Below are 50,954 nucleotides of genomic sequence, written 5' to 3' on the forward strand. Positions count from 1 at the left end.
CAAAAACTAACCGAAGCAGTCCATTGTCATTTGCCACCACTTGATTTTTGGCCATTGTAGTGTAAATAATAAATAGTCAATTTTGGTTACTTTATTTTAAATTAGAAGATAAAATAAAAATTAATCTGGTAAGTTTAGTTGATAGAAATATCATATTATATATGTAATAGTTGGGGTTTAAACTTCGGACACCCCGACAATCAGCTTATTCACCTTTGTTTTTTTTACTAAAGTCTATTCACCTTAAAAATATGAAATTTTAGCGATTAGATTACTTGACAAAAAAACTAGAGATTAATTTTTATATGCTATATTGATATTTTAAAAATTTAAAAAAATTTATTTAAAATTATTATAATAGTACAAATAAGTGATCGATGATATAATTTATAATGTGTTTAAATTTTCGCCACCCTAGATGAATTTTTCTAGTTCCGTCCCTGCTCACAATTCAAAATAATTAAAACAAAAATAAAATAGTCACATCAATTAATATTACTTTAATCATTTTATCTTTAATTTTTTTTTTCTCCAATTAATAGTGTGCTTAAGAAAAATTTGTTTAGGCTTGTGCCTATACGTATTTCTCTTGATTCATCTATGCGTAAAAAAAAAAAAAAAAACATTGATTCATCTATAAATATTGAATCCATCTGCTTTATGTCGACACACTCAAATTTCTCACCAAACAAAAGCTCAACTCTGTGGTTTCCAGGCTCTCTATCTCTGAGGTACGTAACTTAAGTCTTAAGTCATTCCATCTATAAGCTGTTCATGCCTAATGCTTGTGTTCTTTGAAATTTTCTCCGGTTTTACAATTCATGTTTGTTTCGGACGACCCAAAATTAAAATCTTAATTTTGTGCAATCATGTTCTATACTTTTTACATTTTTCGCTGAGATTAGTTTTGCTGTCGCTAAAGCATTACATTTTTCTCAGCAACCACATATATATTGTTGCCCAAATTTACATTATTTGCAACCACGAGTTATGTCATTGTTAAAGTGCTTTATTATTCCCAACTACTTTAATTATTATTATGATAAGTCACTTTTTTCAGCAATAAAAAAAAATTGAGATTTTTTTTTTCATATGACAATAACGACTAAAAAATATCGTTGTTACAAGCCTATTTTTGTCAACAAATTATTATTGCTGCGAAAAAATCATTGTGAATTGTCTTAATTTTGGAAGTGTCGATTCTTGACCATATATACTTGCATCTATCTAATGCTAATTATATAATGTTAAATGAGTTTTGATGGGATACATATGTAAAAAAAAAGTCTTATGTTTAGATTTTAGATTATAGATTATATTTTAGATACATGTGTAACATAAATCTATATATATAATTCCTAGATAGTTCTCCTAATATCCATCTTAACCCTAATCCACATCACTCACTTACATCCAATTAAATCACACAATAATGCCACATCACTTCCTTATATTATATCATTCTCATCTCTATTTTTTTTTATATTATATCAATCTCATAATAAATAATAAAGAATTATGCTTCTCCAATTATCCAAAAGTTGATGTCACAAGATCTCATCTCTATTTTTTTCATAGAAACAACAAAAAGTTTATAATTTAGTCACACAAAAAAATACGAAGAGTGTATACATTATTGACTTAATTACATTATAATTGTAGAGAAGAGTGAAGGTTATGCAAAAAGTTAGGTTATGAGATTGAAATATGTAACCATTATCATTATCATATTTCATTCATTTTTGAAGGTCCCTACTCATTCTCTATACATATAGGTATATATAATAAGTATAACAGTTCCTTCTTTATCCATGCATACATTTCTATTGAGTTTAGTTTTTAATTAAAAAAAATCACTCTTTCATGTGTTGAAAGTTTGAATTGTTCATGTGTTGAAAGTTTGAATTGTTCATGTGTTGAATGTAACAGACAAATACAAACCAAACTGAGGTTACGTCTATGAATATATTGTTTGTTGATGAAAAAGTGATGTACTATCTTGATATACTTATCACATTTTCACAAAATCTCTATTGATGTTTTTTTTATTATTGACTTTTTCCCTTTTTTTACTTTGATCATCCAGTGTGATAAGATTCTTGCTACTTTGGGAAAGAGTTTGGTTTCAAAGATTAAAAAATTGGTTGAAGAAGAATCAACATATAAGATTGAAAATATATTGGTTGGAGGAAGTAATAAGTACATCACTTTTATTATTATTATTATTATTATTATTATAATTTTCATTTTCACAACACTTATTGTTACAATTTATACGAATAATTTTTCAACATCATAATATAAAATATCACATAACACCTGTGCATCGCACGGGTGTGGGACTAGTATATACCTAAATCAAAACACAAAACACAAAAAATGGTGTGTAGACAAAACACAAAAAAAAAAAAAAAAGTTTCTTGATGAATTTGTTTACCTCACATCTATGATTTGAATTCATTCCTTTAGTATCATTTGATAGTTTCAAACTATTGGTACGTCAATTATATATATCTTCATCGGCACTACAAAATCATCTCAGCCAACCCATTTTACTCTGTATATTTTGTGCATAATCATGACAATATAACAAACCTCCAAAATATATCCCCTAAAGTTTTGCAATACAAAATAAAAAACCCATAAAAAAGTTTACACTTGATGGTGTCTATAAATTCATTGTTTGAACTTTGAACTATGTTTTTTTATGCAGTTTATTTCATAAGTGGATCCGAGACTGTATGCTTTCTTTGTTTAATAGTTAACATTTGTTGATTACTAGTAATATTTTTTTTTGACAGATAAACATGTGGTCTCTGTATGGAGATTTTGCATTTCCATTGACAATATTTCTGCTACTATTAAGCACACAATGCTCAAGCTATTCTGCTCAAATTAAACCTAAAATAAAATCAGCTGTTTTTTTGTCCCCTAAATTTGAGCTAGGACCTGGATCAGTTATCGATAGATTTTATCCGGATATTGATTTTCCAAGAGGTCATATAGCGCTCAAGAGTTTCAATGCCGAAGTAGTTGATGATGTTGGAAATCCTATACCTCTCCATGAAACTTATCTCCATCATTGGGCTATTTTTAGATATTATCAAAGTAAAAATGTGACACAAACAAAACATGAAAGCAAGGTACTTGAAGACTTTGATAAAGTTATTGTGTGGAACAGTGGCATATGCCAAGAAAAGATTCTTGGACAGTACTTTGGCCTTGGTTCTGAAACACGAGGAACGTCGACAGATATTCCAGATCCTTTTGGTATAGAGATAGGTAATCCTATAGAGATTCCAGAAGGGTTTGAGGAGAAATGGCTGGTTAATATCCATGCAATTGATACTCGTGGAGCCGAGGATAAGTTAGGGTGCACTGAATGTAAATGTGACCTTTATAATGTTACAATAGATCAATATGGAGAAGTTATAAGACCAGATTATAAAGGAGGACAGCGATGTTGTCATGATTATACACAATGCAAGTTAAAAGATGGTTTTAAGGGACCAAAGAAAAACCTATACTTAAGATACACAGTGAAATGGGTTGATTGGGATGATTTTGTAGTGCCGGTAAAAATATATATAATTGATGTGACCGATAAAGGAATGAACTCAGATCATAGATGCAAGGTAAACGAATTCATCAAGAAACATGTATTATGAAGAAATGAATTTCATGTTGTTGGGATACCCTATGTTCAGTTGTTCACACAACCAATTCATCGGTGACCGTTGAATCAAGACCGGTCAATTCAAAAAATATACAAATTTTGAATGTTTTGAAATCCAAATTTTGAATTTTTTTGTTTAGAATAATATCCTCACTTTTCATATATATATATATATATATATATATATATATATATATATATATTCAAGATAAATTACACATAAATGGAAGGTAGACAAAAATATAGAGTCTCTCAATTGTGAATCTATATTGTAGTTTGTAGTTTGATTGTCTCAATCTCAATTTCAATCTAAAGCATAACACTAGTCCATTACTTTCTTGGGTACTATAGTAAGCAACACAAATTTCTTTGTTTCAGATTGAGTATAACATTGAAGCTTGCAATACAGACCATAAGGAGGGAAATAGTTGTGTCGATGTGAAGAGGACAAGTCTCCCACTACCTGGTGGCTATGTGATTTATGGTGTTGCTCATCAACATTCAAGTGGAATTGGATCGACTCTATATGGACAGGTGATTTACAAAAGTTACAAATTATAATCATTCTTAAATGTTTGATGTTAGCTCTATGTTAAGATTTTGACTTTTGAATTTCAATTCCTCTTGTAGATGATTGTAAAATTTAAATATCACTTTCTTGAGGCATTAATTTATTAAAAATATACGTATTTTAAAAGGGTATAATCAATTATCAAGGCATTTTTTATAGGCACAACGACAAATTAATTTTATTTGGACACACATACACAAATTTAAAAATTAAAAAAAAATACTTATATCAATCAATATCATTTTAATTCTTTATCTTTAATTTTTTTTCTTCTTATGTAAATGTGTCTAACAATATTTATTTAAATTTGTGCCTATGCAAGTATTTCTCTCAATTTAAATTTGTGCCTCTTTCTTCCTTTTGTCTTTCCGTGTGATAGTTTTCAATTGATTTACTAAATATTATAATTAACAAGAAAATGGTGTGATTTTTTGACAATTGAGGACTATCAATGTTTCTTTTTATTGTGTTTAATGGCACAAGTATGGTATAGGGATGATATTGTAAACTGAACTGTAGTATTTAAATATAAGTTTTATTCAATATGTTAAATTGAACCGTAGCTACAAATAATTAGTCGAACTCCATGATATAATCTCGTGGTGTCCTCTTTTTGTGTTTTTCGTATATGTTTACTTTTGTGTCCGAGTTGTTGTTGTAATATTTTTTTATCAAGAACTTAAAACACAATATTTTACTACTAGCTTTTTCTGAAATTAATTTATGGATTATATTTTTTAGGATGGGAGGGTTATATGTTCTTCTATACCAAGTTATGGAAATGGAAATGAAGCAGGAAATGAAGTCGGATACCTTGTTGGCATGTCAACTTGTTATCCTAAACCAGGTTCTGTCAAAATAATTGATGGTGAAATTTTAACTCTAGAATCTCTTTACAACAACACCAAAGAACACACTGGATTGATGGGGTTTTTCTACTTATTGGTGGCAGAACAACTCCCTTCCCAACGCTTCATTCATTCTACTCGTTCTTCATTTTTTATGGATGTCGATACTATATTTTTAGATAATTAGTTTTTACATATATATATATATATATATATATATATATATATATATGCAGTGTGTAGTGCCATGGATAATATCAAAGTACTATATTGTGAAGTGTGAATGAACAATACAGTTCTCTTTGTATAGTGTCCTAGCTATAGGAGAAAAACAAGTATGTCTCGGATTTGGGCATATTTTGTAGTTTATATTTTTTTGCTTAATTCACTCCTTCTTGTATCATATGGTCTGTAAGATAAGTTTGTTTGTAGCATTTGGTTGGTTCATTGTAATTACTTTGTAATATAAAAGGGACTTCCATTTAGTATGAAATATATCTGTTACTTACGTATGCTACAAACCATTTTAATTTATTACTTTGATGTTACACAATTGGCGTCTCGCGTGTTCCGTGTCTTAGTGAGTTTATTCTCTTTGCGATGTCAACATAGTTGAGATGTCTTGGAACATGCATAGATATTGCATGTTTCTTTTGCCAACATGTGCACTGTTGTCATAGTGGTTTGAATAATTGGGTTCATTTGTTGTTGTATTGGACGACTACGTTTTCAAGTAAGACAACCGTGTCCTTCAATTTGTTGTATTTGATCATTAATTCCTTATAATTTTGAAAATATATCTTCACAACATACAACCCTCCCTTCTAATTTTCAAGGGGGGTGTTTGTATTTTTCTAGAGTGGATTTGTTAAAGGTTCATGCTAATTAGTACCGCTGAAATTCTAGACAAACACTAGTTAAGAAAACAAAAAAGTTATTTTTTTCTTATTGAAAATAACATTCTTTATAGGATGAATAGGGAATATTTCTTTTTTTGTATTTTCTGATTGGTGTAATGACCCGTTAGCTAGTGTGCATTTAAAGCATGTAACAGTTTATTTTTTCTTGAATTATAAGGTTTGAGTACACCTAGTACTTCTTATAATTTAATTTTTTCTTATAAAAAAAAATTCTTTATATTTTAAAAAATTAACTACATAAATTCTAAAATAATTTTATCATATATTGTTCCTTATTAGTGTCACATAGAGATTATTTAACATTTTCCTTTGTTAAATTGTTGTTTGTTTTCATAAAAGATTATTTTAATTGTATTTTAAAAAGAAGTACTACTATCACGTCGTGTGTGTTTGTGTAGTTGGTACTTGGTGGAGTGGATTATAACTTTAGACTCACGTAGCAACTTTTTATTAAATGATAAATGGATGTGAGGAAATGGTAAAAGTGGCAACACATATATACCATAAAAAAAAATCCTCAAAACTTTGTGTAGGTTGGTGCCCCTATAGTATTGAACGTGCCTCCGTTCCTGACGGATCGATGTAAATTTAAACAAAACAAATATTGTACTAAGACGAGAAACCAAAATAAACATCATATCAAGACGGGAAATCAAAACAAACAAATTCGTACTAAGACGAGATTAAAACAACACAAAACAAAGAAATCACAAAAAGAAAGCTCAAATGAAACCTATAACTATGTGAAAATCATTTATTTAAATTTAAAATAAAAAAAAAATCAAAAAAGGTGATTTTGGATCAAAATTAACCCTACATCACCCTTCTAATCGATGAACAAGAAAAAAAACCAAAGAAAAAATTAGAGTAGGATTGGATTGTGCTGCGGCTGATGCATGGCTGATGAGAGCCGAGAGAGGTTGTTTTAGTTTTTAGTTTTTTGTTTTTGAAGAAGCTAAATTAGTCGACACCCAAATTAGATATTATTTTAGTTTTATCATAAATTCACAATGAGAGTGTCTTACGCATTCATCGTACCAAAATAGTCAATAGCATCATGAGAACTAGACACGAAGAAGGTCTTCTTCAACCATTAGTGTCACGATATTATTAACTCTGTGATTCATGCTTTGTACAATCATGATGTTGAACAAGTTATTAAATTATGAGGACCCATGAATGACTAAATGTTAAAACCTTTTCACAGCTTAAATGTTTTAGCACTTAGACACTATATGCCTCTTTGTATTCTTTGTATTCTTTGAGCACTTGCTATTATGTGTGTAATGAATTTCAATTTTCATTATGAAGTTTTATTATGTATGTAATGAATAATTTGTTTGTTTTGTAATATAAGGACAAAATGAGATTTGTAAGACCCGGAGATCTTCAAGTAGCAGCCAACAATAAACGCTTGCGTTCTCATGATATACCAAAACCACCTCCACCGGTGATAATACCATCATCATCAGCTTCACAAGATGCACCACCATCATCACCTACACATGATGCAACATCACATAGGTTAACCAAAAAAGGAAGACCTAAACGTTCTCAACCTCCACATTTCCAATTTCAACCTCAACATCAACATCAACCATCTCCACCTTCATCTCCACCTCAACACCAACCATCTCCAACTCAACCTCAACATCAACCATTTCCACCTCCATCTCCACCTCAACATCAACTATCTACAACTCCACCTCAACACCAACCACCTCCACCTCCACCTCAACACCAACCACCTCAACATCAACTATCTACAACTCCACCTCAACACCAACCACCTCCACCTCCACCTCAACACCAACCACCTCAACATCAACCATCTCCAACTCAACCACAACATCAATCATCAGAACCGGAACATGAAGTTGTACTTGAACGTCTATCTCAACCACGACAACCTCTACCTCCACCACCTCCACGTAATCATGCACATTGGATTGTGGATGTTATTGGTATACCTATATAATTTTGGTTTCTTTTTTATCTCCTTTTTGTCCAATATTTTTGTGTACTAATTCATTTAATTTATATGTCAGATGATGATGGTAATGTTAGACAAAAAAGTGTAGAAGTGAACGACTTAATCCCGAACAAAGTGGGATTTAAGGTGCAAACAATCTGGAATGATGACCATCAGCCCATAGGAGAGGCAGGTGGACTGTTATCAGGATATATTGGCTTTCTTGCTAGTAGTGATGAATTGCTTCCTATAATGTATCCAAAATGGCCCAAAGTTCCGTTGGCAAAGAAAGACTTAATTTATGATAACAACATAAAGGTATAAACTGAAATTACATTGAATATATGTTTAATTTAGAAACATCTTTCAATTTTTTGTCGTCTATTTCAATTTATATATGTTTAATTTAGAAACATCTTTCAATTTGTTTCCGTTGAAGGCTAAATTTGTTGTAAGTGATACAAACAAGTTTCATAAGAAGTGGATTTATACAAGCTTGGGAAAGAGGTGGAGGGAACGTCGGTGCTTTCTATTCAATAAGTATTATGATTGGGCTCTTACTGTTGAACAAAACATAGAGCAATTTCCACCTGAAGTTACAAAAGATCATTGGGCCTTGTATTTGAATTATAGATTGTCTCCGGATACTATGGTAATAACAATAATTTGAATTATTTTACACTTGTTCCTAATATATTGTATATTGATTGTTAAAATTGTTTTCTAATATAGGCGAAAGCAGACAAAAATGCTCTAAATCGCCAAAAGCAACGTATTCCCCATACGTTAGGCACAAGGTCACTAGCAAGAACACGAGATATTATGGTACAATTAAATTATTTCATATAAGAATTATTACATAATTATTACAATGTATAATTATATAACTATTTTACTTCATTTTAGGAACAAAGAGATGGACGGTCTTACAGTAGAGGAGACATGTATGAAATCTCTCACACGAAGAGGAACGGATCATATGTTAATGATGAGGCTCGACAAAAAATTGTAAAAAATTGTATTATATATGTTTACTGATTTTTGCTCTATATAAGTGTTCAACCATAGGTTAGAAGATTTATATTATATATGTCTGGGTGCCTGCTGCTTAGTGTTGGTTACTTTAAAATGTTGTTTCGGTGGCTGACTTGTTTTTTTCCAATTTTAAATAAATAAAGGGATAGAAACAATATTATGTGACTTTTCTATCCTATATATAATTTCAAGTCAAATTGAGTTTTAGGCATTTCTTATGCATTTTGGTAAGTCCAATAAACTATAAGTTTGTTTGGACTAGTTTATAAGTTTGTTTGAAAAAAAGTGTAGAAGTTAGATTCTATGTATTTTGTATTCTATCCAGATTCTTGTGGTTGGACTCCAATTTTGATAAATAACACTGTATTTGTAGGAAGAGTTACAAAAAGAAAGGCAGACATCATCTAATAATGAGGCTTTTGTGACCGTGTTTGGAAAAGAGCATCATGGTTATGTTCGAGGAATGGGACTTGGTCCAACACCATCTCAAATTAATGGTTCTAGTTCTCGTCCTTCAGTATCAACTTCTTCATCGACTGCTGATGCCAAAATAGCTAAGATGCAAAGCGAAATTGATGTGCTAACTAAAGAAGTTGCTGAAGTTAATGAGCTTAAAGCTAAAGTTGCTGAATTTGATGCAATGAAGGAACAATTTGCTCTTATTATGGCTAATATGCAAAACCAGGTAAGACAATATTTGTGTGCCTTACATATATATATATATATAATGTGAATATATTGACATTGACTTGTTGTTATTGTTATATTATACCTTTTTTAATAAGTTTTTTTTTTTTAATTTATTTCATGTTCAAAGTCACATGATATTAATTTGAAGTGCGTTTTTTTATGTATAATATATATAATATATATGTTGATACTACAATACTTTTGTTTTTAACTATACTTTTAATTTTGTTTTCAGGGGTATAACATAGGATCGCCGTTTGAAGTACGACGCTCTTTTGAGTCTAGTCATAATGTTGAGGGTAATCAAGCAACTCCAGACGATTCTACTTAGATATATAATTTTTGTTTAGGCGTGTTGAACTTTTGATGTCACGCTTTTCTATTTGTTTTAATTTTGATGTACTAGGCGCATGTGTTGTGACCTTCGTTTTTGTTTTTTGTTATGTACTATTTAGGTTGCATGTGTCAATGCAAACTTTAGATGTATTGTGCATGTATTGTGACCTTTAGTTCCATGTGTCGTTGTGAACACCTTATTTTTGAATCAAATGAATGTTATTTTGTTTATGAATTTGTTTACATTGCAAGAATTATTATAGTAGTTCAATATTTAAAAATACTACGTTTGAATATTAGTCGATGATTAAAAAAACAGGGTAAAAAATTGTCCTACAAAAAAAAATATATAAAAAAATTGTCCTCAAAGAAATCATAAAATATTTTAAAAGAAATATATTATAGCGGCGGTTTCAAACTGCTGCAAAAACAAAAAAATAAAAAATCAAATAGCAACGGTTTCAAAACTGCTGCAAAAACAAAAAAAATAAAAAATCAAATAGCAACGGTTTCAAACCGTTGCAAAACTGGCTAAAATTTGTGTTTTGCGTTTCGCTTATTGCAACGGTTTTAGAACTGTTGCAACACATACTGTGGCCGTTTGTGTAACGGTTTTTCAAACCGTTGCTATTTGAGCTACCAACGCTCAAATCTGCAACAGTTTGGCAACTGTTGCTAAAAATGCTGCAACATTTAAAAAATGTTGCTAAATCGTCCCAAAACTGTTGCTAAACACATTTTTTCTTGTAGTGAATTATCAAGGCATTTTTCTATAGGCACAACGACAAATTAATTTTATTTGGACACACATACACAAATTTAAAAATTTTAAAAAAAATTATATACTTATATCAATCAATATCATTTTAATTCTTTGTCTTTAATTTTTTTCTTCTTATTGTAATTGTGTCTAACATTATTTTTTTCTTCAATTTAACAAGAAAATGGTGTGATTTTTTGACAATTGAGGACTATCAATGTTTCTTTTTATTGTGTTTAATGGCACAAGTATGGTATAGGGATGATATTGTAAACTGAACTGTAGTATTTAAATATAAGTTTTATTCAATATGTTAAATTGAACCGTAGCTACAAATAATTAGTCGAACCCCATGATATAATCTCGTGGTGTCCTCTTTTTGTGTTTTTCGTATATGTTTACTTTTGTGTCCGAGTTGTTGTTGTAATATTTTTTATCAAGAACTTAAAACACAATATTTTACTACTAGCTTTTTCTGAAATTAATTTATGGATTATATTTTTAGGATGGGAGGGTTATATGTTCTTCTATACCAAGTTATGGAAATGGAAATGAAGCAGGAAATGAAGTCGGATACCTTGTTGGCATGTCAACTTGTTATCCTAAACCAGGTTCTGTCAAAATAATTGATGGTGAAATTTTAACTCTAGAATCTCTTTACAACAACACCAAAGAACACACTGGATTGATGGGGTTTTTCTACTTATTGGTGGCAGAACAACTCCCTTCCCAACGCTTCATTCATTCTACTCGTTCTTCATTTTTTATGGATGTCGATAATATATTTTTAGATAATTAGTTTTTACACACACTCACACACACATATATATATATATATATATATATATATATATATATATATATATATATATATATATATATATATATATATATATATATATATATATATGCAGTGTGTAGTGCCATGGATAATATCAAAGTACTATATTATGGAGTGTGAATGTGTGAATGAACAATACAGTTCTCTTTGTATAGTGTCCTAGCTATAGGAGAAAAACAAGTATGTCTCGTATTTGGGCATATTATGTAGTTTGTATTTTTTTTGCTTAATTCACTCCTTGTATCATATGGTATGTGAGATAAGTTTGATTGTACCATTTGGTTGGTTCATTGTAATTACTTTGTAATATAAAAGGGACTTCCATTTAGTATGAAATATATCTGTTACTTACGTATGCTACAAACCATTTTATTACTTTGATGTAACATAAAGGATCAAATTTGAAACAAGTTATTCTCTTTACGATGTCAACAAATTTGAGATGTTCATTTGTTGTTGTATTGGACCACTACGTTTTCAAGTAAGACAACCGTGTCCTTCAATTTGTTTATTGTTTTTGTCTCCACTAGCTTTATACTAAGATCATTAAATCCTTATAATTTTGAAAATACATCTTCAGAACATACACCCCTTCCTTCTAATTTTCAAGGGGGTGTTTGTATTTTTCTGGAGTGGATTTGTTAAAAGTTCATGCTAATTAGTGCCGTTGAAATTCTAGACAAACACAATAGTTAAGAAAAAAAAAAGTTAATTTTTTTTTTATTGAAAATAACATTTTTTATATTTTTAAAAAATTAACTACATAAATTCTAAAATAATTTTATCATATATTGTTTCTTATTAGTGTCACATATATAGAGACTATTTAACATTTTCCTTTGTTAAATTGTTGTTTGTTTTCATAAAAGATTATTTTAACTGTATATTAAAAAAGAAGTACTACTATCACGTCGTGTGTATTTGTGTAGTTGGTATTTGGTGGAGTGGATTGTAACTTTAGACTCACATAGCAACTTTTTATTAAATGATAAATGGATGCGAGGAAATGGTAAAAGTGTCAACACATATATACGGAATTGGATTTCCTAAAGTTGAAATCCCCTGCAGTTACCTGTAGTTGTATTTTTTGTGGGAGAAAAATGGTTTTTTTCAATGAAGAGAAAGAAGATATTTTTTTATTAAAAAAATAAAAAATAACAATTTAGGCTGAATGCAGGAAACTGCACGGAAATCCAACTGCAGTGGATCCTAATCCCATATATACCATAAAAAAAAATCTCAAAACTTTGCGTAGGTTAGTCTGTCCCTAATGGATCGATGTAAATTTAAACAAAACAAACATCGTACTTAGACGAAAAACCAAAATAAACATCATATCAAGACGGGAAATCAAAACAAATAACTTCGTACTAAGACGAGATTAAAACAACACTAAACAAAGAAATCACAAAGAAGAAAACTCAAATGAAACTTATAACTATGTGAAAATCATTTATTTAAATTTAAAATTAAAAAAAAAAAAAAACAACCAAAAAAAGTGATTTTGGATCAAAATTAACCCTACGTCACCCTTCTAATCGATGAACAAGAAAAAAAAAACCAAAGAAAATATTAGAGTAGGATTGGATTGTGCTGCGGCTGATGCATGGCTGATGAGAGCCAAGAGAAGTCGTTTTAGTTTTTTTTTTTTTTTTTGAAAAAGCTAAATTAGCTCACCCAAATTGAAGGTCGTTTTAGTTTTTATCATAAATTCACAATTACAGTGTCTTACGCATTCATCATACCAAAATAGTCAATAGCATCATGAGAACTAGACACGAAGAAGGTCTTCTTCAACCATTAATGTCACGATATTATTAACTCTGTGATTAGGATACCCCATTGCCTGGTTTCTTATGCTCCTCTTGTCAGCCTTGATTTCCAAATTTTGAACTCTGTGATTAGGAGTAAGTTTGTATAAAAAATGATAATGTAATTTCGTGATTGTTTTGAATTCAACTATCAAACAAAAATAGAAAAGAAATTATTACCTTATGTACTCATTTTTTGTTCTACCTTTTTTTAATTTTATTTTTTTTCTTTCTCCATCAATTTAATCTGGTTCGGGCATCAGTCATCAAGTGGTTTCAACTTCTTTCTGATCACAGTTGTGGGGATTAATTCATGGTCCTCCATACCAAGTTCAGCGTCAATCACCACTAAACCAACTAACCATTGGTTACCTTTTCTTAATCAATTTTGTTATCATATCATCACTGTTTATATTTATATTCCGATTTTTCTCCTTTTTAATTACACCTTTTAATTTTTTCTTCATTGCCAAACTAGAACTTTTTTGTGTGCACTTCCAGGTTCCCAACATATTATATAATTAGAAATGTAATGGGAGCCATATTAAATTTTTTTTTTTTTCATAACTTGTAAAATCATCAACTCTTTTTTTTTCTTCCATAAAACAAAGTGGTAACTATAATATATGTGTGAATTTAGCCACTATATTACTGAACTAAATAAAAGAAAAAGTGACACTTTGTTGTTTGTACAAAAAAAAATTACACACTATTTTGCAGATATAATGTCTTTGATATTATGTCAACATGTATAATGAATAATATTTTGGAGATATATTTAGAATATTATAAAAAAAATCTGCAAAAATAAGCTCAAAAGTTTAATTTGGGTATAGATTTTCCGTAAAAGAAAATATTAATTGGAATACAAAAAATGACATTGTATATTAAATACCGTATATTAATTTAGGTCATGACCTACATGCACACCCCGATGAGAAAGAGAAATATTAAAAAAATACAAAACATATGCAAACTTTATATAGTTAATAAGAATGTGTGGCCTTATTATTATACGGTTTAAACAGTGACCTAAGGTTGCGTTTGATTTGTAAAACAACAAGGATTGGACAAAACAGTACAGGACAGAACAAGATATATCACCACCATGCTAATATGTCGGAGATTATCAAGAGATTATTTGTAGGAGGGTTGAAGAATGTCTTTTTTTTGGTAATGTATTTTATTCGAAGTTAATTTGTTTTTTAATTTAGTTTAGTTGTTTTTTTTTCATGTTGTTAAAGTTCAGAGAGAAACACAAAGTGACGGCTAGGGTTTCAATAATATTATAATAGCATTACTTGACAAAATAAGGATTACAAAATAATTTATAATAATTCCTAATGGACTACTAAACTACTAACATATAAAGCCCAATACTTAAAGCCCTAATAATATTATTATCTAACACATGTAACCAAAAAAAACTCTAGTGGACCACCGGCATATTATGGGGCATAGGGGTGTGCAAAAAATCCAAGTAACCTTAACCAAATCATTAACCAAAACATATCCAAAATTAATAACCAAATCCATTTTAAAAAAAAACCAAACCAATCCAATACAAAAAAACCAATTCTAAACCCTATCCAATTTTTTATAATTGGTTTAAAATTGGTTTTTAAATTGAGGCTCAATAAGGAAAAAACCCAATAGTTTTTTTTTTTAAAAAAAAAAAATTTCCAAATTCAATTAATTATATAATTTAATAAATAAATAATTAATAAGGTGGTGGAGGAATTGGTCAACGCCGGACCTCAGGCGGCCGGCACGGCGGAGCTCCGGCGGCGGACGGTGGTGGACGGCGATTTTCCGGCGGCGGCCGGCGGCCGGCGCAGTGGTTGACGGCGGCGCTCCGGTGACCGGCGCGGTGGTTGGCGGCGGCGCTCCGGCGACCGGCCACCGTCAACCACCCTTTAATATTTAATTATTTTTTATTTAACAAAATTTATTTATTTTAAAAATAATTATAAAAAACAGATTTTTGATGTTTTTTTTTTAAAAAAAATCTATATTTTAATTATTTTGGGCTTAAAAAAATCTGTTTTTTTGGGCTTAGTTTGAAATTTGTTGGGCTTAGAAAAAAAACTCTTATGAATTCATTATAAACCAATAATTCATAAAATTAAAGAAAAATTATGTTTTTTCTATAAACAATAATTATTAAATATGTTCTTTTAATCAATTAAACAAAAAAAAATATTGGCTTAATTATTGTAAAAAAAAAAGTTTAAATATATAGGAATTAAAAGTTATAATAATGCATTTTAAAAAAAAATAAAAAATAAAATAAAATTTAAGATGAATCGGTTATAAATAAGTAACCTATTTTTTATTATAAACCGGTTATAAATTGGTTCCGAACCAATTATAAACCATATCCAAATTAGTTTTGCAAAATAACCAATTTTTCATTAAAATGGTTTTGGATATAAACCAAAACCATAAATATGGTTTGGTGTGGTGTGGTTTTTAAACCATGCACACCCTAATGGGGCATGTTTGTGTGTTCATGGAAATTTTTGGGTGATGAAGTTGTTATCTATTTCTACACTCTCATTCAATTCATTCGTCTATAAATAGGTGAACCTACTTTGATACCAACACACTCTAATTTCTCTGTTCTTTTTAAATAAGTCCTTCCTCTCTTCTCTTGTTGAGGTATACGCAACTGAAACCATTCATTTCTTCCATCTTTTCTTCTACATGCTGTTGCTTAATTATTGCTTGTGCTCATGAATTTTTTCTCACACTTTGACAATTAATTCACCCATATCTTAATTTGGTGTCAACTTATACTTGCACTGCACTCCACTCTTTGACTCACGTTTCTATAATCCGTAAGTCGGTTAGTTTGACAGAATTACGGTGAGTTATTGTAATTTCGATCAATTGACTGTGATTCCAAACAACCACTTGTATGTTTGATTTTGCAGTAATAAAATTGATTTTCACTAAAATTGAGTTGAAGGTGTCCCGTGAGTTTAACTCGGTTGGCTGAAACATTGCATTATATATGCATAGGACTGAGGTTTGAATTCCGGTCATTCCACTTATTCACTTTAATAGTAAAATTTCTAAAATTTATTATTGTTTGATTAATTACATTCTACTTGACCAAAAACAAAATTTTGAGTTGAAGGTAAAATAATTTATGTTTGATTACATTCATATAAAATGAGTTAAACAATTTGAGTGTAAAAATCAATTTTAAAAATAAAAGCTACAATTTCTAACCTCGAGTTGAATAATTTCTGAAAGCAGAATCAATTCAATTTTTTTTTAAAAAAAAAACCAAACATGTCAAAGTTAATTTTAAATCTCTAACATTAGAGTAAGCTATTATAATTTTGACAAAAAATACACTTGAGATACTAAACAAAATTACAATTTCAATGTGATTTAATCAAAAGCTTGTCTTGTTTATTTTGGTGAATGGATCCTATTGTATATTCTCTTGCCCTTTTAATACTGCTGTGCAATTTGCACATTAACTTGTTAATTTTGTAGCATGATGATTCAATTCTTCAAAGCCTTTCTAAGAGGATTACTTTTTAATTGATTGTATACTTTTTTTTTAATTAACAATTAAAAAAAAAATAGACAATCAATTAAAAAAGTAATCATTTTGATCATTATTATAATATGCATATGTTTAATATATGTTTTTAACCAATAATTAGTTTTTTTTTTTGACAAAAACCAACAATTAGTTATTTACTACTAATAAGTATCTTTTTGACAGATCAACATGTGGTTTGTGCACAGAGATTTGGTATTTTCATTGGCAATATTTATGCTGTTGTCAGGAATATGTTGCTCAAGTTTTTTGGTCAAAACTGAAAATAAGATAAAATTGGCAGTATTTTTTACTCCTAAATTTGAGCTAGAACCTGGATCAGTTATTGAGAAAGATTATTATAATATTGATTTTCCAAAAGGTCATATAGCAATTAAGAGTTTCAATGCCGAAGTAGTTGACGAAGCTGGAAATTCTATACCTCTCCATGAAACTTATCTCCATCATTGGGTTGTTAATAGATATTATCAAAGTAAACATGCTACACAAACAAGACATGATGGCCAAAATATACCTGAATATTATGGTAATGTTATGGTGAGAAATAATGGTATATGTCAGGAAAATACAATTGGACAATACTTTGGTCTTGGATCTGAAACACGAGGAACGAGAACAGATATTCCAGATCCTTTTGGAATAGAGATAGGTAATCCTGAAGAGGTTCCGGAAGGATTTGAGGAGATATGGATGATTAATATTCATGCCATCGACACGCGCGGCGTGGAGGATAAGTTAGGGTGCAGCGAGTGCAGGTGTGATCTTTATAATGTTACAGTGGATGAATATTGGAGAGATATTAGGCCAGATTATAAAGGAGGATTGTTATGTTGTTATGACGATACACATTGCAAGTTGAAGGAAGGTTTTGAGGGACCAAAGAGAAGTCTCTACCTAAAATACACAATTAAATGGGTTGATTGGGATGATTTTATAGTTCCGGTTAAGATATATATAATTGATGTTACTGATACTTTGAAACTATCTAATGATCCAAAAGGATTGAAACATGATTGTCAGGTAAATGACATTTATCTAATGATCCATGTAGTTGGAATGAGACCCTATATTCACCGTGTCAAGGCCTCAGTAACTCTTGAATACAAGATCGAAAAACGCACATAATAAACTGATTTTGGCCTGAACAATGGTTTATAAGTAAGAGAAAATTTTCACCTTACAAGTATGTTTTGTAAGGATGAGTTAGCCCAACACTCATTTTCCAAAAAAATTTGCTTAGCATCTAGAATCATCTTATCTTGATCCACAATTACTGATGTGTTGATTACGTGAATGTAGAGTTTTTCGATGGTAGAGATTCCATATTTTTAATCTCAATCTCAATATTACTTCAAAACTTAAATATTACATAGTCCAAAGCTTTTTGTGTATATAATGTGCAAGATTGATTTCTTTGTTTTAGGTTGAGTATCGAGTTGAATCTTGTAGCACAAATCAAAAGGATGGAAATGACTGTGTACATGTGAAGAGGACAAGTCTCCCACTAGAAACTGGTGGCTATGTGATCTATGGTGTTGCCCATCAGCATTCAGGAGGAATTGGATCCACCTTATATGGACAGGTAATTTGCAATAGTTAAATATTTTATGTGAGCTAATAGTAAGACTTTGACTTGGTACTTTGAGGGAAAAGTTCAAATCCTCTCATAAACAACCGTAAAATTATCATTAGTAACACTTTAATTATAAAGTAATTTAGTAAAATTGTGGGTTATATTTTCAGGATGGGAGAGTTATATGTTCTTCAATACCAAGTTATGGAAAGGGAAATGAAGCAGGAAATGAGGCAGGGTACATCGTAGGAATGTCCACTTGTTATCCTCAACCAGGTTCTATAAAGATAATTAATGGTAAAATTTTAACTCTAGAGTCTAACTACAACAACACCAAAGAACACACCGGAGTAATGGGGCTTTTCTACTTATTGGTTGCAGAAGAACTCCCGTACCAATACTTTAGACATTCTACTCGTTCTTCATTTCTTATGGATGTAAATAATATACTTTTAGATAATTAGTTACATGTATACATGATAATACGAGTGGAGTGTCATAGAGCTATAGGAATAAAGACAATATTAAATTAATAAAAGTGTCACCGAATACAAATACAGTACTCTGTATTAAGCTAGCTATAGGAGAAAATTAAGTGATGTGGGCATATTCTCAAAGTCTCAATCAATATTTTGATGCGTGTTTTAGTGTAACTGAATTTCTTGGCTTAGTATACTCTATTGTATCATTGTAATTGTTGTAAATTGTAATGTAAAAGGGACTTTCATTTATAAGGATATATATCACAAGACATTTTATTAGTTTGATGTTACACATCACACAATTATAAGCCATGGATATTTACAAACCAAGTTTGATTCAAACATCTTTTTCGTTGAAACAAATTACTGCCGTATTGGAAAGTGCCTAGCATAGGGGCTCGACACGGATGTGGCTTGGTCGACCTTGCTTGCATGATTGGGCACAATCATGTACTTATAGGTATTTATGCTTTTTAATGACTTAATCATATATTATTTGAAAACTAAACAAAGGAAATTTAGGAAATATTGTTGAATAATCTTATTTTGCTTGATGATTTCATGGCAGAAGATTAACAAAAGAAACACGAGACAAAAAGTAAAGGGTACAACCTTAGTACACCCTCTAAAAAAACAATATCACCTTAGGGTCCGTTTGGTGCACAGGATAAGAGACAGGATAAGATAACTGTATCATATCCTGCCGAAATCCAGTGTTTGGTGATACAGCAGGATATGATAAGTTAATCCTGAAGTTTATCCTATCATGTCTCTCTAGTTATAATTCTTATCCTGAATTTGAGCTGGGTTACCGGCAGGATAAGATAAGAACAAAAAATTACTGATTTATTTTATAAAATATATTTTAAAATACATAAAATAAAATTAATAAAATATAAATAATAAAATAATTAATTTTTAAATATATGTGATTTTCTCATAGGGGTAATTTTGTAATTTATATATTCTAAAAAATCAAAATTTTACTAAAATTACAATATTTTAAAGTAAAACGATTATTAAAAAAATTGACAAATAGGGATATTAATTTAAATTTTATAAAAAATTAAATATAATTCTTTTGCAATAGTAGTTTTATTATTTACGTATGAGATATATCATATATTTATTTGGCTTATCTAACATGTAAATATTATTGAGTTATTTATTTGATCATGATTCATATAAAAAATTAAACTTGATTATTTTCTCATGATTTTTATTTTAAATTATATAAAGTTATTTGATACCAAAATCCATTTAAATTTTAGTCATAATACCAAAAAATGTCCTTGTTCATATAATTTTTTTTAAATCCCCCATTTTTCATCTCTCACTCTCTTACAAACATTCATTAAAGGTGACCAAATTTGAATAAAGGTTAGAGATTGAAGCATAAAGTATCCATTAGTACTCGATTAATGATAGAATTATAGACGTTAATTTAGTTAATTAAATAATATTGATATAGCTTTTTGTTGAATTTTTATTAATTGGACTTTTAGTCTTTGAATTGTTTAGTTGGGCTTTATTGCCTTTAGACCCAATTAAAATATTATCCATTATGAATACTTATGTGTAGTCTCTTTAGTCATTTGGAATCGATCAATAAAAAATGAAGACCTTATGTTTATTTTCTTAGATAGTTTTTATTGCATTTCTTAGTAATAGTGTAATTCGCATAGTTTCTTGGCATGATAGGATTATCTTCCTATCAATTACATAAATAAATCATCATGAATTACTGCGTTTCCATTTTTTTTTTCTAATGCATTTGTGCATCTCAATTTAAGTAGGTGTATGTAAATTGAGTATTTCACGTGTTTAAGTTAGGGTGTACATGGTTTTCCGGATTTTCAAGGGCCGTCAGAGGCACACCTGACACCATGTGTATTCATGCTGCGATATTTTCATCTCCCCCCGTCCGCCATTTTTAAACTTAATCCCAAATAAAGCTTAATCTTCAACAAGAATACAACTTATACAAGCTAAGCAAAAGTTCATGTCACTTCATTCCTTTTCCATCATATCAATACTCATCAATTTAGGTGGAAGAGAGAAACAAAAACCACAAAATCAGTAGCAAAATTAAAATATACAAATATAGACAGGTAAGTTCATCACCATTCATAAAAAAGAAACAATAACGAACAGAACAGAACAGAACAAAACAAACAAGCAGAGGAAAGAAAAGATTTTGGCGCCGTGAACCCAGACAACCACCGCAAGCAGCCACTGCCATCCACCACCGCCGCTCTCTCTCGCAGGTTTATTTTCTTTCTTTCTCTCTATCGCGTTGCTTGAATTTGTTGTTCTGTTTCTATCCTTGTTCTAGCTTTATTTTTATTTTATTTTATTTTATTTTATGAGTTTAATTTGTTTGCACGGTTGGTATAAAGTTTTTTTTACACATGCATCCAATGATATGTTGCCACATTATTTAATGAATGTGACACATCATGTGTTGGTATATTATTGGACGCATTTACAGCGACAGTGTATATAAATTAAATTCTTATTTGATTTAGCCGGACCATTATTTGATTCATGACATGGGCTTGTAAGCCCATTCATTTTATTTACACCCTCTTAATATACTTTTAACAACAACAAACAAAAAAAAAGTTTAAACCACAAGCATTTTTTTATGTACAAAACCTCCTCTTTAATACAAATAAAAGTTGGATTAAAAATGTTTCAAAAAAAGTTGGATTAAAAAAAGATTAATTGAATGTATATCTCTTTTTTCCTCGAGTGTTTGAACACAAACCGTATTGCTTTATTGTTCTAATGCTCGTGTTCCTCCTAAGAACAATCATCATAATCAACATAATCAACACATGCCAAAAATATATAAGCCAGTCAAAATGATAAGATATCAAGTAGAGACATAGAATTTGATTATGAATTTCCAGTCATTGCCATTGTAAACATATGGGTCTATGGAAATTATTAGCATTCCGTAGCAAAATTTTTGGAAATGGACAATTTTGGGAGATCCACCAATACCATAATCAATTTCACATTGTATCTAGGATCAAAGGCAAACAAGCACATAGCTAAGATATATTCAACCATTTACCAAATACCTATTTTACGTTTATATGCACTTGAATGTTAGGCAAAACTCGACATATCGAAAATCCCCAACTCTTCTCGAATGTTGAAAAAGGCCTCGGAAGCTAGCGGCTTAGTGAAAATATATCTGCTAGTTGATTTTTGGTGTACATGTTCAAAAATTACACCCCCTTTTTCAACATGATTGCGAAGGAAATGGTGACGGATTTCGATATGTTTAGTCCTTGAGTGTAAAACGGGATTCTTGGTATGGTTAATGGAGCTAGTCCTTTCATGTTGTCCTTTGATTTTCTTTATGAGTTTTCTGTAAGGTTTCATCTATGTGGCAGTGTCACCAGACTAATACGCTAGTTATGTCAAGAATCTATGTGTAATATTTTGAAAACATATGTTTATGAAGAATTGTGTTTCAAATAATTGAGTCTCGTATTTTAAAAGTTTCAAATTTTTCGCACTTTTATATAAAGGTTTTAAGTCTTTACTTAGAATTTCACTAATGGGACATAGGTTGTCTCAACTAGCAAGCCCGCTTACGGACGCGGAACCAAATTGTAAAAAAAGAGTGATACACGAATGTACACAAGCAAGAACTTAAGACGAGTCATACAACATGAACCCTTGAATAATAACAATGAGCCATATTACCAACACGATAACGAACCCTTAAATATATAAGATATATCTGACATAGTCCACATGTTCTTTGAACAAGAGTGGAATGATAACTAGTCGGCAGAATCTAAGGGACACATTCATGTATAAACAAATATAGCATAAAACCAAATCTAAAAGAAAACAAAAAAAAAATCTAAAATGATCTAATAATGGAAATATGGGTTACACACTATTCTCTTGCTTTATGAATTTATATAAATCCAAGATGAGAACGAACCTTATATGAAGAATGTCTTCTTCAACTAGAGACGTGGCAGAATAGTGTCACCATATACCCCTTCGTCTTGTTAGCTTTGTTTTTCCAAATTATTGACTTTGTGATTAGAACAAAAGTGTGCACTTCTCAACAATTGAGTCTATTGTAAAAGAAAGTATTCTATAAGCATAAGCCTAAATAATATTTGTTATAGGCACACTCCAAAAAAAAAATTAAAGAAAAAATGGTTAAAAGTGGTATGAATTGATGTGACAATTTTTATTTTTTTTTAAATATATTATTTTCCTTACAAAATTATCATTTTTTTTAAACAAACAAAATTATTAACTTTTTTTTATCAATTTGTCCCTATAATTAAAAAGAAGTGATATTTTGTTGTTAGTACAAATATTTTTCTGCATACCATATTAGTCTCTAATATTATGTCAACATGTATTTTGATGATATTTTACTGACACTGTTAAATATTATAAAAAGTTTTCCAATAAAAAATGAGCTCGGAATTTAATTTAGATTCATATTTTCTGCAAAAATAAAAATGATATTGGAAAACAAGCAAATGACATTGTATCATTATTTGGTCATATTTATATAAAAATAATATCATTTAATTATTTTAAAAATACATATTATTTAATTATTTTTTCTTTCTACATTTTATCAAACATGCGAGTGTCACAAATGGTGTGTTTGGTTGGATGTTTTTGAAGAGGGGGTAATTTTTATTTTGAAACAAACAAACTTAACTCATTTCATTAATAAGAATAATAAGTTCATTACATCGAGAAATACAATAAAAAAAATGTGATTAGACCAAGAAATGGCTGCTCTCGCAAAGGTATGAGCTGCCAAGTTCGCTTGTCGTTTAATGAACTTGAGATCTCAAAGTTCGAATTACAACAAAGTAATGATTTAATTGACATGATAATAGAACTCAATTCTGAAACACCAATATGGGAGGCATGAATAGCATCCACCACTAACTTGCATCAACCGTTGCATTTCCACCAAAAGATCATGAGGAGAGAGGGGAGGAGCAAAATCTCTCCTAAACACACTTTTTACTTTCCCCCAAATTAGAAGAATTTGAAGGGGAGGGGAGCTCTTTAGCATTTTATTATACAGCACCGCTATTTACAACGAAACTAATTTTCACGAGAATCACGACAATACCTGCTGCACGTGCCTATTTTATTGGGTTTGTTTTCTTTTTTAATTAAAAATCAAATCTTTTATTTTCAATACGCGCGATTTACTCCCATTTTCCTTATAGTTGCCGCGCTGAATCTTGGCACATACCAGATTCATTTCTTCAATTTCAACTGTCCCCTTCCATTGTTGCTTCATATTCTCTGCTTAAACTCACTGGTTCCATCGCCTAAACCTAAACCACCATCTCTTAAGCAAAAGTTTCTATTTTGTTTACATTTCAACTTCAACTGGATTAACAAGTAAGTATTTGTCACTGCATCTTTGCTATATTTTCAATTTACTGCTGTTTAATCAATGAAGAATGATTTCAAATACAAAATGAACATGTCGACACTAAGTAATTTTTAAAAAATACAATTCAATGTAATTATATGTGTTAATGTTGTGTCGGTGTGTCATGACAGACACCGACGTGTGTCCGATATGGAACATTGATAAGTGTTTCATAGTTTTAACCTATTAATTGTTTGATTTTCTTTTTTTTGATTGAGATTAATTGTTTGGTTGATTAATTTAATCTTTAAACAATTTATTGTATTAGTGCAAGAAATATCTAAATCACCATCTCGTGAAGGAGAAAACAAAGAATCTGAAATTTATGATGATAAGTTAGATTCAAATATTGTTTGCGAAGAAGAAGCACCTAGGACTGCAATGACATTTAGTTCTGAAGAGGAAGTTACCTTGTATTATATGAATTATGCTCGACATATGGGTTTTGGAATTAGTAAAATAAGTTCGAAAAATGGAGATGACGGAAAAAAATATTTTACTTTAGCATGTAGTCGTGCAGGAAAGTATGTGAGCAATCCCAAGAATGTTTTGAAACCAAATCCTATCACTAAAACACAATGTAAGGCAAGACTGAATGCATGTATATGCTCGGATGGAACAGTTGTTGTTTCAAGTGTTATTCTTGAGCATAATCATGAACTTAGTCCAACCAAAGCACGGTATTTTAGATGCAACAAGAATTTGGGGTCTCATATAAAAAGGAGATTAGAACTTAATGACCAGGCAGGAATCAATGTGAGCAGAAATTTTAGGTCTCTGGTTGTTGAAGCAAACGGGTACGAGAATCTAACATTTGGAGAAAGAGATTGTCGAAATTATATAGATAAGGTAAGACGTCTACGACTTGGGACATGAGACGCTGATGCAGTACAAAACTATTTTATTAGAATGCAAAAGCAAAATAATCAGTTTTATTATGTAATGGATTTCGATGATGAAAGTCGTTTGAGAAATGTATTCTGGGCAGATGTGAGAAGTAGGGCTGCATATGAATATTTTGGTGAAGCTGTAACCTTTGACACCACTTATTTAACAAACAGATATGACATGCCTTTTGCTCCTTTTGTTGGAGTAAATCATCACGGTCAATCTGTGTTGTTGGGTTGTGCGCTATTATCAAATGAGGATGCTAAAACTTTTACTTGGTTGTTTACAACGTGGCTAGAGTGCATGCATCAACGTGCACCAAATGCCATTATTACTGACCAGGATAAAGCAATGAAAAATGCAATTGAAATTGTCTTTCCAAAAGCTCATCATCGATGGTGTTTATGGCATATAATGAAAAAGATTCCAGAAAAGTTTGGCAGACACACATATTATGAGTCTATTAAAACACTTTTGCATGATGTTGTTTATGATTCATTGAGTAAAAGTGTTTTCATGGAGAAATGGGAAAGAATGGTTGAATCTTATGAACTACATGATAATGAATGGTTGAAAGGGTTATTTGATGAGCGGCACCGTTGGGTTCCTGTGTATGTGAAGGACACGTTTTGGGCCGGGATGTCAACCACACAAAGAAGTGAAAGCATGAACTCATTTTTTGATGGGTATGTAAACTCAAAGACATCAAATTAAGGAATAGACAGGTACTGTGCAACATTGGTGCACTGCTATGTGTCTTTGCTGCACATATATATAGTGTAATACCATACAATTATTAAGTTTTTTTTAAAACACACCATGTATATAACTATTTAGTATATTTATTTTGTAGGTTTCATATTATTCTCAAAACATAAACCAAACTGCTACTTGTTCTAAAGTTTCACAGGTATGATTGTTTCATTATGTGAAAATACAATCAAATTTTTTAAGTATAAAATGACCAACATGTTGTCTCTTTTTGTAGGCACAAAACCATATGAAAGACCAGCCGCCAACATTATGAAAACATGAATCATCGAGATATGAGAAGAATGGTTCATCCATCATCATAAAGACATGAAGTTTTATTTTTCTGTTTTCATTTGCTTATTTCATTTGTAAGGATTGTGATGTTATTGATGCTAAAAGATTTGTTATTTAATAATACAAGACTTTGGAGTAAACATTGAAGCTATTTTCAATACATTTAACATTGAAATATAACAAATGTAAACATAATCAAATTTTGTGCAACACATGAACAATTAGTTGCAGCACATACAACAACATCGTGCAACTATTCCTATACACTTTAGCCTATATTGCCTATGCCTAAAAGAGAACAAAAGCGTTCCAAACTTTCTAACCAATATTGAAAATACGATCAGATAAAAGGTTCCAAATCACCCACATATAAAAGGTTCCAAATCAGCGCCAATCCTTCTTTTTGCCATTTGTTATACGCACAGCCCAATAACATACTAAAAGACAGGACCAGATTAGGGGGGAGTAAAATTACAAGTCCCAACCATCGCATAATAATCTAGTATCAAACAGTCGCCGTACAGTTGCAGTGCAGAAACAAATGGACCCCCGATTCCGCTATGGCACCACAGAGAACACAATCAGTTTGATGTTGCCGAATAACCCTCTGCTTCCAAAGATTATCCTTGGTCTGAATTCAATTAAGTAGCAGCTGCCACGAGAATGCACAAGCCTTAGACGGAGCAGCACATTTCCACAAGTGTTTGAACACATATTCCTCATGAGGCTCACGCATACTATTATTATTAAACTTTGCAACCATCATAAGGTAAGTAGCTTTCACCGAAAATCCTTCTGTCTCCCCAACCACTGCCAAAAGTTTCCACCTCCACTTTGCTAGGAGACTTAAATTGAGCTATTTGCATAAAGCTCCAACCTTTCTTCTCTTCTATAAATTAGGGTACTCAATTTTAAAACCAATGCAAACTGAATCTGATGAAGCACAAACAATGAACTACAAGAAAATTTATGTCAACAAATAAACTTAAAGCCTCATAAACCAAATTGGTAAAGAGAGTAAAGAAAAGTAGTACCCAGAAAAGAGAGAGATGAACAGAGATTACCAAGAAATCAAACTAATCATAGAGTAAAAATTATGGTTGTAGATCTTGAAAAATCGAGTAAGAAAATCAATATGTTGGGTTGATAAATATCAAATTAGGTTTTGAAGAAAGGAAAAGGAACCGTGAAGTTATGGTTGTTGATGGAGGAAAGGCCGCAATAATCATGAGAGAATGAGTGGGTTGCTTCCATTCTTGAATTTCACAATTTTTGCGCTTTGAGACGATGATAAGCAAAGACCAAAGATGAGGTTAAGCAGTTTGTTTCTTAACAAAAAAATATAAAATAAAGGATTCGTTGTTATCGTGAAAACATCCTTCGTAGGAATAAGCATTTTCCTTTATTATATCGTCATAATTATCCTCAATTTATTTTAAATATTATCTTTATTATAAATTTTATTATTAGATCATCTACCATTATTATTTCTTACCTATAAATTAGTCGTTAGGTACCATATCTCTTCTTTTTCAATATTTTGCACTCATGAGAAAAATAAACATGTTACGTGGAAAACTTTTGTTTTGATTCTTTTGGGAGCATTGGTTGCTTGAACGTGATACATGTCGAGACTCACACTCACTTAATTGGTATCAAGTTGTGTTGACAAACAAGATTTAGAAAGATAATTTGTTGCTCAAATTTCTTTCATGTAGTTCGATCGGCTACTGACTATAGGAACACATTGATATATCACCACTATGCTATCAAAGAGATTATATGTAAAGGATTGAAATTTTGTTTTGAAACATACTTTTCGTAAAAAAAAATGTTTGTGTTAATATCCTTACAAAAATGGAAGTCAACTCTTTAGACTCGTTGAGTATTTTACGTGTCTTTATGAGTCCTTTATTAAAACGTAGTTTGTATTTTTAATTTAGTTTTTTTGTTTTCGTGTAGCAAAAAAAATCTAGTGGACCAGCTTGTCACCGGCATATTATGGGGCATGTGTTTTAATGGAAATTTTAGGGTGATGAGGTGGCTCTCATGTGTAATTCATTTCGTGTATAAATAAGTGAAACTACTTTGATATCCAACACACTCTAATTTCTCAATCTTATCCTACCTCTCTTTTCTTGTTAAGGTATATAAGCAACTAAAACCATTCATTTACATCTTTCTCTTCTACATGATGTTGCCTATTGCTTGTGTTCATGATTTTTTTCTCACACTTTGACAATTAATTCACACATATCTCAATTTGGTGTTATGTTATACTTTCTACTTTCATTTCATCTAACTATAATTATTTATATACTTGCATTGTACTCCACTCTTTTAACTCTTGTTTTTTTAATCGGCGAATATTTGTGGTTAGTTTGACAGAATCATACTGAGTTATTGTAATTTCAACAAATCTACTATAATTCCAAACAACCACTTGTATGTTTAATTTTGTGGTGATAAAGTTGATTTTTAGTGATTTAACTCTATAAAAATATTGATTTTGACCCATTTAAAAGTAGAACTAAACATACAACTGCATGATTAAATTTGCGGTGAGTTTGATAAAATCAGAGTAAGTGATTATAATTTTGACAAAAATTACATTTGAAATACTAAATAAAATTACAATTTCAACGTGATTTAATCAAACTATTGTCTTTGTCTTGTTTATTTTGGTGACTGGATCGTATTATATATTCTCTTGCCCTTTTTAATATTGCTGTGTAATTTGCACATTGACTTGTTAATTTTGTAGCATGATTCAATTCTTCAAAGGCTTTCTAAGAGGACTACTTTTTAATATTGAGTGTCTACCTCCAGATTTACCTTTTGATCATTATATTCATTTCTAATTGCATAACTCTCTTGTACTATGTTGTCAGTAAATTTTATAGAAATAATACATTTATTATAATATGCATATGTTTAATGTGTTTTTAATCAACAATTAGTTAATTACTAATAATAAGTATTTTTTTTACAGATCAAAACATGTGGTTTGTACTCAGAGATTTGGTATTTTCATTGGCAATACTTCTGTTGTTGTTGGGAACATCATGTTCAAGTTCTTTTGTCAAAACTGAAAATAAGATAAAATCAGCTGCATTTTTGTCTCCTAAATTTGAGCTAGAACCTGGATCAGTTATCGAGAAATACTATTATGATATTGATTTTCCAAAAGGTCATATAGCAATTAAGAGTTTCAATGCCGAAGTAGTTGATGAAGCTGGAAATCCTATACCTCTCCATGAAACTTATCTCCATCATTGGGTTGTTGAAAGATATTATCAAAGTAAACATCCCACACAAACAAGACATGATGGTCAAAAGATACCTGAAAATTCTGGTAATGTTATGGTGAGAAACAATGGTATATGCCAGGGAAATAAGAATGGACAATACTTTGGCCTTGGATCTGAAACACGAGGAACGACAATGGATATTCCGGATCCTTTTGGAATAGAAATAGGTAATCCTGAACAGGTTCCGAAAGGATTTGAGGAGATATGGATGGTTAATATTCATGCCATCGACACTCGCGGCGTGGAAGATAAGTTAGGGTGCACTGAGTGCAGGTGTGATCTTTATAATGTTACAGTGGATGAAGATTTGAGCTCTATAAGGCCAAATTATAAAGGAGGATTGTTATGTTGTTATGATGATACACATTGCAAGTTGAAGGAAGGTTTTGAGGGACCAAAGAGAAGTCTCTATCTAAAATACACAATTAAATGGGTTGATTGGGATGATTTTATTGTGCCTGTTAAGATATATATGCTTGATGTTACTGATACTTTGCAACTATCTAATTATTCAGAAGGATTGAACTCAGATCATGATTGTCAGGTAAATGAAATTCATCAAGAAACATATAGTTTGTGGAAATGAATTCCGTGCAGTTGGGTGGAGACCCTGAATTCCAGTGTCAAGGCATCAGTAATTCTTGAATTCAAGATCGACAGTTCACGAAATACACTGATTTAGATTGTTATTAAAATTCAAAATATCGGGCATAGCATCTAGGATCGTCTTATTTTAATCCAACAGTTACTGATGTGTCGATTACGTGAATGTAGAGTTTTTCGATATGGGGAATCCATATTTTCTGTCTCAATCTCAATTTTACTTCAATACATAAATTGTACTCCCATACTTTTTGTGTATATAATGAGCAACATTAATTTCTTTGTTTCAGGTTGAGTATCAAGTTGAATCTTGTAGCACAGATCATAAGGAGGGAAATGGTTGTGTTCATGTGAAGAGGACAAGTCTCCCACTAAAAACCGGTGGCTATGTGATTTATGGTGTTGCTCATCAACATTCAGGAGGAATTGGATCCACCCTATATGGACAGGTAATTTGCAATATAGTTACAACTTACAACCATTCGTAAATATTTGATGTGAGCTTAGTATTAAGACTTGACTTTGTAACTTTGACGGAAAATGTCAAATCCTCCAGAAAACAATTGTAAAATTTTCATTACTAATAACACTTTAATTATAGAGTAGTTTAGTGAAATCGTGGCTTATGTTTTCAGGACGAGAGGATTATATGTTCTTCAATACCAAGTTATGGAAAGGGAAATGAAGCAGGAAACGAAGCAGGATACATTGTAGGAATGTCCACTTGTTATCCTCAACCAGGTTCTATCAAAATAATTGATGGTGAAACTTTAACTCTAGAGTCTATCTACAACAACACCAAAGAACACACCGGAGTAATGGGGCTTTTTTACTTATTGATTGGAGAAGAACTCCCATACCAACACTTTAGACATTCTACTCGTTCTTCATTTCTTATGGATGTAAATAATATATTTTTAGATAATTAATTTCATGTATGCATGATAATATGAGGGGAGTGTCATGGATGATATCAAAGTAATATATGATTGATCAAAGAGCTACAGGAATAAATACAGTACTCTCTGTATTAAGCTAGCTATAAGAGAAAATTAAGTGATGTTGGCATATTCTCAAAGTCTCCATCAATATTTTTGATGCCGTGTTTTAGTGGTGTATGGTTTGTATTTATTGGCTTAGTGTACTCTTTTCATTGTATCACATGGCTATGTGATATGTTACTTGTACACACCATATATATGCTTCATTTGTAATTGTGCTGTAAAAGGGACTTTCATTCAGTATGAAATATATTTGATTTTATTAGGATATGTATGCCACAAGACATTTATTAGTTTCATGTTACACACACAATTATAAGCCATGGATATTTATTTACAAACCATGTTTGGTTGAAACATCTTTTTCCTTGAAACTATATTACTGACATATTAGTGCAAAGTGCCTATGGACAAGCATAGGGCCCCGCCACGGTGCGGCTTTGGTCGATCATGCTTGCATTTTTGTCTCAAAAAGTGTGTCTAGATAACATTTCTCCAAGCAAAATCATTGTAGTTTGCCAAACTCTATGAAAGTCCCTCTTATTTTTGGCCTCTTTATGGGATCCAATGGACAAGGTTAAATTGGTCATAGCATACTGGTACTTTGATAAATTAGTATGCTACAATTAAAATAAATGTCATTTTTATTTTATTTTTTTAACTAAAAAAATATTGAAAAATGCTAAACAGTGTCCTGAGGCACTAGTTAAGGATATAAATATGAAAATTTTATTTTGTAAATTGTGTATTTAATGCTTTAAAGATATAAAAAGTTATATCTCTCATCATTAACTTTGTCATTTGTTTCCTTTCTTAGTATGTTTAACTAGTATCTCGGGGACATTGTTTAACATGACCCAAAAATATTTTTGCATTTGAAATAGTATCGTACATCATTAAAACAACACAATTTCAATGTTTTTAAATCAGAAAAAGATGGATTCTCGAAAAAATTTAAAACTCTCAAGTTTAGTAAAAGAAATGAAAATCAAACAACCTCGCCCCAATATTTAATACATCACCTGGACATAGTTGTGCTTGAATTTAGAAAAGTAGAAAGAGCATGATCAAGAATGGAAGATGGGAGATAAATGCGTTTAAACAAAAGGGAAATGAAGGTTGAAGATGTTTTCTTTTATTTTTGAAGGAAGATTGAAGATGTAAATGGAAGTCTATCACAAAAACCGATGGAGCTGCTAAATGATGATTAGTTGCCATTAGAAAAATCTAAATGATTAGTAAAAGTGGTGCTTGCTTACACAACTAATTATGCTATACTAAATACTAATATAATATTTATAGGATTAGACAATTGTATGAATGAAGATTTATTTTTGTCAATTAATTTAATGTGCTTAGAAATTTCCCTCTTAATAAGAAAATGAGAAATATATCGGGTACAAATTCTTGTCCTATATGTACATATAATATTTAATATTTTTAGCAACTGAATTAAATATTCATATTAACTTGCATGAATGAAGACTTTATTAATGAAAACTGTAAATTTATCTATTGTTTAATTTTTATTTTTTGATTACATGTGTAAATCGGTTTTACACATCAACATCATTTGAGAAAAAAAATAATGAATTATCATAAAATGTTAGCGTAAATTTAATTTATAATAAAACATTGCTAAATATTAGGAAATTTTTTCACAAGAATTGCAGAAATATTGTCTACTATTTTAAAATAATAAAAAACTATTAAATTAATGCTTAACAGAAATAATGGCCATGTGCGTATAAAAAAAATAAATTAATAATGGCCATGTGTTAGTGTAAATCAACGGAGCCCATCAAATCGTGTGTTTCGTGAATGCATCCTTCGTAAGATTGATCATTATCCTTTATAATAATAAAAATAATATCACAAAGTGTCATTTTCTTTTCTTTTTGTTTTTTGGTACAAACACAACACAAGTGTCATTTTCTAGTGAATAAATATATAGAATCCTAATTAGTCCTCATTCCCCAATAGAAAATTAACTAGACCGTTTCGTAAGTATAGCTCAAATGGTAATTATCAGAGATATTATTGGAGTGATATCGGGGTTCGAACTTCGTATTCCATGTTTTTACACATTTTAAATGTTTGAGTCTTGTCATTAGACTACTTAACAAAAAAAAATTAACCGGACCAATATTCAGAGACATTATCTGGAATGACAATATTCAGTAACCGAACCAAGTTATAAGAATGACGTTCGTCGTCTGGAACGAGTGGTTTACCGTCCACCAGCTGTCGTGTTGTTCCTGTTGATGATTCTAGGCCGGTTCGGTGGGAGAAACCGGGAGTGGGATGAATAAAATGTAATGTTGATGCTGCGTTTATAGTTGGGTCCGATGTTACTTCTATGAGTCTTTGTTTCCGCGATACCAATGAGCAATTTGTGGCTGACTTTACTCAATGACAACAACTTTTTTATTCCATAGTGGAATGTGAAGCATGAACACTATTACATGCTATTAAAGAGACTATTCATCGTGGATTTGAGCGTTCAATTTGAAAGAGACTCAAAATTGTTGGTTGACGCTATCCATTCAAGAAGACGGGACAATTTCAAATTTAGTTTAATTGTTAATGACATTATCCTTCTTATGTCATCTCCTTCTGTAAACTTTGAGGTTAAGTTTGTTAGGAGACAAACGAATTTGGTTGCACATACTCTTAGCAGGGCGGCCAATGTTTGAGCTAGTTTCCATAGATTTGAGATTATTCCCTTATGTATTGAACACTTATTAGTTAATGAAATGAATTAAGTTTGTTTGGTTAAAAAAAAAATTATAAATTGATGCTTAAAATTATTAGAAATTAGAAATTTTAGAGACAGTTGACATTACTTTTCAAAAGTAAAAAACTATGATTCTCTACATTTTTATAACTAAAATAATGGTATGAATGATGTCAGTTCAATACAAGATACATTTTATTTTTATTTGTTTTAATTTAAACCAATATTAATTAAGTCTTTATTTTAATAGTAAAAATAAGAATATCCATTAACTTATACTTCCAAACAATAATGTGTGTAGTCATTGAAATGACTAAGATGACTAATTCTTCTGCCACATGCTGAAAGAATATTTGTGAGGTTGAGAGAAAATTGACCTTAATGATAGCCGACATAAGTCCCTTACTCCAACTATAATATATATGCCTCAAGAGTGTATCATTGTTTAAACCTGTTGTAATGAGTTAAAGTTGATCTATCACTCTGAACAAACAAAAACACTGCACTAAGACGGAAGAACTAAAAAGCAGCGCACAAGATAACGAACATAGCAACAACGCCTCACTTAGGTGACAAAAACAGAAATATAATAACTCAAATATATGTAAATAACACTTATTTATATATATGACAAGAAGAAACAATGAAGATAGGTGATTCGAAATTATAAATAAATAAAAAACCAAAACCACCCCTCTCTTAATGGATGAATGAGAATAATGTTTACAGAGAAAATAGAACTTCTCTCAAAAATAAATTAATTAGGGTCGTTTAAAGTAAAGTTTGTTAGACATATATGCAAACATGAATTTGAATCCTCTTCAATTTTTCCATCATGTTTTCTCTCATTTTCTTAATCTAAGGGTTGATAAATTACCAAGAATTAAAATAACACTTAAGAAGAGAGAGAATCAACCATTGGATTAAGAAAATGAGAGAAAACATGAGAGAAAAATTGGAGAGTATCTAAATCCGACAAACGGATTTGGATCCTCTCCAATTTTTCCATCATGTTTTCTCTCATTTTTTTAATCTAAGGGTTGATAAATTACCAAGAATAAAAATACACGAGTATACAATATAAAATAGTACCTTGGTAATTTATCAGGAAAAATGTTTTGTTTTCTAACGGCGTTTATCAGTGAAAAGAAATAATCCAGGTGTTAAAATTCTATTGGAAAACAGTAAGAACCGGACCTATGGAATTGCATCTAAGTTTTGTCCTTTTTTTTATTACTATTCTGCACCCAAATGAAATATGAACTCATAACCATGTGTTTTTATCTTCTTTATCTATTTTTTTTTAATAAAATTAACGGTTTTATTTTAGTAGTTTATTTGGACAATTTATGAATTTTCCCTTTAATAATGATCTATTGGAGATATATATATATATATTACTGTAACTAATATAATGATTTTTAGTTTTCAACGCAATTTATTTAGAAACTTTTAACTTCTACTTGGTGACTTAATCGTAAATGTATTGATTTGATTATTATTTTTTTTAACAAATTTATTGATTTGATTTTAAAACACAAGTTTTACCAATTGTCAGTTGGTTCAGTGATGATTGGCGCTGAATTTGGTAGGGACGACTGTGGTTCGATCCCCGCAATTGCGATCTGGAGGGAGCTGGAATCACTTGATGTCAGAACTGACCCCGAACCAAATTAAACTGGTGGTGAAAAAAAAAATTGTCAACTAAAAAAAATAATCAATATAGTTGATCTGATTCGTCCTTAAATATATGATTCTTTTGAGAAATTTAAATATCTTAACTAAAATTAATATTTATTATATTCTTTTTTAATTAGATTATATTATCATTTAAAAACTATAATCAAAACACAAATATATAATTCCTCCGGTCACATAGGCATTTCAAATTTTACTACATGTGTAGTGAACAAATTCCGGTGTCTTAAAAAAAATTAACATTTTAGTCACTATTATAAGCAAAAGTTAAGTAAATGCGATTTATATTGAACATATTGATTTATGCATGTTAAATTTATATTATTTTTTTATTTTTTATTTTTAAATTTAAAATATATTAAATTTTTTTTTTGTCATATTTTTCCCCGTGCTTGGCACGGGTCCGGATACTAGTTAAGAAAATGAGAGAAAAATTAGAGAGATCTAAATTCGACAAACGGCGGATTTGGATCCTCTCCTATTTTTCCATCATGATTACTAGTATCTATATATATTGTGCACTTTTTAATTATTGATATAAGTAGAATATCAAGCCACTAAACAATTAAAAAAAATAAATGTGTCCAAAGGGTTTTAAGTTTAACATTTCTAACAATTAAATCTTAAATTTTTAAGTAATTTTCTAACTTAATGCCCTGTTACTCTTTCGGTTAATCTCCTCCAACATACTGCTATGCACTTTTTAGCAAGATATCCACTATGGTGGAAGTCAATATTAACGACCACAATGAAACAAGATATCAGAAAGGGTAACTGTTGTAACAAGAGAATAACTTAAAAGGTGATAATGTAATAAATTAAAAAATTAAAGGACTTATTTATTTCCTAAAAAACCTTAAATGCAGAACTTAAAAAAACTAATTTTTTGGTCAAGTAGTTTAGTGACTAAAAAATTTAGCTTAAAGGTGAATAAGTGAAGTGTCCCAGTTTGAACCCAGACTCTTGCGCATATAGTACAATATCTCTACCAACTGAGCTAAGTTTACGTTAGGAAAACCAATTTGTTACCTATAAAAAAAAAAACAAACCTTAACTTGCAAGTTAGCATACGATTACCGCATGATTCGGTTACGGAATCCACCGAGACACTTTTTGCAGTGAGTCAGAATGAGCCAAAAACCTTTCCCTCTTCGTCTTCACTTTTTCCCTCCACACTTCATTTCACTCTTCTAATTCATTCATTCTTCTTTCAAAACCTAATTTCCTACACATTCTTCAATTCAACAACGAACCTCAAGGTACTACTACATTCTCTTCTCATTTTCCATTTCCTTTTCAAATTTAATCATTTTTCTAACTGCTTTTACACAATTTTGATTCTCGCCTTTTCCCTTTTCCACACTCGCTTTATTCTCTCGCTTCGATTTTCACTCGTATTGTTCTTTCATGATGCGTATTTTATTCTATCAAAATCAACATCATTATTCATTACAAGAGATTGAAGATTAACACGCACGCAGTTTTATGCATTATTATGCTACTAAAAATTATTATTTGTTTTTTGTTTAACATTTTTGTGTTTTTAGGGTTTAAGTGTTTTCTTTTTTCCGTTTTTATTATATTATTATGTATTTACATGATTTCTTGAAATATTAGTATGGATTCACAAATAAGTTGTACTTTTTTCCCATTCTAATCATTGAGTGAGCATTTTGTTTTTGAAATGCTGATTTAAAGATAAATTAGGTTTCTGTTTAGTTAATTCTGCTTATCCTTAAAAATTATGGATGACTAATCTAAGTTCATTCCTAGATTTTATGCTAGTTATTGCCTCTGCACTGTAGTCAGTAGTGTGATATAGTGGCAGACCGGAGTGGCCGGTGGCTGGTACTGGAAATGTGTGGCGCTGTCGAGTAGTTTGCAGCGTTGCATTTTAGGGATAAACGTTATATTGGGGATATTTTAGTTATTTTCTTCTAAACATATTTTTTTTTTAGCTTTTTTGGGGGTTTGCTTTCGTGATTTCACTGATTTGCTTAAGCCCTATTAATTTTTTTCGTTAATTTTGGAAGTTATAGTAATTTTTCAACATTTATTTGATTATTTAATTTGCATTAAAATTCAGAACGATAGCTATCTGACATTGATACCTATGGTTATTGCTTAGAGGTAAATTTCCCAATTAGTCACCCTTGTAATTAGTTGCCGACTTGCCGACTAGTGTGTATTAAGGGAGTACATAAACTCCAGCTCACAAGAGCTTATTGTACCCTAGAATTTTTTAGATTCAGTTAGTTTCATTCTTTCTCTATTCTCACAAAATCCTTGAGATTCTCATAATTCTAACAGTTGCAGATAGATAGTTTTTGCTGATATATTGTTTTACGGTTGATTTTCAAGAATAGGCTGGAGATGTTCTGAGCTTTCTCATGGAAACGAAAGAACAACGTGTGGTTGCACCTAAAAAGCCAACCCTTACACCTAAGGCTATAATACATCAAAAGTTTGGCAAAAATGCTTACTACGTGGTTGAGGAAGTGAAACAGGTCTGTCAAACTGGATGTCCAGGGTTAAGCATTCCTCAGACTGGACCCTGTCTTTACCGCTGCACATTGCAGCTTCCAGAACTTACAGTTGTGTCGGAGACCTTTAAGAAAAAGAAGGATGCAGAGCAATCTGCAGCAGAGATGGCTATAGAGAAGGTATTACTCTCTTTCAACCAGTATGCAAATTATTGATAATAATGAATAACTCCACTTTTCTTGTACTCAATTATCCTTTCAATTAGATCTTTCTTTACTTGCCATGATCGGCAGCTCAAAATTTCTTCTCTCATAATTATTTTGAATATAGCTAGAACCTCTTCCCACTTACCTGTTGATTTCCTTATTCATTCAATTTCAAACAAGTTCTTTATAGTTACCAAGGGGTAGAACTGATAAATTACTCACTCTGTTACATTTAGTTATCGATGATTATTTGTAATTTTAGTCCTGCTTTAAAGATGATAATGGCTTAAGTGGTAAGTTAAGTTTGATTTCTTGCATTTGGAGATGTGAAAGCCAAACACACACACACACACACACACACACACATATATATATATATATATATATATATATATATATATATATATATATATATATATATATATATATATATATATATATATATATATATATATATATATATGTTAGTTTTAATTTGTTGAGTCTTTTAAGTAATACAGTCAGATATTTACATAACTTAAAATTATATTTACGTTCATTTCCTCTCTATCCTCCATATTGTCCTCATTCTGCCCATCAAACGATTGTCAAATTTGATCAGATGGGCTCATTTGAAAATGGAAGTTTTTTCACTGGAATATCAAGCCCTTAAAATTTTCCGTGGCTTTATTTTTTTGGGGTCATTGTCTTGTATTAGAGGCTTTTATAATGTGGATCTTTTCCTATTGACGATTCTGCAGATACAATTTATTCAATATGCATGCTTCCTATTTGTGCATATTATTACTACCACTACCACTACCACTACCACTACCACTACCACTACCACTACCACTACCACTACTACTACTACTACCACTACTACTACTACTACTACTACTACTACTAGGAAAATAAATAGCAGAATCATGGATAGGGAACTGTGCCAGTAACCTACCTAATCTTATTGTAGAAATTTTCAGGATCAATGATTGGACCATGCAAACTAAAAATGCTTTTTCTTGGATAAAGGAAGAGATTACTCGATCCATTTCCGTATTGCTCATGATATATATAATAACTCGAGCCCCCATTTCAAATGCATATCCCGTTTTTGCGCAACAAGGTTATGAAAATCCGCGAGAAGCTACCGGCCGGATTGTATACCACTACTACCACGACTACCACCACTACTACCACTACTACCACTACTACTACTACTACTACTACTACTACTACTACTACTACCACTACTACCACTACTACCACTACTACCACTACCACTACCACTACTACTACTACTACTACTACTACGTAAAAACTGACTTTGTACCGTATTATATCTTCTATTTACTACTACTACTACTACTACTACTACTACTACTAGTCTACTACTACTACTACTACCACTACTACCACTACTACCACTACTACCACTACCACTACTACTACTACTACTACTACTACTACTACCACTACTACTACTACTACTACGTAAAAACTGACTTTGTACTGTATTATATCTTCTATTTAAAGTGTTTACCTTTCTTGAGAGGATTATGACATTTTAACTTTCACAATGTTACAACTATGAATTACTCTCCTGCAGCTTGGTATCATTCCAGAGACCACCGATCTTACTCCTCAGGAAGCACAGGAAAGTTTAGTTGCTCGAATCGCCTATCTGTTTTCAGAAAAGGTAGGTAATTTTTTCTGTGTATTGAGTGATGGCTGTTTTCAGTTATGAGAATAAAGTATTAAGATCACTAAAATCCCTTTTGTGTAATAAGAGGTATTTGGAAGAACTTATTTGAGCTTATCTTGTTACATAAAGCGCCTATGCAAGTTTAATGAATAACGTATAGAAATAGTTTATGATAGTTAGCTTATAAGCACTTATCTTGTGTTTTTGACTTATATGATAAACGCATTCTATTGTTGTAACAGGTTATAATACAAGCTCTTATACGATAAACTCCTATTAAGTAGTGGTAGTGCTTAATTAAGCTGTTTTACAAACTCATCCTACATCATTTTGTTCTTGTTTAGTTGGATGATCAAAAGATCCTTCAGATTTCGCAATCTGTTTCACCTGGTCATCCTTGTAATATTTTCCCCTAATTGCTAGATTGGTCTGTATAGCCTGTTCATGGTTGAGCTGGTAATTAAGACATTTGGCAATGAAGTTTGAGAGCAGTTTCCTCACTGATGTTGTGTACTATTTAGTCTGTAGTCCTTTACAAGTTATTGAATATCAATGTTTGTTGTAGTGAACATTAAGGATACAGTACTAGAAATTACTATATTCTTTTAGAACTGGTCTGATCTCTGAAAGTTGTTGGACAGGATGAAAAGATCTAGTTCTATGATCCAAAGATATAACTTAACAATTACCCTTGCTGGTCATCACATTGAAAAATTAGTCAATAGGAAGTATTATTTTTTTTGGACTCTATTATGTTCCACTATTACATTTGACTGTCGGTGAATTTAAATTCAGCCTGATACCATTTTCCTTTGCCATTCAACACTTTTACAGTTTCTTATATCTGACCATCCACTCAGCGGTCACATTCGAGCTACTTTGAGGAGGAAAGGCGATCATTGTGGATCAATTCCTATTTCTGTCATTTCTGTCTGTGATCCAAAGATTTTTAGTTTGTGTAAGTGTATTAATCCTGAGGTGGAGTCAAATCCATTTTTGGTCCTTCCATATGTAGTAAGGGCCACTACAATGTTACATGAGTTTCTTGCTATCTCTGAACAACATAGCTGGATTAGAAAGCTGAATCCATATCCACAAGATATTATTGAGTCATTAATGGAAGAAGGTGGTTCACAAGAATGCATTCGGGTTGAGGCTATACGCATTCCTAGTTCAATGGAAAAACATGTTGAAGCTGTGACTCTCTGTATGTCTTTAAGAGAGTACTACCTTGATATCATTGCAAATGAACTTGGTTTAGAAGATGATGCCAATGTTCTGATTTCAAGGTATAGTGGATTTACAAAGAATTTTCTTAAACTAGATAATTGCTCTCTTAACTTATATGTGATCTTTGTGGCTTCAATAGGAATATAGGTAAGGCTTCTTCCGAGACGAGACTGTTCTTTGCTGCTCCACAGTCATATCTACTGGATCAGTCTTTTATATCGGGAAATGGAAAAGAAACCGTTCATTTTGAGGGATCTCTAAATGTAAGGGCAAGATACTTGTCTGGGCAAGATATAGTTGGTGATGCAATATTAGCATGCATCGGATACACACGGAAATCTAGAGATCTTTTCTATGAGGATGTAACGGTTCGGTTATATTTCAGGTCTCTTTAAATTCAAATGTTTATTGACATTTTAATAGTACAATTGTCAACCTTATATTATATTCTTGGCTAAACTTATACTTGATGAAAAGTTGTTATTGTGTCATGCACTTTTGCTTTACTATGCTGGCCAACAGAAGTAATTTTTTTTGGGTAGACCAACCTGAAAATCTTTGCTGGTTTTGATAATTGTGAGTAGATTTCCTATTTACTCGTCATAATTTTAAAACTATCTAATAAATAATTCCTCCAGGTTTTTATTAGGCATCCCACCGTTGCTTAGGTTAGGAAAGATAAAGGGACCTTTCTGATGTTGCTGCAAGCTGAATGTCCATAATAAAAATAGAAAACTTTTATTATTTAAGTAGGAACTTTTTCTGATCTTCCAACTTTTGTTTCTCATTTGCACGTTGCTTTCGTGGAGTGATGTATGCTAATTTTGTCCCATGCATTTTTGCATCCGTTGAATTTTTTTAGATGAACATTTGTCTTTTTTATTGGTTAGAAGTATTTGTCAGATTCTGTTTGTGTAAAATTACTCAACTTTGTATCATTTAGTGATTGCTAGGTTTTCTATGCAGGATGCTTCTAGGGAAAACTCCAGGGGGAATTTACAAATTATCCAGAGAGGCACTACTCACAGCTGAGTTGCCTTCAAGATTTACGACAAGAGTTAACTGGAGGGGTTCCCTTCCCAGGGATATACTTTGTATGTTTTGTCGCCAGCATCGCCTGTCTGAACCTCTCTTTTCCATTATAAGTCATCCTCTCAAAATACCAACTGAATCATCAGAATCATGTTTTAAGGCTGCAGACTCGGGAAATGATATGATTGAATGTGCCAATGGGGCCTCTGTAAATGGAAGTCCAAATCTATCAGATTCAGAGATGTTTAAATGTGAAATGAAGTTGCTTTCTAAGTGCGGGGATGTAATACTTTTGTGTTCCCCCAAGGATTGCTATAAGAAGCAGAATGATGCTATTCAGAATGCCTCATTGAAACTTCTATCATGGCTGAACAAGTATTTTAATAGTGTAACTACTCCTTTTGACCAGCTTTATGAGACTGCAGGCAACTTCAGTATCCACATTTCTTCCAAAAATCTTTTCAGAGAGATTTTAGCTGGTCAATCCATTCAGAATTGCCAGATTTATGCAATGCAGTGTAATAAATCACTTGAGCCAATGTGTGAAAATTCATCACTAGACATGTTAGTAAATGGGGTTTACAACTTAAAGATTGAAGGTCCAGACTCTGGTATCTGTCCAGCCAATGGATCTTTACCTTGTATTAGTTATTCAGTATCTTTGGTTGTGGAGAATGAAAATATGAAAGAAGTTATTGAAGTTTGTAATGAGTTTGAGTTTGAGATCGGGGTTGGTGCTGTGATTTCCTACGTTGAGGAGGTTGTGATGCAGATGTCTGTTGGCCAGGACGCTTATTTCAACACGAACTTGCTCACTTCTGATTTGATTTTTGCTTCCGCTGGTGATTCAGCCAAAATTTTGTCCTTGTTATCTTCTAGTGAGTTGCTTTCTCCTGTTGCCCTCTCCCCAAACACACACTCATCTACGTGGTTTAGCAAGTGGCTAAATTGCTGATTCTAACTTGCAAATTGTGTCAATGGTTTTATATTCTTATTTTTCAGAGGCCTGCTGTGTGGAGTATGAAATAAGTTTGACCAAAGTTGCAGAACCTCCAGAGGAAAGAATGGAGCAGGCTCTTTTTAGCCCTCCACTTTCAAAGCAACGAGTGGAATTTGCGGTGCAACACATTTTAGAATCCCGTGCTACTAATTTGGTATGCTAAACTTTCTCAACTTCTCTTTTCTTTTGTTAGTCTGAGTTGTGAATTTGAGGTTCTCTTTCATCACAGCTTGATTTTGGATGTGGATCTGGAAGCTTGTTGGAATCATTGCTAAATTACTCAACTTCTCTGGAGAAAATTGCTGGTGTTGATATTTCTCAGAAGGGTCTTACACGTGCTGCAAAGGTTTGCATTTAATTTTTTTAAGTGGAGTACTTCGGGTTTATGCTTAGATGTTCAAGAAAAAATGTCCCAATTACTTAATGACTTCCCTAACTCATTCCTAACTACCCCATTGCGTAATGACTTCCCTAACTCATTCCTAACTTCATATCCTAACAAACTCATCTTTATCCTTATCCTATATCCTAACAATGATGGTGCCCATAACTTTTGAAAATAGAAAAGTAATTGGTCATACCACTATTTTATCATTATTATGTTGAATACCATTTCTGTGCCTTCTTTAACTGATGAAAGTATTTTAATAGTGGAGACGGAGTAGATGTCTTTGATTTGATATTTACTAACTTGAATTCTGCTCAGTGTGGAAATATTGCTTATGTAATGAATTAAAGATTATGTTGGATGTGTAGTAATGTAGTTGATGGAGCCAGCCTTTTGATCTTGGAGGTCTTAGTCTTATAGGACATACTAGTTCTTTGCATTGGAAACTGAAATCATGATTTCGTTGTGAAATTTCTGTCTGTAAGCTGCTTGATTTTGTGTGCATAAATTGTGCAGGTGCTAAATTTAAAATTAGATGCCGGTGTGACAAGTAAACACACAAAGTCACTTATTCTTTATGAAGGTTCAATTACAAATTTTGATTCCAGGTTGCATGGGTTTGATATTGGTACTTGTTTAGAGGTATTTCTTAATCCATTTTATATTTCTATCATTGATGACTTCAATTTGGATATGATGTGTCCTAAATCAATATACTTCATTCCTTGTATTAAATCATCGATAATGTGTGATTTGTTTAGTGCTGAATTTATAATGTTTACTATCTGATAATTAAGTTCACTGTGTCGGATGACTTCATATTAGGATGTTTGAATGCTTGCTTAATTATATAAATTGAAAGACGGAATGGAATTATCTTCAGGTAAGATAGGGAAGTATAAGAGTTTGAATGTGGAAGAGTAGAATTTTCAATTAAGAGATCTGTGACTTTTAAAATTTTCAATTTAGCTCTTCCGTTGGATAGAACTGGCTGGCGGGCAAGATGAATATTTTTGTTGATATCCGATACAGTAATCATATCGCTCAGTGCAAGGACCATAGTCTCTCGTCAGTAATATTCTCGTGGAATCAGATCAACAGATCCACATGCATGCACATAATATGAATATGTTACAATATGAATCAACAATTATTTTATCTAACACCTGATATGATTTCCTTTTCCTTTACCCTCTAAAATGAGATATCACTTTAGAGGAGAAAAATTTCATGCTGGGAAGCATTCATTTAAAAACATCCTAGTTTTAGCATTCATTTAAATCCCATGCTGCCGATGTGGCTTTGTTTTTTAGCCCGTGAACAAGCACTTCTACATTCTTTTCACTTGGAACACTATATGAATACCTCTGCATCAATTTGCTGGAATATACTTCATACTAGCCATTGGAATTGATTGCATATCATGCAACCACTGTCATGTTCTCGAGGTGACACAATATTTTGCAAATGCACGATGTTTAAACCCATAAATCTGCATCTGTGTAGAAACTCTGATTATCATGGAACTGAATCAACCGATATAAATTGCTGATACAATGCAGGTGATTGAACATATGGAAGAAGATCAAGCTCGTCTCTTTGGGGATGTGGCATTAAGTGTTTTTTGCCCGAAGATTCTCATTGTTTCTACACCAAATTTTGAATACAATGTAGTGCTACAGAAGTCAAGTCCTCCTACCCAAGACCAAGAAGAATCAGATGATCAAAACCTCTTACAGTCATGCAAGTTTCGCAATAATGACCACAAATTTGAGTGGACCAGAGAACAGTTCATACAGTGGGCATCTGAGTTGGCTGCACGACACAATTACAGTGTGGAGTTCAGTGGGGTTGGTGGTTCTGCTGATGTCGAACCAGGTTTTGCTTCACAGATTGCTGTGTTTAAAAGGGAATGGAGTCATGAAGATAATGTCAAGAAGGATACTGATATAGACAACCATTATAATGTAATATGGGAGTGGAATAGCAACAAATAACTTTCTTTTTTTTTCCTTTAGGAAGCTTATGGGACATGTACAGTTCTGACTTCTGATTGCTGGGCTTGCAAGAATACAAGCAAAATAGAATGGATGCTAGGAGTTAAGGGAAGTAAGTATTGATAGGTTTAGTTTAAGTAAAGGCATGGATTTGATTAGATCATGTTTTGTGACTTTTGATCTGTGACCATTCATAGAGTCTGAAATTGATTGCTAGGACAAATGTAATGAGATATTTTAAGGTGCTGGATGCTAAAAATGTTAGGGTCTTCCTTTGGGGTCCCATGAAGTTTAGTTTATAGTTGATGACCCTAAAACCAATTGCATTATGAATTTATACTCAGATCAGATTGTGAAAATAGGATGATATACATGAGATTTTATTGACCTAAATGTGAACCTTAAAATCAAATCACTGCAGCATATAATATTCAAAAACCATTCAACTAAGGTGAATATTCAGAACGTAGTTTTGAATGCAAATATTTAAAATTCCATTATACAGTAAACAAAGACAAATATGCATAAAATGTAGGAGCACATAAGCTAGAACATAACAACTATGCATGAAATATCATCATAGCTTCCCTTGTATTTTGCTTCTGTCACTAACTTTTTTGCTGCTTTTTGAGCATCATCAACATCCTTGATACAATCACAAGCCTCTTGATTTGTCATCACCTGCAATGGTGAACCGTGAACACTATTTTTGTTAATAATCACGTAACACAGTTCATTTTGAACAGTTCCAAACACTTCTGCAATAAGGTAACAACTGATTAAAGATATTCAAATTATTCCTCTTTCAAAATTTATAGTCATTAATTAGTTTTAGTATAAATGACGGTATCCTCGTACCTTCCAAAGACCGTCACTTGCCAAAATGATGAATTCAGTGTCCTCATCCATCTTCTTAATCATCACATCTGGTTCTGCAGTGATGTGCTCCTTCAGTTTTCCATCTCCAAATGCTCGTGTCATTGCTAACTGGTCATCCACTCTTGGAACATCCCCTAACAAAATGAAACAAAAAAATGACACATCGAGTTTTATGTATGAACAAAAAATCTATTTTATATATATATATTTTGTTGAGTTTATTTCATCATTACCGGGCCTCTTAATGACAAAACCTCCTCTGCTCTCAACCAGATCCTTTTCCTTCTCCGGTTCGTGATCCACGGTAAGTTGTTTTGCGAGACCATTTTTACACGATATTGCTCGAGAATCACCAACATTGATTACCAGTAACTTTACACCATTAATTAGTATTGCTGCCACAGCCGTTGATCCTCCGCGTGAATCAGCTATGTTTTCTAGAATCTCATCATCCGTAGCTTTACATGCTTTCTTAACAGCTTGCACTGGATTTTCCCAGAAATCGGGCTATTCATGCAGGATTAATAAGAAATCAAATGGTAGTGAGAATAATATAGTGTAAACTAAAATATAATATACCAATTATTAAAGTATGTACCTCACTAAGTATATTTTCAAATAGATGGCTTTGCAAATATTTTGCAACATCACGACCTGCGTGTCCATCGAATATTGCGTAGAGTCCTAAGTCGTAACCATTGAGCTTCATGTGTTTAGCAAAAACATAGTCCTCCATTCCATGGATCATCTCTCCTTCCATTAAGTGACATCCATGGCTGAAATGTCGAGTAGAAGTTTTATTTTCTTCATCTGTATCTTTCATGAACAGACCTTTGTGAATTCCATCCTTTAAGAAGAATAGAAAAGATTATCATCAAAAGTATTTTGTAAGTGTCAAGTATTCCTAAATGTATATAAGAATGTATATAAGATAAAATTTGCGACGATCGAAATACTGAAAGATGTGTACCTCTGTAACCGTAGTAGGACCGTCGTCTCCTAGTAAGTACTCTCCTTCCTCTTGTTGATCATCATCTCCAGCTTTTTCTTCAGTGTTGTTGTCATCGGCGTCGTTGTTATCCTCATCCTCATTGTATTTTTTTTCTCTAGTGAGGATATCTTCTGCCTGCTGTTAATGCAAAGCAAGAATTTGCAGGCTATGATAACGAGAAAGATGCTCTACTAAGGAAATTTCTTTGATTATATCAATTTGACAATTCTAAAGGTAAATCAATTGCATGTTCATATTTGCAAATTCTATCTCTATTTTCCATTTGTATATATCAAACTTTGATTGCAATGTGATGATAATGCACAAAACAAGAGTGACATCGTTGGGCCGTGAGGGGGAGTCTCACTGAGTTGGGTCGATACATTGGGCATGAGCAACAAAAACTTCTCAACCCACCACAACATTTCTCCCCTACCCCAAAAAATTCGGAAAACGTTTTCCGAATTTTTTATAGTGTAAATTTTACACTAGAAAAACACTTCGAAACGTATTTTCCGAATTTTTTTGCATGCTAGCAGGGTAGGGGAGAAATGTTGTGGTGGGTTGAGAAGTTTTCTTGAGCAACACACAAGTGATTTTGACACTACACTTGCACCTAAAACCTTCATTTGGGTTCTGTCACTTATATGTTGTTCAATATCAATTCTTCTAGGACTTAACTCACACTTAATATATATCAACATAATATAGATAGAGACTAACCTTTTGTTCAAGAGTGTCTACAAAGCTTCCCTTCCTTGTTGTCTTCTAATATAACATGGAGTAATGTTAGATCATTGATTCATATAAGCTTGTGGTATAAATAGAAGAGGCACATCCTAATTTTTGTGATGATCATATTAACATATAGAGTAAAGAAATGCTGGCAAAAAGTTATAAAGGATACATAAAGGTTGCACACACACACACACACACATCATATATACCTTAAACACAGCATGATTCCCATCAGCAGCAATCAAGGTAGACTTTCTTTTATGCAAGTTAGAATGAGCCTGGTCCAGACACAACAAAATCATGTGTCATGATACTGCTTAAATATGTAGCAGATATTATTGAACAAATTTTTCATAGTGTTGTACATAACAAACATGTACATGTGATTATGGCTTAACTGCATGCATGGCTTATATTTATTTTAGATTTTAATTTGGTCTCTTACATTTAAAATATTTTTAAATTATTTCTTTACGTCACTAAGGTTACAATAACTTAATCCTTATTTTTATTTAAATTGTCAATGTAATGGACGGTTTAAGAGGATGCCACATAAAAAATTAACTCAAAGTTTGATAAGAAATTTTTACCAAAGAAAAGGTAAACTATTAGACTATTAGTATACAAGATTGCCTGTGACTCTTGAATTAAAAATAGTGCCGGGACATTTCTCCAAATTTTTATGTTTTTAAAAATGAGCATATAACATAAAGTTCCCTTAATACATTTGATAAGTAAAACACAAGCTTTGTCTAATATGAACAAGTGCATCATGTCTTTCATGGTGCACAAGTTCATGATATAATTATAACCGATACGAAATTTACAAAATTCACCGTTGGATTGATAGTTTATATCATATAGATCATTCATATCAAATTTTAAAGAAATTGAAAATCATATGATATGTCATTGAGATCCATCAAAATTAACGGTATTTAATAAAAACGCATAAACCGTTAATCTTGATGGGTCTCAATGACATATCATATGATTTCCAATTTCTTTAAAAATTGACATGGATGATCTATATGATATAAACTATCGATCCAACGGTGGATTTTGTAAAATTCGTATTCGTTATAATGATATCATGAACTTGTGCACCATGAAAGACATGATGCACTTGTGCATGTTAGAATTGGCCGTAAAACACATATATATAGTCTCTATAAAATTCACAATTTTTTAAGTTTAGTGCCTAAATAAATTTTCTAATTTTAATCCTATTTTATTTTTGGTAACTAAATATAGGAACTAATAAAGCCACTAATTTTTTTTTTAAAGACAAAACTCAAAATGATGATTAAAATTGGACAAAACTTAAAAAGTTGAGACTTATATTTAAACGTATAATATATAAACACTTTAAATTTTCAAGCAAAATGGTGACAAAATCCATAATGGGGTGTGACGCAAATATATTGTAACCTCTTGGATGAAATAAGCATACCTTCATGATATTTATTTGATGGGTGATTTTCTTGTACAAACAAAAGGTATTGAGTGTTGAGAGTTGAGAAGAGAAGGAAAAAGCATACTAGTAGTTTATAAAATGAAACAATATAAATATTTTAACAATAAAAAAAAAAAAAAAAAAGATATGTGCAACAGTGCAAGTGTCGAGTATGTAAGGAATTATAACTCTATGCTGGGAAAGAAAAGACACGTGGTTATAGAATGTGTAGGGCAGTGTCTTCCACCGTTTGCAAACTCACAAGTCACAACACCAAGTATCAATTTCAAATATGGAATATATATATTGTGTCAAAAAAAAATATGGAATATATACTTCTCTTGGGATTGGGACAATGAATCACATTACTCTATCGTCATAGACTTTTGCTGCAAATTAATTAGTAAAATTATAAACTTACATTAATATATTAATTAATAGTGATAAATCCAGGATAGTTAACGGATAGTAAGGTCCTTTAAGCATGTTTTGGGTTAAATTTAGCCAATAAGATAGTTAGTTCTGGCATCATGTGGTTCCGGCATTCTTCCAATTACAGTTATGAGAGATCGAATTGTGGTCTTTTCTACCAAGTCAAACACCAATTATCATTGAACCAACTAACTATTGATATTTAGTCTACAATCTACTAGTAGATAGAAATTATATACAAAATGAATTGTTGAGAGAGAGTTAAAGTTCACTTTTAATCATCTTTATATATTTAACTCCAAATTATCGATGTGCCATTTCTGAAATTATTTATTAAGAAGTATCACATTTATTGTGAGATACCTGAATATGTATTTATAAGTGAAGACAATCCTCATCTTACAAAGTTAGTTTTATAAGATGATGAGGATTGTTTCACTTATAAACACATATTCAGATCATCTTACAACCGGTGTATTTCTTAAAAAAAAAATAGTTTCTAATTTAATATATAGAAAATGGATTTAGTCAAAAAAAAAATAGAAAATGGATTATTAACACGTAAAAAAAAATATGTTAAATTACACTTTTGGCCGTAAGTT

General features: G+C 31.4%; 7 protein-coding genes, 2 long non-coding RNA genes and 1 pseudogene across 14 annotated transcripts; 8 read left to right on the top strand and 2 right to left on the bottom strand.

Moving 5' to 3' along the window:
* The first annotated feature begins 586 nt into the window (after nucleotides 1-586).
* LOC123913472 lies at nucleotides 587-11,985 on the top strand. Of its 3 annotated transcripts, none has more exons than XM_045964230.1 (5): nucleotides 587-731; nucleotides 2,802-3,635; nucleotides 4,055-4,210; nucleotides 4,989-5,289; nucleotides 11,711-11,985. In XM_045964230.1, exons 2-4 carry the CDS (start codon nucleotides 2,808-2,810, stop codon nucleotides 5,280-5,282), a joined length of 1,278 nt encoding a protein of 425 aa, XP_045820186.1. In that variant the 5' UTR covers nucleotides 587-731; nucleotides 2,802-2,807; the 3' UTR covers nucleotides 5,283-5,289; nucleotides 11,711-11,985. The 3 variants fall into 3 exon arrangements, with proteins under 3 accessions (XP_045820186.1, XP_045820185.1, XP_045820184.1); XM_045964229.1 differs by lacking the exon at nucleotides 11,711-11,985 and adding an exon at nucleotides 5,320-5,603; XM_045964228.1 differs by lacking the exon at nucleotides 11,711-11,985 and having other exon boundaries at nucleotides 4,989-5,603.
* LOC123914610 (probable serine/threonine-protein kinase DDB_G0281745) lies at nucleotides 7,379-9,025 on the top strand. The gene is made up of 5 exons (XM_045965807.1): nucleotides 7,379-7,979; nucleotides 8,064-8,305; nucleotides 8,427-8,639; nucleotides 8,720-8,812; nucleotides 8,894-9,025. Exons 1-5 carry the CDS (start codon nucleotides 7,379-7,381, stop codon nucleotides 9,023-9,025), a joined length of 1,281 nt encoding a protein of 426 aa, XP_045821763.1.
* Nucleotides 9,440-10,180, top strand: LOC123913474. The gene is made up of 2 exons (XM_045964231.1): nucleotides 9,440-9,707; nucleotides 9,948-10,180. The coding sequence occupies exons 1-2, from the start codon at nucleotides 9,486-9,488 to the stop codon at nucleotides 10,041-10,043; spliced, it is 318 nt and encodes a 105-aa protein (XP_045820187.1). The 5' UTR covers nucleotides 9,440-9,485; the 3' UTR covers nucleotides 10,044-10,180.
* Nucleotides 11,986-16,036: 4,051 nt separating the features above from the next.
* On the top strand, nucleotides 16,037-19,344 carry LOC123913469. Of its 3 annotated transcripts, none has more exons than XM_045964222.1 (5): nucleotides 16,078-16,121; nucleotides 16,397-16,491; nucleotides 17,206-18,060; nucleotides 18,464-18,622; nucleotides 18,784-19,344. In XM_045964222.1, exons 2-5 carry the CDS (start codon nucleotides 16,477-16,479, stop codon nucleotides 19,075-19,077), a joined length of 1,323 nt encoding a protein of 440 aa, XP_045820178.1. In that variant the 5' UTR covers nucleotides 16,078-16,121; nucleotides 16,397-16,476; the 3' UTR covers nucleotides 19,078-19,344. The 3 variants fall into 3 exon arrangements, with proteins under 3 accessions (XP_045820180.1, XP_045820178.1, XP_045820179.1); XM_045964223.1 differs by lacking the exon at nucleotides 16,078-16,121 and adding an exon at nucleotides 16,153-16,300; XM_045964224.1 differs by lacking the exon at nucleotides 16,397-16,491 and having other exon boundaries at nucleotides 16,037-16,121.
* A 4,849-nt stretch (nucleotides 19,345-24,193) lies between these two features.
* On the top strand, nucleotides 24,194-26,152 carry LOC123914611 (annotated as a pseudogene).
* Nucleotides 26,153-26,227: 75 nt separating this feature from the next.
* Nucleotides 26,228-26,625, top strand: LOC123913476. Its single transcript, XR_006811637.1, has 2 exons — nucleotides 26,228-26,348; nucleotides 26,427-26,625. It is a non-coding gene; the product is annotated as an uncharacterized LOC123913476 (long non-coding RNA).
* A 9-nt stretch (nucleotides 26,626-26,634) lies between these two features.
* LOC123913475 lies at nucleotides 26,635-27,893 on the bottom strand. Its single transcript, XR_006811636.1, has 2 exons — nucleotides 27,520-27,893; nucleotides 26,635-27,440 (listed from the first exon to the last, which is right to left on the bottom strand). It is a non-coding gene; the product is annotated as an uncharacterized LOC123913475 (long non-coding RNA).
* Nucleotides 27,894-28,564: 671 nt separating this feature from the next.
* Nucleotides 28,565-31,668, top strand: LOC123913471. Its single transcript, XM_045964227.1, has 4 exons — nucleotides 28,565-28,631; nucleotides 29,478-30,340; nucleotides 30,690-30,848; nucleotides 31,035-31,668. Exons 2-4 carry the CDS (start codon nucleotides 29,486-29,488, stop codon nucleotides 31,326-31,328), a joined length of 1,308 nt encoding a protein of 435 aa, XP_045820183.1. The 5' UTR covers nucleotides 28,565-28,631; nucleotides 29,478-29,485; the 3' UTR covers nucleotides 31,329-31,668.
* Nucleotides 31,669-36,894: 5,226 nt separating this feature from the next.
* Nucleotides 36,895-46,173, top strand: LOC123915689 (small RNA 2'-O-methyltransferase-like). Of its 2 annotated transcripts, none has more exons than XM_045966891.1 (10): nucleotides 36,895-37,094; nucleotides 38,197-38,498; nucleotides 40,114-40,203; nucleotides 41,044-41,498; nucleotides 41,579-41,824; nucleotides 42,406-43,349; nucleotides 43,474-43,625; nucleotides 43,701-43,817; nucleotides 44,376-44,501; nucleotides 45,422-46,173. In XM_045966891.1, exons 2-10 carry the CDS (start codon nucleotides 38,226-38,228, stop codon nucleotides 45,854-45,856), a joined length of 2,838 nt encoding a protein of 945 aa, XP_045822847.1. In that variant the 5' UTR covers nucleotides 36,895-37,094; nucleotides 38,197-38,225; the 3' UTR covers nucleotides 45,857-46,173. The 2 variants fall into 2 exon arrangements, with proteins under 2 accessions (XP_045822847.1, XP_045822846.1); XM_045966890.1 differs by having other exon boundaries at nucleotides 36,901-37,094; nucleotides 38,202-38,498.
* Nucleotides 46,174-46,245: 72 nt separating this feature from the next.
* On the bottom strand, nucleotides 46,246-49,997 carry LOC123915690 (probable protein phosphatase 2C 39). The gene is made up of 8 exons (XM_045966893.1): nucleotides 49,918-49,997; nucleotides 48,674-48,742; nucleotides 48,450-48,494; nucleotides 47,706-47,864; nucleotides 47,334-47,582; nucleotides 46,969-47,242; nucleotides 46,715-46,869; nucleotides 46,246-46,537 (listed from the first exon to the last, which is right to left on the bottom strand). Exons 1-8 carry the CDS (start codon nucleotides 49,921-49,923, stop codon nucleotides 46,403-46,405), a joined length of 1,092 nt encoding a protein of 363 aa, XP_045822849.1. The 5' UTR covers nucleotides 49,924-49,997; the 3' UTR covers nucleotides 46,246-46,402.
* Between the last annotated feature and the right edge of the window lie 957 nt (nucleotides 49,998-50,954).

This window comes from Trifolium pratense, linkage group LG3 (assembly GCF_020283565.1).
Source record: "Trifolium pratense cultivar HEN17-A07 linkage group LG3, ARS_RC_1.1, whole genome shotgun sequence".
Taxonomy (NCBI): domain Eukaryota; kingdom Viridiplantae; phylum Streptophyta; class Magnoliopsida; order Fabales; family Fabaceae; genus Trifolium; species Trifolium pratense.

Excerpts from the sequence above, each read along its gene's own strand:
- LOC123913472 (XM_045964230.1), top strand. The coding sequence starts at position 2,808 with ATGTGGTCTCTGTATGGAGATTTTGCATTTCCATTGACAATATTTCTG. Across the intron at positions 3,636-4,054 it reads ACTCAGATCATAGATGCAAG|ATTGAGTATAACATTGAAGC; the intron begins GTAAACGAATTC and ends TCTTTGTTTCAG. Across the intron at positions 4,211-4,988 it reads GATCGACTCTATATGGACAG|GATGGGAGGGTTATATGTTC; the intron begins GTGATTTACAAA and ends TATATTTTTTAG.
- LOC123914610 (XM_045965807.1), top strand. The coding sequence starts at position 7,379 with ATGAGATTTGTAAGACCCGGAGATCTTCAAGTAGCAGCCAACAATAAA. Across the intron at positions 7,980-8,063 it reads TTGGATTGTGGATGTTATTG|ATGATGATGGTAATGTTAGA; the intron begins GTATACCTATAT and ends TTTATATGTCAG. Across the intron at positions 8,813-8,893 it reads CAAGAACACGAGATATTATG|GAACAAAGAGATGGACGGTC; the intron begins GTACAATTAAAT and ends ACTTCATTTTAG.
- LOC123913474 (XM_045964231.1), top strand. The coding sequence starts at position 9,486 with ATGGGACTTGGTCCAACACCATCTCAAATTAATGGTTCTAGTTCTCGT. Across the intron at positions 9,708-9,947 it reads TGGCTAATATGCAAAACCAG|GGGTATAACATAGGATCGCC; the intron begins GTAAGACAATAT and ends TTTTGTTTTCAG.
- LOC123913469 (XM_045964222.1), top strand. Across the intron at positions 18,061-18,463 it reads GATTGAAACATGATTGTCAG|GTTGAGTATCGAGTTGAATC; the intron begins GTAAATGACATT and ends TCTTTGTTTTAG. Across the intron at positions 18,623-18,783 it reads GATCCACCTTATATGGACAG|GATGGGAGAGTTATATGTTC; the intron begins GTAATTTGCAAT and ends TTATATTTTCAG.
- LOC123913471 (XM_045964227.1), top strand. The coding sequence starts at position 29,486 with ATGTGGTTTGTACTCAGAGATTTGGTATTTTCATTGGCAATACTTCTG. Across the intron at positions 30,341-30,689 it reads ACTCAGATCATGATTGTCAG|GTTGAGTATCAAGTTGAATC; the intron begins GTAAATGAAATT and ends TCTTTGTTTCAG. Across the intron at positions 30,849-31,034 it reads GATCCACCCTATATGGACAG|GACGAGAGGATTATATGTTC; the intron begins GTAATTTGCAAT and ends TTATGTTTTCAG.
- LOC123915689 (XM_045966891.1), top strand. The coding sequence starts at position 38,226 with ATGGAAACGAAAGAACAACGTGTGGTTGCACCTAAAAAGCCAACCCTT. Across the intron at positions 40,204-41,043 it reads CCTATCTGTTTTCAGAAAAG|TTTCTTATATCTGACCATCC; the intron begins GTAGGTAATTTT and ends ACACTTTTACAG. Across the intron at positions 43,818-44,375 it reads GTCTTACACGTGCTGCAAAG|GTGCTAAATTTAAAATTAGA; the intron begins GTTTGCATTTAA and ends TAAATTGTGCAG.
- LOC123915690 (XM_045966893.1), bottom strand. Across the intron at positions 47,865-48,449 it reads TAGACACTCTTGAACAAAAG|CAGGCAGAAGATATCCTCAC; the intron begins GTTAGTCTCTAT and ends TTGCATTAACAG. Across the intron at positions 46,538-46,714 it reads CAAGTGACGGTCTTTGGAAG|GTGATGACAAATCAAGAGGC; the intron begins GTACGAGGATAC and ends TCACCATTGCAG.